This window comes from Lactuca sativa, chromosome 8 (genome assembly GCF_002870075.4).
Source record: "Lactuca sativa cultivar Salinas chromosome 8, Lsat_Salinas_v11, whole genome shotgun sequence".
In the NCBI taxonomy this organism is placed as follows: domain Eukaryota; kingdom Viridiplantae; phylum Streptophyta; class Magnoliopsida; order Asterales; family Asteraceae; genus Lactuca; species Lactuca sativa.
Window position 1 is genome coordinate 106,245,528 of NC_056630.2, and position 72,089 is coordinate 106,317,616.

At 35.1% G+C, this 72,089-nt stretch overlaps 3 protein-coding genes across 3 annotated transcripts; 1 reads left to right on the forward strand and 2 right to left on the reverse strand.

Moving 5' to 3' along the window:
* The first annotated feature begins 18,529 nt into the window (after positions 1-18,529).
* Positions 18,530-20,945, forward strand: LOC111902339 (choline monooxygenase, chloroplastic). Its single transcript, XM_023898190.3, has 10 exons — positions 18,530-19,019; positions 19,234-19,279; positions 19,349-19,484; positions 19,577-19,651; positions 19,750-19,950; positions 20,035-20,130; positions 20,216-20,322; positions 20,402-20,495; positions 20,565-20,615; positions 20,696-20,945. The coding sequence occupies exons 1-10, from the start codon at positions 18,713-18,715 to the stop codon at positions 20,831-20,833; spliced, it is 1,251 nt and encodes a 416-aa protein (XP_023753958.1). The 5' UTR covers positions 18,530-18,712; the 3' UTR covers positions 20,834-20,945.
* Positions 20,946-20,979: 34 nt separating this feature from the next.
* Positions 20,980-28,971, reverse strand: LOC111902338 (calcium-transporting ATPase 8, plasma membrane-type). The gene is given in 33 exon segments (XM_052766872.1): positions 20,980-21,281; positions 21,371-21,433; positions 21,436-21,464; positions 21,553-21,644; positions 21,741-21,848; positions 21,961-22,095; positions 22,177-22,222; positions 22,304-22,404; positions 22,531-22,668; positions 22,782-22,880; positions 22,949-23,065; positions 23,147-23,371; positions 23,457-23,627; positions 23,745-23,855; positions 24,316-24,414; positions 24,492-24,557; positions 24,645-24,782; positions 24,874-24,957; positions 25,038-25,080; positions 25,160-25,215; positions 25,346-25,454; positions 25,543-25,625; positions 25,758-25,844; positions 26,337-26,408; positions 26,513-26,590; positions 26,657-26,740; positions 26,823-26,893; positions 27,008-27,074; positions 27,184-27,273; positions 27,385-27,516; positions 27,641-27,744; positions 27,942-27,981; positions 28,525-28,971. Coding segments are annotated over 33 exon segments (2,991 nt in total). The 5' UTR covers positions 28,555-28,971; the 3' UTR covers positions 20,980-21,258.
* A 20,859-nt stretch (positions 28,972-49,830) lies between these two features.
* On the reverse strand, positions 49,831-56,774 carry LOC111902340 (calcium-transporting ATPase 8, plasma membrane-type). The gene is made up of 33 exons (XM_052766871.1): positions 56,617-56,774; positions 56,087-56,299; positions 55,888-56,004; positions 55,765-55,804; positions 55,450-55,697; positions 55,262-55,351; positions 55,087-55,156; positions 54,910-54,980; positions 54,739-54,822; positions 54,578-54,655; positions 54,409-54,480; positions 54,243-54,326; positions 54,065-54,147; positions 53,874-53,982; positions 53,746-53,801; positions 53,611-53,653; positions 53,462-53,545; positions 53,233-53,370; positions 53,082-53,147; positions 52,900-52,998; positions 52,696-52,806; positions 52,455-52,625; positions 52,273-52,332; positions 52,024-52,188; positions 51,817-51,933; positions 51,650-51,748; positions 51,425-51,562; positions 51,214-51,314; positions 50,941-51,121; positions 50,735-50,842; positions 50,554-50,645; positions 50,249-50,355; positions 49,831-50,165 (listed from the first exon to the last, which is right to left on the reverse strand). Exons 2-33 carry the CDS (start codon positions 56,240-56,242, stop codon positions 50,143-50,145), a joined length of 3,261 nt encoding a protein of 1,086 aa, XP_052622831.1. The 5' UTR covers positions 56,243-56,299; positions 56,617-56,774; the 3' UTR covers positions 49,831-50,142.
* Between the last annotated feature and the right edge of the window lie 15,315 nt (positions 56,775-72,089).

The window sequence follows — 72,089 nt, forward strand, 5'->3', positions numbered from 1 at the left end:
AACAAACTAAACCAAGATTGTTATAGCCAATTCATTTGCAAATTTAATGCCTCTCGACTTTGGCTGACTATCAGACTTGGTCAGTGACACTGGCTTATGGAATGGATTGACAAGATTATCTTTCGATATGACTTATTGACTATGATGTCTTTACATTTGACTCACTATCAAATGTGATGGTACTTACTGAGTATGTATCTTGTGAGCTTGTGTGACTTGGAATCCATACTCGAGGTAAGTTAACTCTTAAAGTCACAAAGAGCCTCCAAAAGGACCATCAATGACTGAATTTCAACAAAGATGTCACTAATAAATCTCTTATAGTCACGTTGTCTTCTTTGCAATTTAACTAACTGCAATATGCTCCAAGTTTGTCAAATCCGTTATGGTGTATTACTTGGCATTCTTCCATGCTAATATTTCACCATTCAGTAAAAGCATGAATTCCGATTGTGAATGAAATCGTGTTTATTAGTATGGAACTTAGCATCAATGTAATTTTTACAATGAACTCCTCCATGCTATCAAGATCATTTCCTATATCCTCCTAGGACACTTAAGAAAGATCTTGATCTTGATTCGTTGATTCTTTCCAAATTGATCTAATCCAACTTGTCATGCTCAAAGCATACTAGTCATCAGATCTGATACATGTCATGGCATATATGATCGATCCCATAGTAGAAGCCTGTAGGACACGACTCATAACATCTAGTATCAATGATAGAACAATACCATTAGCATTGCTTAATGTTATGCCATATTTTAATAAGTGCGAGCTCCTTTTTAAGTTCTGCATGTCGAGTTTCCTCAAGATCCAATGTACTTTGATTAATCAAATGAATTACTTTGATCTATCTCCATAGATCCTTATTATGTACGTGTTTTGTATCTCCCATGTATATCATAGCGAAATAATTCTCATACCAAACCAAGTTTTTATACTTGCTAAGTTAGAATTTAGTTTCCTATGAATTGTACTTTATCTATGTACAATACAAGGGTGACTAAAATGCTCCTACTAGCATTGATACAAAGATTCCGATTGTGAATGAAATTGTTTATCTATGTTTCTCAAAATTCAAACTCCTTGAACTTTCTCATTGAAACAAAGATTCTAGTTACTCCCACTGGCTTTGAAATATATGCGGCTCATCTTTATTTCTCGAAATTTTGAACTCCTTGAACTTTTCTCATTGAAACAAAGATTCCAATTGCGAGATGTTTGTTTCGGTCCATAAGGAACTTCTCAAGCTTACACATCAGTCATAACCTATCTTAGCTTGATTATTTATTTATTCCTATCCATGCTTGTCTCTTCTTGAAGATCCACTTACATCTAAGTGCTTGATCTACCAAGTTTTCACATACATAGACTGAATCTCGCTCTCCATTTCCTCCTTCCATGTTCTAGCCTTTATGGCCTAGCATAACTTTCGATAGCTAGTACACTTTGATTACTATATACCAGTGACTCATATACCTTAGTAATATAAACTCTTATATAAATAATGTATGATTTCCTCTATCAGATCTATAAGGAAGAGGTGGAGGTATGTCAGTTTCCTCAATAGCTCTTTCAATCTCGAATTGGATGCTAGGTCCAACTTTAGGCTCTTCGTTGGTTGACTCTTGAATCTTATCAGGATCATTATGGCTCCCACTAGCCATTTTGGAAATCAGCTCCCTCACTTGGAAGACTGCCCTTCGAGCAACATGAACTTTGTTCTTAAAAGGATTGTTGAACAATTATCCAAAATGCTTTATGGGTTCTCCAACGAGATAACACGTCTCTATACTAAGTTCTAGATTGTCAAGCACTTTAGGACTAGCATAAGCATCGTAATTGTAAAGATCCATATGTGCTAGTGATGAATGAATCCCACTTCACATATCATAGAGTGTTTCATGAACATTCATGATTAACCAACTATCGATTAATGAATATTCAACCATTTGATTAATTAAACTGTTAATTAATACCTAAAATATATTTCCAATTAGTTTCTAATTAATTATTAACCATAATAACTGATAAACCAATTTCTTCTTTATTTATTCTACTCAATTTGGGTCTTGAGGGCAACGCAAAAGGACCCTGCTATTATCATAGATATCACCAATAGTTAATGATCTTGGACACACTTTCCAACATGGTATGCTTCACCACTTCTTCCTCATCTGGCTTAGGTTTCACAAAAGTCTCCTTTTTTTCTTTGTTTTCATTGCTTTAGATAATCCATCTGCACCTTGAGAAGTAACTATTGGAGGAATAATACCAGTGGGATTAGAATCCGTAGAAGCTTGATACTCAATCAATAATTGAATAGTAAGATTCACCAAGTTGAGCATCGATTCAGGAATCCGAGCAACTGTTGGAAAAACTGTAACATCATCAATAGTATTCTTAGTGTTAAATTTGATTCGAGCATTTGGATCATGTTCATGGAGCATTTAGAGCACTTGGAACTCAATGTATCACTTGGGGTTCATGGAGCATGTGACAAAGGAACAGACCATCTGAGAAAGGAATGGATCGTCTGACAAAGGAACATATCAAGTGCCAAAGGAATAGATCATATATAAGGGAGTTTGGAGCACCTGGAAGAGGTTTGGAGCACTTGGGAGTGATATGGAGCAACATGGGGACCTTCTTGCACCATATGTTAAAGGGATGGGCCAAGAAGGATGCTCTTACGCCATGACATCTCTTCTTGCGCCATTATGCTCTCTCTTTTGCCATGAGGGGTTCCTCTTTCGCCATGAAGATCCCTCTTGCGCCAAAGGGTACTCCTCTTGCACCATAAGGATTGCTCTTGCACCACGCATGGCCGTGTTGTTTCTCAAATCGATGTTCTTGTGCCATACTTGAAGTCACTTGCGCCATCCATATTCCTGTTGTGCCATGATGGCCCAATATGGACAATCTTGGTCCTTGATGAGACAAGTATGCTATGAAGTCCTTTATGATGCTCAAGATCATTCAAGGATGCTAAAAAGTTGGTATTTCTCAAGGATTACACCATGTTGTGCCACCATGATGGATGTTGGGCCATTAGTGTTCATGATGCGCCACTTGTACATCATGATGCTCCACTATCGCACAAGGTGGTCCATCAAGTGTGTTGTTGATGCTCATAGGTTTTACGACATGGATGAATGTTCTAAAAGATGTTGCATAGCAGATTATGACCTTTCGTGGGCCTATGGGCCAATGGGCTTGGCCCATTAGGTTTTTAGGTCTAATCCCTCAACTATAAATAGGGATGCATGCTAGGTCATTTGGAATCTTGAATTCCAGAGTGATAGGAGAATCTCTATGTAATTGTACTTGTACCCTCTGTTTGAGAGCTCTAAAATCAAAAGGAATGGTGCAAGGATTGGATAACGTCATATTTGGGTGAGAGATGATCTCTTTAGCAAACAAAGTTTGAGATAAAAACAAACCTTTGTCAAAGTGAGAAGAAACAATGCCAAGAAAGAAAGAAATAGGAAAAAGGTTAGACATGGGAAACTCAGACGCTAGAAGGGAAATAACACAAGTGATTAAGGAATAGGAAGAGGCAGTGAGGATAATATCATCAATGTAGAGAAGAATATAGATATGATCAACACCAGAGTGATAGGTGAAAAGAGAGTAGTCAGAGAGACTTTTCTTGAAGCCTAAGGAGGAGATGAACATCGTAAATCGATGGTACCAGACATGATGAGCCTGATTAAGACCATATAAGGCGTTGCGAAGACGGAAAACTTGATTGGGAAAGGAAGAGTAACCATAGCCAGGAGGTTGTTTCATGCAGACCTCCTCAGATAGATTGCCATGAAAGAAAGCATTTTTAACATCTAATTGTTAAATGTGCCATTGTTTAGATATAGCAATGTTGAGAACCGTACGAATAGTAGCAGGTTTGAAAACAAGGTTGAAGGTGTCATCAAAGTCTAAACCGAGAAGTTGAGAAAAAACTTAATCTACAAGACAACCTTTATAATGATCTAGATTACCTTTGTTGTCAAACTTATAATGATAAAGCCAGCAGCAACCAATGATATTGACATTAGGAGGAGGGGGAACAAGATCCCATGTATGATTGGAGGTCATAGCATACATCTTAGAATCCATAGCAGATTTCAAGTTGGGATCACATAGAGCTTGAGCAGTGGAGCAAGGGATTGGGGAGATGTCATTGGTGATGGAGAGATTGAAAATATGCTTAGGTTTAAGAGAGACAGTGGGTGATCTAGTAACCATGGGATGATTTGGTGGAGGTGGAGGGTAGGAGTAGGAGATGACATAGAAGGTGTTGGAGAAGGGGAGGAAATAACTGGATAAGTAATTGGGATAGTGGAGGTAGGTTCATTATTAGGAGTACTAGTGGGAGTGAGAGAAACAAGGTTAGTAGAAGGAAAAAGAGAAAAAGTGTCATCAGAGAGAAATAGATCATAATCAGAGATGACAAGAGGATGGTGGAAGTCCGAAAAAGGAAAGCAGTCCTCATCAAAGGTAACGTGACGAGATATGATGACACACTGAGTGATAAGATCAAGACAACAATAGGCACAATGATTAGAGGATGGACCAAGATAAACACCAGTGGAAGAGCGGTGAGGTAGTTTATGTTGAGCAGTAGAGGACAAATTTGGATAGCAAAGGCACCCAAAAACACATAAGTGAATGTAAGTGGGAAAAGAGCAGAAGAGAAGTTTAAAAGGATTTTTAAAGAAGAGAGTTGTTGTTGGAAGAAGGGTAAGGGTGTGAATAGCAGTAGAAAGAGCTCAACCCATAATTTTGGTAGGAGAGAGGCTTGAAAGAGAAAGTTACGAAGAATATTGTTGATAGTGCAAATGGCACGTTCATCTTTGCCATTTTGTTGAGACGTGTAGGGACAAGAGAACCCGAATTTTAATGGCGTTGTTATTAAAAAAATTGATTAAGGTTTGATTGTTGAACTCACGACCATTGTCATATTGAAAAAGTTGGATGGTAGTTTTAAATTGATTTTGAACATAAGCATAAAAAGTGAAGAAGATAGAAGAGACATCAGATTTTTCACATAGAGGAAAAACCCATAAAAAATGAGAAAAGTCATCCAAGAAAAGGACATAATATTTAAATCCACTCGTACTAGTAACAAGAGAAGTCCATAAATTAGAATGCAGCAATTCAAATAAACGAGTAGTTTTGGTTGTAGAAGACGAAAAAGGTAAATGACGGTGCTTCTCAAGCTAACAAGCATGACACATGGGAAGCTTATTAATAGAACTAGTAATAAAATGACGAGAGTGCAAGAACTATAAAACAGAAGAGTTGGGATGTCCAAGACGCGGATGCCATATAGGAAGATTAAGGTTCGATTTTGGTGAGTCCTCTTTTTATCAATCTAACTTTTGCATCTCTTATCATCATTTTTTGTAACAATTTCAGAAACTCCTCAATTTGTATCCATCCTGCACACAAGGTCTTTGTAACTTCAAACGATGATATCGTATTTTTAGGGAATCAATAACTTCAAATGATGAAATCAAGTTGCCAATTGGTGATAACAGAGATGAAAAGCAGTTCAATTTGATGATAGTGAAATGTAGGTAATCAATTAACTTTGACAATTCATGTGTGTTTTTTCAGAAAATTTTGAATTAGCAGTTGTTCTTTAAGAATATCTATATAGAGGACTAACCAAGTTGAAAAAAATATGATAGTTCTTTTGTTTGTTTTTAAGTTTTTTTTTTTAATTGATTATTATTTCTAAAGCATTCTCATAGTCTGTGATAAATAAGTGTAATAATGAGAATTAGCGATTTCGAATATTTTGACATTTAATCTTAGGTCTCGTCAATGAGAACTGGCTATTTCAAGTAACAATTGATTTTGTAAGCATTAGAATGGCCGAAGAAAGTTAGGTCTTAACCATTTTGATGATCAGGTATGAATATTCAAAGTGAAAAAAATGATTATTAACAGTGTTCATGTTATATAAAAGTTTTAATTTTATAAAATTCAAACACATCATTTCATTCTTAACCATTCTCACAGTAATAAAAAAAAAAATTGTAATGATTAGCCACAACTGTTTGTCTTTTAGAATTATGATATAAGAATAGAAAATTTAGTACTTTTATTTAAGAAATTTACAGTTCAAGCTACATATTCTTAGAGAATAATATATGTCTATCATTTTTATGTAGTTTAACTGGCTTTGTATATATATACCCATTCCATAAGAATTTAGTCACTTTACTTAATTATGCTTGTATTCTCAAAGAATATGAAAATCAAATGTATTATGTGTTTATCTGGTTTTTGTCAAGAACCAATAATATATTGAGAAGTTTACTTTTAGGTAGTCGTCAGTTTTTAACAAATTATTCTTATAGAATATTATATGTTATTATATTTCATTTAGTAATCTGATTTTTATATATTTATTGCAGTGTATTATTCTATTCAAGACGATGAAAGTAATACTTCAAGAGGGTTGTATGATGTATTTCACGAGAAACAAGAATGTAGGAAGTTTTGGTTGTTTATAGATGATCAGAGCTGATGAATAGTGAAGAAGAATGTTGTTTAAAGATGATCAGAGCTGATGAATAGTGAAGAATAATGTAGGGAGCTGATGAATAGAGAAGAAGAATGCAGGATTTTCCCAATTTGACAGTTAGATTCTTAAAGAATGTAGTATATATTATATATTTTTTTAATCTTCAAAAATATTGTATATTATACAAAGAATATAGTATATATTACAAATATACTCTTATAGAATATAGTATAGATAGTTGTATATATTATTCAAAATGTTGTATACATTATTGTTTTATGTTATAGAAAGGGTATATATTCTTGATTATAGTGCAATACATTTTTCTCTGTGATATAACATTGTATATTATATATACGTGTATTCATTAAGAATGTTTTATTTTTGATGCAAAATTTTATTGTTGAGAATATATGCAGTAATAATATTTAATAGTGTTTAGTTCTCAAAAAATATCTTACATGATGTTGTATTCTTCAAGAATAAAATATTTATTTATTGGAAGAATCTTCAGTATGATTCCTAGACTATGATTTCTTAGATATGTAGAGAATTAGAGTTCATTTTGATAAATGATTATTGATTTTGAATAAAAATAAATGTGTTCCCCATAATTCTCTCAACTTCCTTATTGAGAATTAATCAAAATGTCAATTATGCATTTATAATTATTATTTCTAATTTTATTTTATTAAAAAGAAATGTTTAAATGTAATGTGGTCTATTGTAACTATTGTATACCATCTAATCTTATCCATATACAAATATAATCAAGTGGTCCAAAACTTGTCATACATTCACACAATATATATCATTTATATTTAATCCTAACCCTATATATATATATATATATATATATATATATATATATATATATATATATATATAGAGAGAGAGAGAGAGAGAGAGAGTTAGGTTCATATATAAACTCTAAGTATTGTGTGAGTGTATAACCAATTGTAGACCAATGAAGATTTTTGGATTTTTTTAATAATTATTTTAATAAACAAAAACAAATCATACATTTATAAATATTTCCCTTAAATAATGGAGTAGTTACAAATCAGCCAATGCACATGACATCACCAAAAATACTATTATCAATTCTCTCGTTCAACATCGCTTTCCATGCCACCACCAAAAATCTAAAATCAGCCAACAACAACATCGTCGGACCGCTTCATCTCCACCGGCATACTATCTACAACAAAAAAAATGGCATTATTGTTTCCCTAAATCTCGATTTGCCCATGAATTGGGACAAGGTACGTGAACATTAGATTATTGCATCAGTACTCAACTCAGTTGTACAATAAAAATGATTAATCGAGGTTTCTTAGATAAAACTCATTTATTGCCTTCAAACTGTTTGACAAAAAACCTCAGAGTATTCATTATTAGAGAATTTGATTAAACTTTTTCGAATCGAGGTTTTTTAAAGAAAACCTATTTATTGCCTTCAAACTGTTTGACAAAAATCCTTAGGGAATTTGATAGAAGTGTTTTCAAGGATGTTCTGGTGGGTTAGGAATCATAATTTTTTGACTGAGAAGTAAAAGATTACCTTTTGGATTTTTTTTACTGAGGTTTTGGTATTGTTCTTTTTCTTCTCAATATTTCTTGGCTCTAATATCCTACTAGATTTGGTAAATTTTTCACCGATTTCGTTTTTGGCGTTTATGACAGCCCATATGTTGGTTTTCGTATCTACTTCACTGTCTAATCTGTAGAAGATAGAGTTAACTGATGTCAATTTAATTATGCTTTCAATTTACACATATTAATGATAAATTGTTAGCACTTCATATCTTTTGATTGGAATGCATCAATGTTTGGGATTTGAATATGCTAGTCTGGTGCTTAAAATCATTATTTATTCAAGTCTGGTGCTTAGAATCATTATTTATTTAAGGAAAGATGTGATGTTTTCATAGGAGAATTACCTTCATGTTCTTTTTCATGTCATATATGCATGTTTCACAAATCACTATCCAAAATAACAAGTTTGTATAATACCATATGCAGGTCTTCCTTATGCTACTAATGAAATGGGATAAAGAGAAGCTTTCCAACAATAATATCTGTCAAGAATGGTTTTGTTTCAAAAAGAATCAAGAGTATCAGTATATTATTTCAAGAATGGGACATGTTTTGGTTTGCAAATCGATCATTTGTACATCAAGAATGTTTCATGTAGTTGTATTTTTTTCATGTATTCTTTTAGAATCAACTAGAATGTAGGTTTGTTTTGCTAATGTGAACATATTTTATTGCATAATTGTTTTTCATTTTCTCTCACTATTATTCTTTCTTATGCGTTATTAGTCATTATCATTCTCAATCATTCAGAAAGAATTATTATTCTTTAAGAATGCACATTGTCATTCTTAACCATTCTGAAAGAATTAATATTCTTAAAGAACGTACCAATATATATTCTGTGAGAATTATCATATTCTTAAATAATGCATTATGCTTTGTGAAATTTGTATATATTTCTTACTTTTTACATGCTTTTTAAAAGAATGTGTCAACTTTGCAAAAAGAATATTATTATTATTTTGATGAAAACTTTTATTTTTTAGAATATATGTAAATGTATTCTTTGAGAATATTAATTCTCAAAAAATAACTTGAATAAAATCATATTATATAAGAATGAAAAGAGAATATGTGTCCATCGTAATATAATATAAACATGCGTTCTAATAAAAAATGTAATTATCCATTATAACTTTTTATAAAATAAGATAATTAAGTATTAAATAAAAATTCCATCAAATTAGGATACAAATAAGGGATATCTTTTTTTAAATATAAGTTAATACAGTAAAATACTCTTATGATTAATTTGGTGTATTATAGAGTACATAGTATCTTATGCTAATAACATGTACTATCAAATCACAACCATTCATTTATTTTAATCCAAGAGACAAGAAATAGTCATACATTCACACAATATTTATGGTTCACATTTAATCCTAACCCTATATATATATATATATATATATATATATATATATATATATATAGGGAAGCATTCAATCGAGAACATTTCTTATCGCGAGAACATTTGAAAACAAATTTGAAAAAAAAATTTAATTAAAATTCTAAAATAATATTCATATAAATCAAAAAATAATTACAAACAATTAAAAAACTCACTAACTAACATCACTCACCACCCAACCAACACCACCCACCACCACCACCCATCACTAACCACCACCACCAACTACCACCCATCATTATCCACCACCCACCACCACCACCACCCGTCACCACCATCACCACCCACTACCATCACCACCCAACCACCACCACCTGCCACCACCACCCATCACCACCGCCCACCACCACCACCAACAACCACTACCTACCACACATCACCGCCACCCGCCGCCACCACCACCCATTACTAACCACTACCACTACTCACCACCCATCACTACCACAACCACCACCAACCACCTCCGTCACTACCCATCACCATCACCACCTAACCACCACCACTCGCCACCACCACCCACCTCCACCACCCATCACCACCGCCCGCCACCACCACCAACAGCCACTACCTACCACCCATCACTACCACTTGCCACCACCCACCATCACCAACCACTACCCACCACCCATCACGACCCACCACCAACCACCACCCATCACTACTCACCACCCTCCACCATCACCCATCACTACCCACCACCAACCACCTGCCACCACCATCACCACCCACCACCCATCACTACCCACCACCACCACCACCATCACCACCCAACCACCACCATCAACACCCAACCACCACCACCTGCCACCACCACCCACCTCCACCACTCATCACCACCATGTGTCGCCACCACCCACAACCACTACCTACCACCCATCACTAACCATCACCACCCACCACCCATTACTACCCACCACCACCACAACCACCAACCACCACCCACCACCACCACCATCACCACCCACCACCATCACCACCCAACCACCACCACCCATCACTACCCACCACCCATCACCACTCACCATCACCCGCCACCCCCACCATAACCACTACCACCCACCACCAACCACCACCCGCCATCACCACCCATCACTACCCACCAATCACCAACCACCCATCACTATCCACCACCCACCACCACCACCCAACACCCACCCACCACAACCATCACCACCACCAACCACAACCACCCTACCTGCAAAGATTTGTTATTGTGTTTTTGATTCATTATGTTTTCTCTTGTATATAATCACATCTGATTATATATTTCAAATCGTATATGATTTATATGTTATTAAATACATATAATCACATGTGATTAAATAGACGTGAAAAACTAGTGAATCAAGAATGCAAAAATGATTATTGTCCACGTAAAACACATGTGATTAGATACATATAACTACATGTGCTTATATGTATTTAATAAAATGTTATTTACATTGACAATATTTGTTTTCACGTGTATATTATCTCATATGTATTTAATCTCATATTATTTGTATGGAAAATATTTGTTTTCGTGTTCTTGATTCAATAATTGTTCACGTGTATATAATCATATATGATTATATATGTATGTAATCACATATAATCTATAGACAAAAATTGTATATGATTAAATACATTCACTTATGAATAAATACAAGAGAAAAATTATTGAATCAAAAAAGCAAAATTGATTATTGTCCAAATAAATCATATGTGATTAGATACATATAATCACATGTGATTACATGTATTTAATCACATATGATTAAATTTGACAAAGAACAATTATTGAATCGAGAACGTGACAATGAATCTTCTCCTAAAAAATCGTATGTGATTGGATACATATAATCACATGTGATTATATGTACAATCACATGTGATTCTATGTAGTTAATCACATATGATTATATGTGATTAAATACATATAATCTAATCACTTGTGATTAAATAATGAGAACAACTATTGAATCAAGAAAGCAAAAACGAATAATGTCCCCATAAATAATATGTGATTAGATACATATAATCACATATGATTAAATGTATTTAATCACATATGATTTATATGTACAATATTCACATATGGTTAACGTTGTAAAAGAACAACTATTGAATCAAGAATATAAAAATATATCATGTCTACATAAATCATATGTGATTAGATACATATAATCACATGTGTATTTAGTCACATGTGATTATATGTATTTAATCACATGTGATTTATGTGCACAGGATTCATTTTCGCGTTCTTGATTCAATAGTTGTTCTCATGTATTTAATCACAAGTAATTAAATGTATTTAATCACAAGTAATTAAATGTATTTAATCAAATATGAATAAAGTGGACAAAAAATAATTATTGGATTGAGAACGTGAAAATGAATCTTTTTTACATAAATCATATGTGATTAGATACATATAATCACATGTGATTAAATGTGATTAGATATATTTAATTGCATATGTCATTATCGTGCTCTTGATTCAATAATTTTTTTTGTCATCTTTGATCATATGTGATTAGATACATATAATCACATGTGATTATATGTATCCAATCACATATGATTTATATGAACGATATTCATTTTTGAGTTTTCGTTTCAATAATTTTTCTCATATATTTAATCATATGTGATTATAAGTATTTCATCATATGCTTATAAGTATTTAGTTATATTTAATCCTATGTGATTAGATACATAAATCATATGTGGTTAGATTCATATAATCACATGTGATTTGATGTATTTAATCACATATGATTAATGTGGATAAAGATTTTGTAACACCCCGAGTTCAGAAGTCCAAGTTCAGGGTCTTAGTGTAAATATGGAACGTCGACTCGGCGAGTCGATGGATAGACTTGGCGAGTCGAGTTGCGGTTCTGGTCACGTATTAAGTGACCAACTCGGCGAGTCGGCAACTGGACTCGGCAAGTTGGTGCTGAAGGGAGAAAACCCTAATCCGAGGATTGTACCCTATATAAAGCACATTATAACCCACCTTCAGCCTCTTTGCTACCCATTTAAGATCCAAAAACCCTCATCTCGTGTGTGTGTGTGTGTAACTCCATTGATGAAGAATTAGAGCTTGGAAGAGAAACTTGGTGTAAGAAGCTTAGGGATTTGGAGGCCATCCTCAAGGGGATTGTGTAGATCTGGAATCTATTTCTGTTTGGGCACATTTCAGGGGTAAGGAACCTCCTCATTAAGCTATTTCATTATTGATTCATGAATGGTGGTTGATTTGGGATTCATTAGCTTGTTCGGGAGCTATCTCAAGTTTGAGGCTTAGATCTGAAGTTGCTACTTCAGATCTATACTTGTGATGGCCCAAAAGGTCATAAAGTTCATGTCTAAGAGTTAATGGTGAAGCCCTTTGTCTTTAACCCTAGCCCTAGAAGTGTTTTAGGCTTATATCTCTTTGCTTTCACGTAAAGTTTGCAACTTTATGTGAGGGTTAGGCTGTAGAAGAGTGGATCTATGGATTGGAGTCCCTGCATGGCTTGAAAAGCCTCTGTATGGAATAAGAACTGAAGAGACTCGGCAAGTCACATGGGTGTGCTCGACGAGTTGTATGAATATGTGCATGGACTTGGCGATTCTGTTGAAGATTGCCTTGGACTCGGCGAGTCTGTGCTTGGACTCGGCGAGTCTGGTCGTGGAATCCTAACCTTTTCTGGTTGAGCTATGAATCAGTGAGTCGAGGGATGACTCGGTGAGTTGATCAGGAAGGGACTCAGAGCTTGTTGGACTCGACGAGTCTTGGGGCGACTCGGCGAGTTGAGTCGTGGCGGAGTTTCTGAGCATAGGAACTCAACGAGTCAACAGGTTGACTCGGCAAGTAGGGTCAATCAGGAAGGTTGACTTTGACTAAGGACTTTGACTTGGACCAAGGGTTGACCAGTTTGACTTCCAAGGGTATTTTGGTAATTATTGGTGTTTTTTGGATTTGGTTAATTGGTATTGTTCAGTGGTGGAGTTCGTGCTGGTGATCGGAGCAACGTAATCTTATTTCTTCAATTCGACAGTTGCAGATGAATTATCCTCACTATATCAACAGGGTCTAAGGCACCAAGGTCGGCCCTTTATCGGATGGAAATCCGGGTAGTTGTTGTTATGTTATTGTTTTGCAATGTCTGCATCCTGGTAGTTAGGATGGTATGTATTAGAGACCTGGTTAAGGTCGGTATCCTGGTATATAGGATGATGTTATGCTAGTGACCGATTAGGTCGGTATCCTGGTTAGGACGTTGCTATGTTATGTGATATGCTAGATCAGTTTGATTAGTTGTGAGATGTTATATGATTATATGTTTATGTGCACATGGTTGTTGGACTGGGGTTGGGTTGAGGCGGGTCCTACTTTGTGTTGTAGGCCAACATACTCAGGGCGGACCGGTTAGACCGAAGGCCCGGCGAGCGGTCCGGATAGGCTGAAGGCCCCAAGAGGGCGGACTAGACGTGTTGAGGCTCGGAGAGTGGACCAGACAGACAGAAGGCCCGGTGCGGGCGGACCAGTCATACTATAGACTCAGAGAGTGGACCAGGTGGACTGAAGGCCCGATGCAGGCGGACCAGTCATATTGTAGACTCGGAGAGAGAGTGGACTGGGTGGACTGAAGGCATGGTGCAGGCGGACCAGTCACACTGTAGACTCAATATGCATGGTTGTTCTGTTTAGGATATGATATAATATGTGTGTGGTATATGGGTTGGTATTTTGGGGGTAACTCACTAAGCTTTCGGGCTTACAGTTTCAGTGTATTGTTTTAGGTACTTCAGGAGACCGTGGAAAGGCGAAGGCGTGATCGTACCGCTCCTCAGTTTTATGTTGATGTTTCTGGGATACTCTGATAATAAATGAACTGAAAACATTTTTGTAATAACTTAATGAATATGGGTTGTTTTTGAAAAGTTTAAATTGGTTGTAAATTTTCACGGTGTTACAAATTTGGTTTCGTGTTCTTGATTCAATATTTGGTATCGTGTATATAATCACATTTGATTGTATATAGCTAATCACATATGATTTATATAGACAAGATTCGTTTTTTCCAAATAAAATCATATGTGATTAGAAGCATATAATCACATCAGATTAAATGTATTTAATCACGTATGATTAAAGTGGATAAAAACAATTATTGAATCGAGACATCAAAATGAATCTTGTATAGATAAATCATATGTGATTAGATACATATAATCATACATGATTATATGCATTTAATCACATATGATATATGTGGACAATATTTATCTTTGTGTTCTCGATTCAATAGTTATTCTTGTGTATATAATCATATGTGATTATATATATCTAATCACATATTATTTATATAGACATCATTATTTTTTGTCCGTATAAATCATATGTGACTAGATACATATAATCACATATGATTATAGTTGACAAAGAACAATTATTGAATCGAGAATGTGACAATGAATCTCAACCATATAAATCATATATGATTGGATACATATAATCACATGTGATTATATGTATTTAATCACATATGATTTATGTAGACAATATTTATTTTCACGTGTTGATTCAATAGTTGTTCTTGTGTAGTTAATCACATGTGATTATATTTATTTAAACACATATGATTCGTATGGAAAATATTTATTCTTGCATCAACTCTATAATTGTTCTAATATATATTTAATCACATGTGATTATATGTAAATAATCACGTATGATTTGAGGTGGAAAAGATTTATTTTTTCCTTCTTGATTAAATGGTTGTGCTCAGGTACTTAATCACATGTGATTACATGTATCAAATCGTATATGATTTTTATTGATAATATTCATGATTCAATATTTTTTTCTTATGTATTTAATCATATGTGATTTTATGTATTAATCACATATGATTGATGTGGAAAAAGAAAAACTATTTAATTAAAAACGCAAAAATGAATCTTTTGTACAGAAATCATATTTGACTAAATGTACAAGAACAACTATTGAACAAGAATGTGAAAATGAATATTGTCCATATAAATCATATCTAATTAGATACATATAATCTCATGTAATTAAGCACACAAGAACAACAACTGAATCGAGAACGCGAAAATAAATATTTTCCACATAAATTCTATGTGATTAGATACATATAATCACATGTGAGTATATGCATTTAATCACATATGATATATGTGGACAATATTTATCTTTGTGTTCTTGATTCAATAATTGTTCTTGTGTATATAATCATATGTGATTATATGTATCTAATCACATATGATTTATATAGACATCATTATTTTTTGTCCGTATAAATCACATATGATTATATGTATTTAATAACATATGATTACACTGGACAAAGAACAATTATTGAATCGAAAATGTGACAATGAATCTCATCCACATAAATCATATATGATTTGATACATATAATCACATGTGATTATATGTATTTAATCACATATGATTTACATGGACAATATTTGTTTCACGTGTTGATTCAATAGTTGTTCTTGTGTATTTAATCACACGTGATTATATTTATTTAATCACATATGATTCGTATGGAAAATATTTATTCTTACGTCGATTCAATAATTGTTCAAATATATATTTAATCACATGTGATTATATGTATATAATCACATGTGATTATATGTATATAATCACATATGATTTTAGGTGGACAAGATTTATTTTTTCCTTCTCGTTTAAATAGTTGTGCTCATGTACTTAATCACATACGATTATACATATAATCACTTGTGATAAAATACATGAGAACAACTAATGAATCGACAAAGCAAAAATTAAATCATATGTGATTAGATTCATATAAGCACATATGATTATATGTATTTAATCACATATGATTAATTTGGATAAAGATTTGTTTTTGCGTTCATATATAATTACATGTGATTGTATGTATCTAATCACATTTGATTTAAATAGACAAGATTTGTTTTTTCCAAATAAAATCATATGCGATTAGAAACATATAATCACATCTGATTAAATATATTTAATCACATATGATTAAAGTGGAAAAAACGATTATTGAATCGAGAACACGAAAAGGATCTTAGCCACATAAATCATATGTCATTAGATACACATAATCACATGTTATTAGGGTATTTGTGAACAATAACATAAAACAAGTAATGCCTACATAATAGGAGAGTTAGTACTCACATCCTTGATCTTGAAAATTAGCTAGCATGAGCAAGATGGATCCTTTCATTTCTGAGAACCTACACAAAAATTATAACATTATTTACCTTGTGTTTGTTATATTAATCTTATAAAACTTGTGTACATATTTTCTTATTTTCTCTTTGATTGTAGTCCATGTTTGGGATGTGTTTTCTTACCTTTCAACCCATTTTTAAATTTTGATAAAATTATACTGGTAAATTTTCCCCTTTTATCTTTTTAGAAATATACAGATCTCATTCTAATGATTTTTGGCTTATTTTATATTAAATTTACAAGTTGGTAACTTTTAGTTGTCATTTTTTGGACCACTCAACACTCTTTGAATAAACTGTATCAATATACTAAGAATTACATCAGGCCCTTTATATGTTTGAAACTATATATCCATATCTAACTATAGGCTTTGGAATTTTGACATTTGGAGTTCTGATGAATTTATTATTATTTTTTGAAGACGGTGCATGAAATTTGTGACAGCATGGACCAGCCTGAGAAGATTGCCAATTTTACCCCTCAAAGATTTGGAATTTCGAAATGTGATTCAAAGTTTGAAGAAAGTAGACACACTAATATTTCCAGAAAACTAAGTCTCGTGATTTTTAGATGTTCGTATTAACTTGCACGGATTTTAGAAGTTGGAGGACAGATTTGGGAAAATTGATCATAATATCTTCTAAATCGTTTTGGTGTTTTATTAAGGAATTAATGGTTAAGTCTTAAGTATATCACTTTTAACATGATTGTTGGTTACTTATTAGGCTATAGAGATGTGAAATTCAATTTATCCTAAGGGCCTTAATGTTTTGCTTAATGAGGGTTCAAAGTTAAGGTGTTGATAATAGGATTCCACTGAGCCCTAGACCAATCCATGAATCCAACTCCACTATGAAAAATTCTAAGAGGACTTTTATCAAACAGTTGGTGTGTGAACACAAAAACTCTTCCTCAATGTTAACTTTCACCATATAAGGACCTCGTTTTTGTCGATTTTTTTAACTAGCGTTAAGTTAGGTGTTGATAATAGGATCCCACTAAGCCCTAGACCAATCCATGAATCCAATCTAAAAGAGATAACCGGATTCTTTCTCATAATTAATTGGGAGTAACTTGTGAAATCAAATCGATAAGTGTACTCACCTGGTGATGGATTATCAGAAATTTTCCATGAGAACAAGGGCTTCAGCTCCTTCGATCTAAGCGATTGACATCTCCTTCCCTTTTTCGATCGATCCAATACTTCAATTACCTTCTTGATTTCATCAAAAATCAGTTTCTCGATTCCAGTGGTGGTAAACTCCGCTAGTGACTAATGGTGTCTTTCAGATTAACGGGAGTAAGCGGTAATGGGCGAAGGGAAGGATTGGAGTGGGGTCTCGCAGCTTTGTGCGAGAATAAGCAAAGCATGGAGAATGGAAATGTTAAATTACACATAAGCCCTTTCGTTAAGTAAAACATAAATGACGCTCCTTTTTTCTTCATTTAACGAATACGTGGTATAAAATTGTTTTCATTTGTTCTCAAATTTAGAATTGTTCTCATTTGAACATACCTCTCTCTCTCTCTCTCTCTTTTATATATATATATATATATATATATATAAAGCCCCCTATACTAAATAGAGAAAGATTAAGAAAATAAGAACTATAAACTAACACCTGGAATATTTTATTGAAAATGTGGTAAGAGTTTAATGCACTATTAAGTTTCATATGTATTAACATTTTAAGACCTTTCCATACGCCATCAAGAGGATGATATATGTGGCATTAGGTTCATGAAATTGTTGATAGGATTTCTTTGGACGAAATGGTTGAAGGTTTAAATCACGAAGTGATTTTATCACGTTAATCTAGAAAAAACAAAAATTAACAATTAACAATTATCATAAAACATCTAAATACAATTACTTAGTACCTAGGATGGAGAGCGAAAGCATTGTAAATTCTGATCATGGCGATGATGATGATGAAACCCATTAATCTTCACTTTTCTGACTTGAAGAAACTCAGAAATCCATATCCAAATTCACGCCCACAGCACGCCCGATCACCCAATTCGTTACTGATCAGAAAGTCGCTTGAAACCAATCACAGTTTACTCGAACCATCTCAAGAGTTTGCTCGCTCACTGATCCATGAATTCAACCCCCATATCCCAATTGAAGAAGCCCTAACCCCACCAAGCTCATGGTACACATCCCCTTCTTTTCACTCTCTGGAACTCAATCAAGTCTTCTTCAGAGGATGGCAGGCCGTTGGTAATCTACTTAATTCTCATTTCTATATTGGTTTTTATGAATTTGTGTGCCTATGTATGCTCTTCTTATTTAGTTCTGAGGTCAAATTGGCTGGTTTTCAACATGTCAATCGTGAATATGCATTATAAAATCGCTTGTTTCAGTGAAAAGTCAACGATTATACGATCCCTTTGCAACAAATCCATAATCATTTATGTGTTTGATTGATGATTAGGATGCACCGAGCAAATTCAGGAGGCTAACAGTTTCTTTACTGGAAGGTAAACTTCACTGCATCTTTTGATCATACTGAGTTCTTGTTAATTGCTTAATCTTTAATTAATTGACAGAATAGGAAACATAGAATATGTGGTATGTCGTGATGAAAATGGCAAATTACGTGCATTTCATAATGTGTGTCGCCACCATGCCTCTCTTCTCGCCTCTGGAAGTGGAAAAGGATCTTGCTTTGTATGCCCTTATCATGTGAGTTGACTTCTACTTCTACCTTCATGGGTGTCTTTCTTTACTCGTTTCAATAAGAAGAAGAATTCAATTCACACAGTTGATCTTTGTAGGGATGGACATATGGATTGAATGGAGCACTTCTGAAAGCAAGCAGAATAACAGGGATAAAAAACTTCAATGTCAAAGTATATGAACTGAATTCTCCTTTTTCTGAGATAAGTGATGCTCTATTAGCTTTTATTCACTTATTGGGTATTGTTTATATGGATGGATTATTGTTTAGGAATTTGGACTTGTTCCATTGAGGGTAGCAATTTGGGGGCCATTTATTCTTCTTGATTTGGAAAAAGATAAGTTTGATGAACATGATGATGTGGGAATGGAGTGGCTTGGTAGCACTTCTGAGATACTAAGTACAAATGGTGTTGATACTTCACTAAGTTATCTTTGTAGACGTGAATACACCATTGAATGTAATTGGAAGGTCTGTTTTTTTCAAATCCTTCTAAATCTTGAACTCTATCTTAAATTTAACCTCATGATGATCTTTAAGTGGTGTTTTTTGCAGGTTTTTTGTGACAATTACTTGGATGGAGGGTATCATGTACCTTTTGCACATAAAGATCTTGCATCAGGTCTTAAGCTAGATTCCTATTCCACCACAGTATGTATGTTTCACTTGACACAGTTTTTAATTAAAATGTCTGACTATTAGTTAAATATTTATCTCTAAATCTTGTGAATCTTAGGTATATGAGAAAGTAAGCATCCAGAGATGTGATGGAGATGAAGACTTTGATAGACTCGGATCAAAATCTCTATATGCTTTCATTTATCCAAACTTCATGGTGAATAGGCAAGTTTCATGAGTTTATCTTGTTTTTTTTTTTTTATTTAACCATGGATGCTCTTTTTTTAACCTCTTTTTTGTTCAGGTATGGGCCTTGGATGGACACAAATCTGGTTCTTCCATTGGGACCCAGGCGATGCAAAGTGATATTTGATTATTTCCTTGATGCATCTCTTAAGGTAAATTTGAAATCAAATTGTGTGGAAGATCTCACATAGATGGGGTATATAATAGCTTCTATTGTGTAGGATGATGAAGCTTTTGTAACAGGGAGTTTAAAAGATAGTGAACAAGTTCAGGTACGTAGATATTGTATGTACCTTTTGGTCATCATTCAGGTATCGAATGACTGGAGTTTTTTTTTTTTATATGATTGTAGATGGAAGATATCACACTCTGTGAATCAGTCCAAAGAGGGTTGGAATCACCAGCTTATGGTAGTGGTAGATACGCGCCTATGGTAGAGAAGGCTATGCATCATTTTCACTGTCTCTTACACCAAGATCTCATCAACTGATATTATGCATTTAAAAAAAAAAACATCTTTAAGTCTATCATTTTGATTTCTATTATGGCATGTAGTTTGTATATTGATTGTGATATATCAACAATGTGGATCGAATTAAGTAGTTCAAAAGCCTAGGTTTTTTAGTGCAATATGAATAAACAAAGAGTGGAAAATTTTATATATACAAGAATCATCCCAATATGTACACAAGTGCATCGAATTACAAAATGGCAATAACATCAAACACCGAACATGAACTAAAAAAAGAAAGAAAAAAAAAACAACTCTATAGAGCTTCAAATTCTAAATACAGACTACGGGGTCATTGAACACAGTTGTAGCCTCCCCCTCCCTCAGTATGTCCGAGTATAAGTTGTTAAGCCTTTGATGACGTTGCAAAAAAAAAATCATGCTTTTCTAAGAGCCGCTAGCATTCACTCATCATCCTCATTTCCACCTGACATAACAAAGTAACATGAGTTAAAAATTATAATTATTTTTTTGTATAATACATGAAAGAATTTTTTTTGTCCAATATACACGCACCTTTCTTTCTACATTGCGATGTACATGATGGGAATATATTGATAAAATATTCACTGAAGGGGTTAGGAATTTCCCAATAACAGCAAGGGGCCAACTAGTGAAAAACAAGGATAAAAAGGGTGAAAACATATAAAAAGTTAACTAGAGGGGGGTGATGAGAAATTTGTAGAAATAGAACACACCTGATAAAGCCGATTGCAATTGAGACCAACCACAATTGCCAAGTCAGCCTTACTGTTGCGGTAAATTTCCCAAGGAACATGATGATAATGACCTGGAATAAGAAGAGTAGACATTAGATTATGATTTTGGATACATTTTTATGTGAGAATTGAATAAAGAAGGGGAAAAGGGGATGAAGAAACGTTACTTGAAGAACAACAGTAAGGCTCACGATGCCCATAAACAAGTGGTTTTTGGTAACGCCTTTGAAAATATTAATTTCATCGGGCTTCCGAGCATTAAATTCATTAAAAATCTGAAATTATGGATTAAGGAATTGTAAGTATGTTTTTATTAATTTATGGTTAAGGAATCTTATAAGTAGGTTGGTATTATGAGAAAAATAAAAATAAAAATAAATACTTGACCTGAGCAAAAATAAAAGCATTGAAAACCAGAGTGTTTTTCAGTTTCTTAGCATGGTGTTCAGAATTGTGATGCAAATGTAGGATTTGTATACCATGGAAATTGAGTACAAGGAGCACCAACACTTGATAAGTAGCCTGCAATTTTATATAATAATTAATCTCTCAAGGATTTTTACAAACTTTTGCACAAAGACAACTTATATAAAAATATAATACCTGAATTAATAAATTCCTCCACATGATATTTGTTATAAGAGGCTCCCTGAACCCAAAAAAAAAAAAAGAGTTTACGTTACAAGAACAAATATTATTATGACGAAAGTCAACATGGAATTGGTCAAACCTGCGGCCCACGGGAATACGGTGCATGAGGTGGTCTGTTGGTGGTTCGGTGGCTAAGGCAAGTGCTCCAAGAGTGTCCATGATAAGATTCACCCAAAGAAGCTGAATTCAAAATTAAGAGATTATAAAAAATACAATAATTAATATAAAGTAAGTTGCAATTAATTATCAGACTATTTATTATTGATCTTTGATATTTTGACAAGATTGAGAGAGACAGAGAGATACCTGGACTGCATTAAGGGGGACATCCCCTGAAGAAACAGCTGCCACAACATTAATCACAAGGGCAACCACATTTACAGTGAGCTGGAACTGAATAAATTTCTGTATGTTTGCATAAACAGATCTTCCCCACCTAACAACCTGTTATAATTTATGCAGGCATCCAGAAGAAACACATTAATCTCAAAAAAAAATCAATACTTTTGAAGCGTTTTCTATACCAACATAAAGACCAAAAACAGAAGATATCAGACCTTTACAATGGAAGCAAAATTGTCATCCAAGATAATGATGTCACTACTTTCTTTAGCAACTTCAGTTCCTTGGATGCCCATAGCAAGACCAATATCAGCCTACAATTTCATAAATTAAAAAAAGATATAAAAATTAATTAAACAGATGATGAAAAATCTTTAATTACCTCATGTAGAGCAGGGGCATCGTTTGTTCCATCTCCAGTAACAGCAACAACATGCCCTCTTTTCCTCAATGCTTGGACAAGTAACAGCTTATCGTTAGGTGAAGACCTCCCCATCACCTGTTTCACAAACATTTTTATGAATTTAGACAAACTTGTATACAACTACACGACTAGGGTCAAAATAGTAAATTCACATACCGATATCCTCTCAGCAACTTCTAGTCTTTGTGGTTCTGACATGGCACGAAAAGATTTCCCTTCAATTAGATTCGGCTCTTGGGCTTCAGCATTAGACCCCAAAATTCCACATTCTAATGCAATTGCTCTTGCTGTTTGAAGATTATCACCAGTCACCATTCGTACCTTCACGCCAGCCTGTATGCACAGTTGGACAGCATCTCTGACACCTGGCCGACATGGATCCTACATTGCAAAAACCAAAACCATGCATCAAAAAATAGAAACATAAAAATAATAAATCTCTCTGATGACATGGACATTCACATACCTTTAAACCAACTATTGCTAGCAAAACAAGATCATCATCAGGTAGTGCCCAATTTGCCACGTCATCTTCATCTGTTGGCAGGGTTTCTTGTGCACATGGTTTGTAGGCAAAAGCAACACACCGCAGACCTTTAGCAGACATATCTTCAATCGCCTTTTTAAAATATTCCAACTGCATGGATGAAAATAAGTACTTAGAATCATGATTTTCTAAAGTTTCCATGGAATTCTTTCTAGAAAACTGAAAATGATTTCTTAAAAGAAAAACAAAGAGACTGATCCTTCATACTTTTCCATAATCGAGGGGAACAAGATGTTCATCAATGTCCATGTATCTTGAGCATGCAGCCAAGACGATTTCAGCAGCCCCTTTCCAGTGTACATGAACCTCAGAATCAGGCTGTTGAGAAATCAAACAACAAAAAGAAAATGTTTGATGTGAATCATATGAAATCTTTTTAAATATGACAACAAAGCCTTTCTTATGAATCACAGACCCCAAGTACTTAAAAAAAAAAAAATCTAATTTGGGTGTAAACTATGCACACCATTACATCTACACTATTATTTTGCTCTCCATTGAAACTGCATGAAAGTGAAACCTAATTGATTTTCCAAATTCCAGTGATCGTTTCATGGTATAACTAAGAAGCTTAATACCTTGTTATTGCCACAATTTCAATGAAAGTTTGATTGGTGTCTTATAAGTCTAGGTGTCCCCTCCTCCTACAAGCTTGGCTTTTGGGAGTGAGTTCTACACTTGGGCTTATGGGTATCATAATTCTGGATCTCTGCTCCATTAGCATCTTGAATTTTTTTTTTTTTTTTGAATATGGTTATGTAAAAGGTTGTACAATTACCCGTTTGACTGCAACACCACTTTGTTTTTTCACTGAGTTGAATGGGGATGCATGAATAACTGAACACTCTGACCTCACCACATCAAAATTCATTCCAAGCTGCAATGATGATTACAAAAATTATGAGTATCACCTAAAATCAATATTCTATCCAAACATATGAGCCAAGAACTAACCTTAATCCCCCATTGAAGTATAGCCTTCTCTGTTGGTGATCCAGAAACCTCAACTTCTTGGCCTCCCTATTAAACACCAACAATAATACGTATCATTTAATATTAAATACTATTATAGAAAAAGATTTACTTACTATATTTGAAAAGACCTACCTCAGGTAAAAATACACTGCCAGTTGTATTGTGAGCTACACTTTCAACAAGAAGAGATACAATCTTTGGAGGTAATGCTGACGTGTCATTTGGTGGATCGTTTTTCTTCCCACAAATATAAGCCTCAACAACAGTCATCTGAAATCAATAAGACAAACAGGTAAATAAATTGAAGTGTTTTTTTTAACTTTTTACATGTCGAAATAAATAAAAAAAGAAAATATCGCACCAAATTCAATGTCAAGGTTCCAGTTTTATCACTGCAAATTGTAGTTGCTGAACCCATCATTTCACAGGCAGATAGCCTCCTAATCTGCAAATACAAAATTACCAAAAACATAAGACAAAATACATACAACTATAGAAATCAATGAGGACAAAATATCAATATACCAATGCTTTGTCAGACATCATTTTTCGCATTGAGTATGCAAGCCTATAATTATATATAACTGACATGTTAGTTATCCAAAACTCAGATTAAAGAAATGGTTTTTAGAAAATGGACAACTTACGTTGAAGTGACAACTAATGGAAGCCCTTCTGGCACTGCCACATAAAAAATAGCTACCTACAGACACCTCAAGAATTACAAGGTTGAAAATGAAACTAAATTAAAATAATATATATATATATATATATATATATATATATATATATATATATATATATATATATATATATATGCAGAAGATACATACTGCAACAGTGAAAATTTTGATTACTCCATCTATAGCATCCTTGACACTAGTTTTACCAGCAATAAACTCTACTTTTCCCTCATTGTCCTCCGTGTATCCAGTGAAAAACCTAGCAAGCAGAAATTAGTTAAATTACCATCTTAAAAGCAAGAAAAAGGGGGTGAAAAGACGATTATACCCATGCAGCTTTGAATTACCTGATGAGAAGGATGACAAGAACAGATATAGCTACCAAAAGCCCAATCTTACCAATAAACATTGCCACTCCACTCAAACGCACCTACCAAAACTCATAGTCAATACATCTAGGAATTAAAACCTAACAGATTGATGACAGTTTTAAGCCTTGTTGTGTGTTTTTTTTTTTTTTTTTTTGAATTTTAAAAGGTTAGAGCATGTTTAGAGAACTAACCTGTAATGGTGTTTCCTCATCATTATCATTATTTGAGATGCTAGCCATAAGCAATCCCCATTCTGTATTCATTCCAACACCAGTGACCTAAATGTGGTTATATAAGTGAAAACTTTCAGCAATAGGAGGGAGGAGAATGATAACAATTTAGGTCCACATAGAATTGTCATTGATGCAAATCTTTATTCTATAAGTTGACCAAGAACTGGGAAGAGGATAAAGTTAAGGAATTTCTGAACATCACAAGATCGAACAGATTGTCACTTATCTCTTGACAAGAACTGCAAGGATCTATCTACTCCTTTAGAAGATAGTAAATCTGATAAACCCCTGCTGAAAAAATCACTGATGATGAACTACCATTGGGTGTCCAAATGTATGTGTTGTGAGTTGTGACATAACCACCACAAAAAGACCTGTGGTGTTGGTGTTGGTGTTGGTGTTGGTGTTGGTGTTGGTGGCGGAGGTAGGGGAGGTGGGGGTGGTGGGGCAGCGGAGGTGGTGGTGGTGGTGGTGGTGGCAGCAGTGATGGCGACATTGGTGGTGGAAAAAGAAATATCACTTAGGGTTAGAACTTACCATCATAGTACCACAGCCATCAGCCACCTTGCACCCAGCCATTAAAAATGGTGATTTATGATCTTTATCAACCTGTTCCATCATTTTTTTTTAAAAAAAGTTACATTATCTACCCTTGAAAACTAGAGAATTGAAATAAAACACAATGTAATTAACAGAAATTTACGAAAACTTACAGTTTGACTCTCACCAGTCATACTTGATTCATCAATAGAAAGAGAGTTACCAGAAATGAAAACCCCATCAGCTGGAACCTGGTTTACAAATGAAGTGTAAACAAGGGCAAAAACGGAAATCACAAGAAATGAGAAACATATTACCTGGTCACCTATCGTAAGATGTATGACATCACCCACAACAATATCAAATATTGAAATCATCATCCTCCTTCCACCTCTTACAACCTATAGCAGTATCATATCTTTATTTGTCAACAAAGAAAAATATGATTGTATGAAAAGATCAATACATTGGTTAAAAACCCACCTGACACTGAATGTTCTGCTTCTCCTCATTCAAGTTTTGAAATTTAAGTGAACTTTTATACTCATGCATGGCTAGAGAACACGAAACAACAATGACATGTTAAAAGAGAGCAAACTATGTGAGATAATCTTTTTCTTAATCTTATTCATGATTGGTTTACAAGTCAGAAAACAGAAATAAAGTACCTTTAACAACCATGACAATTATAACACCCAAAGCTATGCTTCCCCCATCATACCCTCCTTTTATCCCCTGAAGTAGATAACACAAGTGATAAAAACATAAAGATGTCATCTTTCCATAAAAGAAACGAATTAAATAACAAAACATATAAATATTAGAATTAAAGATGTTCACTAACCTCTGTTATGATACCCAGTGCCAAAAGAGCAGCAGCAGCTACCATCAAGATGATTAATGTGGTGTCTCCACAACCATCATACAGAAACCTCTATCAAATGCATATTACACAACAATTTTAATTTAGATTAAATCATATTCAAGTAATGAATATTATCGATTCATTTGGCTTTAGAGAGAAAATATTATACAGATAAATTACCCAAAAGCTGTTTCCCTTTCTTCTTGGGTATGTGTTTGACCCAAACACATTCTTTCTCTCTAATATGTTTGACTCATCTTCATGGATTCCCTTATCAGGGTTCGTCTTCAGCCTTTCTGCCAACCTTTTAACCTGACATGTTCATGGATGGAAAAGAAAATCATTATCTTATTTATAGGATGATGTGTGTGTGTGTGTGAGAGAGAGAGAGAGAGAGAGAGAGAGAGAGAGAATTCTTAATAAATCATAAACTTACTCCTCCAGATTTTTGGAAAGCAATCAAGTCACGCTCTCTTGTTATTGAAGCAAGTTGTTCTGGGCTAACATCATAACCACCTGTAGGAGTTGGAGATGGAGGTGCTGTTGGTGTTCATAAGCAAAATGTCAGCAGAGTCAAAAAAAGACTTTTATACCCCTATAGTCTCATTAGAAATGAAAGTATAATGCCTTTCTGGATTTCTAAAGTGTCTGCTTAAGCACATGCTTGAAATTCGTTCAAAAGGTGTAAGTAATATGTATTAAATAGGATTGGAACAATTCCTATGAATAAAAATTACCATCTGGTTTTCCTCCAGCTGTTGGGAAAATGTTGGTTTCCTGAAAAACAACAACAATGGATCATAAGAACAATCACGTTACATTAAATTATCTTCCCCTGATGGAAAAACATCACTGAATAAAATTGGGTTTTAGAGAGTGGAAACAGGGGATAAAAAGTTGAGAAAAACGGATTTTTTTACTCCAAGATGAAACAAATTACATTAACAAAATGAGGAAACAGAGCTACTTTCTGCTGCGTTCTACTACTAGAAGAAGGCCTATTACACCTACTATTTAAGGCAAAAGCAATCATCTTGCAAATCTAACCGGAAGGAATATGGACTACAACAATTCCCAATTATATTTTCTCCTTTCAAGGAACTTATACAACAATTCCCAATTATTTCCTTTCCAAAAGGATTCAACAAGATATCTACAAAGTACAGTGACCAAGACCTACCGAAAAACCGCTTTACACATGATCTAAACAATACAGAGCACTATTCCTCTTCTGGGAAAAAAAGATTGACAAGTAACACAGTATAGCGTTAATACCTAATCAAAACATCAAGAATACGATGACAACAAGCGAGAGAATACCAGTTGTGCAGAAGAATAGTAGAAGACCATGATGACTAACTAGTGGGTTCTCGCCGATAAGAACACTTACGATAGACCACTAAACCACTGACGGGCTTCGTCGATTTATCCTAAAAAAACCCAAACCCACATGTTTGATCACAGTGATTTGAAACCATCAGTGTTTCGCGTTTTGCAAAGATTAAATGAGGAAATCACAGACCAACAGGAAGCACCGAATATGGAACTATAGTTTGCGTCTGCTACGGTTATAAAAATACAGAAATTTGGTATCAATTGAAGTTCTACGATAGGAGAAAGAGGTTGGCAATGAATAGAACGATAAAAAGGAATAGGAGTTTGCTCCTTCGGTATAATACTAAAATCTAACAGGATTTTTTCTGAGCAACTTCCTTGCACTTTCCTTCGTGGGCGGTAGATTGTATTTGTTGAAAAAAAAAATATACTTAGTTTGTGAATTTGCATATGGGTTTAGAGAGATGTGTAAAGATAAGTGATCACAAAAGTGATTGTTTGATGATGTGCTAATAATTAAAATGGTAAGACTTGTCGGCTAATAAAATATAAAATGAACGTCAATTCTATAAAGAGTTTTGAAATTCCAAACAAATTGCATAATTATTTTACACCAAAAAAAAAAAAAAAAAAAAAAAAAAAATCTTTATATTTTCACTTCTTGATGATGTGCTAAAATGGTAAGACTTGTCGGCTAATAAATATAAAATAAACGTCAATTCTATATAAAGAGTTTTGAAATTCCAAACAAATTGCATAATTATTTTACACCAAAAAATTGAAAAAAAAAAATCTTTATATTTTCACTTCTTGATGATGTGCTAAAATGGTAAGACTTGTCCGCTAATAAATATAAAATGGGGAAAATGACTTAGGAGGGTAACTACCTCTTATCCATGTTCACATATTAGCAACTTCTTTTTTTTTGTACATAATAAAGCAACTAACTTGTTTTAACTGTTTAAATTACACCAATATTACCGGCTAATACATGTTTTAACCGGTAACTCAAAGGGAAAATGACTTCGGAGGGTAACTACCTCTTATCCGTGTTCACATATTGGCAACTTCTTATTTTTTGTACATAAGAAAGGAACTAACTTGTTGTAACTGTGTAACATCCCAAAAATCATGACCAAAAAATTTGTTTTTAATTTAATACTAAAACCATAATTGTCAAACCATTAATTTAATACTCCGGCATCGGCCCCCGCCCGGCATTAGGCCCCGCCTGACATCGAGCCCCGCTCGGTATACAGATCTGTCTCTCTCTTAGGCCCCGCCTGTCTCCGGGCCCGCCCGCTAAACACATACAATCATATAACATGCTAACACATATAGAAACATACTCTACTGTATCCCTGTCCTAAGAAACATACTCTACTAATAATGAGATACGGAACATCGTCCGTACTCAGCTAGTGATGGGATACGGGACCTCGCCCACACTCACCTCTTTACCAGGAACATAAAAGTATCACACAGACAACAAGTATAATCTAACATGCAAACATTCATCGGGCACCCGCCCGACATCAGACCTTGGTCTGAAATAACATACTAGCATACAATGCCTAGGGCTAACCCTCGGGTCTTCTTACTCATAGACTACATGGGCTGGCATTGTCGCCTTAGACCCATTCACATAGTGAGGAGACTCACATTGCACTACTGAAGCTCTGGCTAGAACTAGCTGAGTACGGACAAAGTTCCGTATCTCATTATTAGCAGAGTATGTTTCTTAGGACACGGATACAGTAGAGTATGTTTCTTTATGTGTTAGCATGTTATATGATTGTATGGGTTTAGCAGGCGGGGCCCGGAGACAGGTAGGGCCTAAGAGAGACATATATGTATACCGAGCGGGGCTCGATGCCAGGCGGGGCCCGATGTCGTGCGAGGCCCGATGCCAGAGTATTAAATTAATGGTTTGACAATTATGGTTTTAGTATTAAATTAAAAACGAAATTTTTTGGTCATGATTTTTAGGATGTTACACAATTAAAACAAGTTAGTTGCTTTCTTATGTACAAAAAATAAGAAGTTGCCAATATGTAAACACAGATAAGAGGTAGTTACTCTCCTAAGTCATTTTCCCTTTGAGTTACCAGTTAAAACAGGTATTAGCCGGTAATATTGGTGTAATTTAAACAGTTAAAACAAGTTAGTTGCTTTCTTATGTACAAAAAATAAGAAGTTGCCAATATGTAAACACGGCTAAAAGATAGTTACCCTCCTAAGTCATTTTCCCTATAAAATGAACCGTTAATTCTATAAAGAGTTTTGAAATTCCCAACAAATTGCATAATTATTTTACACCAAAAAATTAAAAAAAAAATCTTTATATTTTCACTTCATATTCGGTAAAGTCCTAATATTATACTCCCTCCGTCCCAAAATTATAGTCCATCTTTCCTTTTTGGTTTGTCCCAAAATAATAGTCCACTTCTAAAAATAAATAACATTTTTACCAAAATACCCCCTCATTATTACTTAAACAACTAAGCATTTAATGGAACATTAAATGCAAAGTAAGGACAAAACTGTCATTTTATTATATAAAGTTAGTAATAATTAATGTTTTTCTTAATCTGTGTGTTTTTTGTCTGTGGACAATAATATTGAGACGGAGGGAGTAGTATTTTCTTAAGCAAAATATTTTTAGTTGTGATCAATTTTGATGTTGAATTGATTGGTATTGTTCATGAATATTCATGGAATCCAGGTGGATGGAGGACAGCTCATGAACTTAGGTCAAACACAAGAATGAGCCGCATTCAATCGTACATGGGTCAAAAAGGGTTGACATGATAACCTACATCATGTTACCTACGTAATGTTGCTTATGTTTATCTTAGGGTAACTGGTCTACTAAAAAGGGTAACTAGTCTACTAAAAAAAATAAAGTCACCCCACCTTCTAGTATCAACCCACTAAACCTTAGAAATAATTACTATTTCATATCATTTTTTTTTTCTTTTTTATATTTTTGAATAATATTAAATTAAATTAAAAAATAATTCAAATGAAACACACATTAAAAACATTAAATTAAAAAACATTGCATTAATTTTTAAACACACAAACTTAAATCCTACAATATTTAAAAAACAACAATAAAAAAATCCTAAATTACTTATTTTTCCTAAAATACTTAAACGACAAAAAAAAAATCTTAAATTACTTATTTATCCTAATTTACTTAAAAAAACACACAACTAAAAAATAAATATTAGAACCTAATCCGCTTACTTAGCACGGACACGTTGTTGGATTTTGATAAATGTCGCGAGATTTTCGGGGTCGAGATCCGGTAGGGGCTTCGAGTTTATGATTTGAAGATCGGTAAGAGCAATTTTTTGGCGACGAGCTTCCTCCGTGGATTCGTATTTTTTTTCTAGAAAACTTAAAGTTTTATCTATTGATTCCACAAGCCCATCGTCGCTAGTTACGGTTGCTTTCCCGCTTGAAGACGCCGCTCGTTTTGCTTTGTCCCTTCCCGGTGGTCGACGGAGTTGGACTTCAGGTGGACCGTCTCCCTCGGCAACATCGACGTCATCATTGAGGTCTAACCCAAAACCCGTGTCCGATTCAGAAGTTCTTGCTCTTTTGTTGGAGCCGGTGGTTGAGTCCGAATGCGATGTCTCCGGATTAAGGACCCATTTTGGACCTTGACGGCAAACTTCCCATGTTTTTTGGTGACCAAATGGTTTATCGTTGTTGGTCACTTTGAATTGGTAGCACGCGGTTGATAAAATGTTGAAATCGTTGGAATCACTTTTATGCATATTTTTTAGATTTTCAAATATGTTATTAAACTTTGTACAAATTGCGCGAAGATCACGTCATTTCCCGTTGACCGCATCGTAGGACCGATCCGTTTTCCTTCCAAGTAGCGCGTGAAAGTGATCCAAAACACAATTCCAAAAACTTTCTCCAGTTTGCGCGTTGCCTCTTCTCGAATCACAGGATATGAAAATCCAAGCTTTTGCTAAAGCTTCTTCCTCTTCTTCGTTCCAAGCCGTTGCTTTCTTTTTCCCTTTTCCTTTTGGTTGCCTTCTTCGGGATGATTGTGGTGTTTCTTGGACAAGTACATCGTCGTTGTCTAGGTTCACGGTTTGGGATTGAGATAATGGGACTTGAGACGATTGAGTTTAGAATTGTGGAGAAGCTTGTTGTTGGAAACCTTGGAATTGGGGAATGAATTATGGTCGTTGTTGTTGGAAGATTTGTGGGTTGTAGGGAAGGTTAGTGAATAAAGGTTGTTATTGGATTAGAGAATTCAACAATTACATATAAGCTTGATAATCATTAGGAGTGTTTGGGGTGTTTGGGGTGGGTGGAGTATTTTGGTTGGGATCCATTTTTTTGAAGAAAAGTGAAAGAAAGTAGAAGTATTTTTTTTGATTTGGAAGTGTAAGTGTGAAAGTGTTGGTAAAAATGTATTATATATATATATATATATATATATATATATATATATATATATATATATATATATATATATATATATATATATATAGAGAGAGAGAGAGAGAGAGAGAGGTAAAAGATGTTATTTAAATTTAAAATTAATTTTTTTTTGTTTAAAGACGCAAACGGTCAAAAAATATACGTTACATACATACATACTCTCTCTCTCCTTCTTATTGGTCGTCTTCGTCCGTGATCCCTACTACGCCACAAGGCACCTACGCGTGCCTGGGGCGGTGTTCACGCATAAGTGGCCTTGCCACGTAACCCCCAGGCGTAGCCACCTTATATCGATACCGTTTAGCCTTACCAACTTTTCCTATCTCAGTCTTTAGACTATCCTTATTCACAATCAAACCCAACCCAACTATCTATTAAAATATTAATTTTCCTCTCTTCCACCTATACAACCAACTAACCTTAAATTTTTACACCCATTAACAACTTTATCCAACCAAACCCAATCTAACATTTTATATAAAAAGATATAAAAAATTATCAAAAAAATATATCAATAGTGGTATCATTTTGTAGATAATTGTTTTCTACATATTTTAGTATACTTTATTTATTTATTTTATAAATATATCATTTAATTATTGATAAAGTAAATATATTAAAAAACTAAATTAAAAGAAAAAGTGAGAAATAGACAAGTGGCAGAGAAAGAAAGGCCAACTAAATGTTTGGTGGACCAAACGGGTTGGTGGGTTTTTGTGGTTTTTCAATTTCTTTTTAATTATAATGGACAACCAATTAGCCTTTTAGTCACCAATAGGAGTAGTCTTAGAAGGTAAATGTTAATATATCCCTATGGGTAAACGATTTGGCTTTATATATATATATATATATATATATATATATATATATATATATATATATATATATATATATATATATATATATATATATATATATAAAAGGGGGGCAAGAGGGGCAGGCGCACATGGCCCCCAAAAAAAAATAGGGTCTGAGTTTTAATTAAATTATATATTTGATAACTAAATATATATGAATTTATTCAAAATTTCACATAAAGTGTGTAGCCTAACTGGTATAAGTGCATACCTTAGTGTGGAGCAATGTAGGTTTGACTCATGGTTCCTACATTTTGAAGTTTTAAATTCAAATTATAGTTTTGGCCATTAGTTTTTGCTTTAGATTTCATAATCAACCCTCTATGTTTAACAAATCAGTTTTTAAAAGTTACATAATCAACCCTTGAACTTTTTATTAAGTTCCATATGTTTCTTTTTAGTTAATTTATTTACTTTTAAGTTTGTTTTCCTTATATATTAATTTAGGGCCATATTTTTCTTCTTAGCACAGGGTCCATAAAATCTGGGAGTCGGCCCTATATATATGTGTGTGTATATATATATATATATATATATATATATATATATATATATATATATATATATATATATATATTGTGACATCCCCATTTTCACGGTCAGAAAAGACCGATTTTGTTTATGCTTTGTTTAAAAATCAGAGTAATATTTTAAATAAAAGTGTTGCGGAATTTGTCCCAAAACAAAATATGATAGAGATTTATCAAAAGCATTTCCGTAGAAATGTATTTCATTAAAAAGACTCGGGATGTCATGTTCGATACAGATCATAAGCATATACAACCTAGGCCTTACTACATTATTCCGTATTTACATGCCTAAAATCCATTAATCTCTCATCCCAAGATATCACATCTATGCTCATGCGCCACTACCTGTAATACAAGAAACTGAGTGGGTCAGGCTTGGGAGCCTGGTGAGCACATAGGGTTTTCAACCCACAATAAATAAGTTATTAGCTTTATCAAACCAAACAAACCCAATTACCTGTTCCCGTTATCCTCACTTTACGTCCCTAAGACATCTAACACAAGGGACCTAGTCTAAGGACAATCATCGGGATGGACACTACTACTAAGGGGATTCCTCAGCAATAAATGTCCTTAAGGCAACCATGTGGGGGATGGAGTACATCTGGTGAGCACACAGTTCAAATAAACACACAGTTCGAATAAACACACAGTTCGAATAAACACCTACAGGTTGCGAGCCTGCTAGTGTTCCACTGGACTGTCTAGAATAGTCTGTGGTTGTCATCTATACTCCGCTAGATGACTGGATCATCAATAACATCTACAACGAGGCCTCTCATTATTTTATTTTATCACACAACAACTATTACATCTACCCATGTTCTACCCAACACATTTTGTAGATATAAAATACATATACAGTTTAAATCATTGAAAACATGTATAAAACGTTCATCCAGCATAGATAGCAAGTATTCAGATAATATGCACACATAGCACGTAATTTATATAAACTACTTCATATCTATGTGTAAGCTGAAAGTAACTATGCACTCACTTGATTAGGTGGTGACTCGGTACTCGGACAGCACTTCGTTATCTCAAAACAATTTTTTTCCCTCGACAAAACCTAGTATCAATATCACTAGGGTTTAGTCTAATGTTAACCGTGACTAATTAATTAGTCTGACTATTATTATTATTATTATTATTATTATTATTATTATTATATAAGCGTTAATAACACTCAATATAACTCATAATAATAGCTCAAATAATTATTTTAAGGACCTAATAACATTCCTATAATTATTTGAAAGCTATATTAAAAATTGCGTAAGCGTAGCACACTTACAGCGAATTTTATCGAAAACCGGAACTTATTTGGAGCAGCATTTCGAAACCGAAAGACTCTTTTTCTCGGGACTCTGGGAGCCTCGGGGCTTCCCTCGGGAGCTAAGGGGTTTATCTAGGGTTTAGGGGGGTTTAGGGTTGTAGAGAGAGAAATTAGTGAGAGAAAGAAGAGATTTTGGAGTGAAGAATTATGGCAGCCTCGGCCTTCTATTTATAGCCTAGACTTCGGACTTTACGTTGGGCGTACCGAAGCCTTACATTGGGCGTAAGTTCGGATAAGGGTGCCAGCTTCATACTAGCTGGCTCGCAACATCAGAAGAGGTAAGGCGAGGGTATGCGGGGCGTACTGACCTCGGACGCGGGGCGTATGCGAGGACGACGTGTCGGCCATCCGAAGCGAGCCGTGATCAACAAGCGACGGTCAGGATTAAGCCACGTCATCGATTAAGCAACAAATTTCGCAAATTGCATTCTCATCTTCTAAAAATCATAACTTTCACATACGAGCTTCGTTTTCGACGTTCTTTATATCCACGCGAAGGTGGGAACATACCCTACAACTTTCGTTTAGACTCCGTCGGCTAATTTTGACTCGATTTTAAATTTTATATTATTAACAGGCCGGGACAAGATTGGTCCATTAAATCCTCATAACTTCTTCATCCGACGTCTGTTTTCGCCCATCTTTTTCTCGTTACGCTAATTTTGACGAGATATTCGATTCTCGTTTAGGTCGTGTCGGCTAAAAACCGTTCGTTCTAATATTCGAATTTCGGGTTGTACACTGCTAATCCGAAACTTCAAAAAATCATAACTTCTTCATACGAAGTCAGATTTGAGCGTTCTTTTTTATCAATGTTCTTAGTTTATCGTATTCTACGACTTTCGTTTAGAGCGCTAAGGCAAAATCTCGTTCCATCGTAAATTCACTATTTACGCTTCCCGGTATCGTGCCGGTTCTGTCACGAAACTTCGACGGGTCATAACTTCTTCATTACAACTCAGATTTCGGCGTTCTTTATATGTACGAAAACCTCGTGACATATTCTACAACTTGGTTAGGACTATTTATTATAAATAATCTTTTTGTTGAAAAGTCGTTTTAGACCCCTATTGACTCTAAATTGACTAGCCCGGATCTGCGGACGTTGCATATATATATATATATATATATATATATATATATATATATATATATATATATATATATATATATATATATATATATATATATATATATATATATATATATATATATATATATATATATATATATATATATATACTAGAAAAGTTTGAGGCTCGTGCTAAGCACGACCCATAGAAATTAATTTTGGCAATTTTTATTATGTAATCTAATGTCAAACAATGAAGCTATGGTGATGTAGTTGAAGATAAATATATATGAAATATGCATGAACATATTTATTAACATAACATACATTTCCGGTTTACATTGCGAAGTTTAAGTGAAATATATCATTTACATATTATTTACATATTCAACAATATAATATACATACATTAATTTACATTGGCAGTTATTTATTGCTTCACCATCGGGATAATATAGAGAAGGAATGAAATAGGTAACATGTCAACATCCCTTATAATTATTTATATCCTGCATATAAAGTATAAATTTCAAATCAGTTTTAATATAAAACAAAATGTAGCTGCAATTTATGTATAAATGCATTCCATATTTGAGTTCAAATCAAATGGAATTCCTGAGTGAAGTTGAATATTTACTAAAGGAATTTGACAAGTTACTATAATATTTTTCTAAATTGACAAACATGATTATGGTGTTGCATTTATTTGAGTAAGTAATGATTATGTTTCTGCAAATGTTGTCATTGTCTACAATTGATTTTCACATGAATTTTTATGAAATGAAAATGTTTGGCAATGTATACTTGGAATGTGTTTTTAAAAAACTCGAGATAGTCACTAAAGATTAAGGTTGATACCTTAGTACACTGTTAGATGTACACAAGAATTAACATAATATACTGTAAACAAATTCTGCAATGTAATGTTATTTTACCTGAGTATCAGTAAACATCAGTTTTCTATAGTAACTTTTGGATTTGCTCTGTTTTGTATCCCCGCATTCTAAAACCTGAACGATGACAGTCCATTTTTTTGTTCAGGGTTGGAGTAATATACAATATGTTTGATAGTTCCCTCTCCATCTTGTCGTGGTTGTGCTTATTTGTCATCTGAAAATGTAGAAGGGTTTTTCTGTCTACATGGTTGATGTTAGATTTGTACATGCATAGGGTAACAAGTCATAAATAGTTAGGGAACGACATGACAGTGGATATTTGCATATCGACTATCAATTTTGCAGAATTAGTAATATTATTGGATTGTTATTAGAAATTTGTTGGTATTGTTTATATACTGAAATAACAGATGAATGCCATTTGCATGCCGTGTGAGAGGGAAAGACCAAAATAAGTTACTGATACCATTTGCATATCATTATTATATAGGGGAATAGGTGAATTTGAAGCCATATTTAAATTAATTACAAAAATAGGGAAGATGTGTATGAACACGAAATGATCATACCAATAATGTTATTCTGTAATGTCTGACGTTAATCGCAGTGACAAGAATGTTGGTTGACAATTGAAAATAGTTCACATGGTCTCTAACTTGAAATTCGTTATGCTTATGGCAGAATAATAAAGTAAGTTCGAACATACATGATTCTTATACATATGGAGAATTGTTGAAATGTGATGAGAAGTGAAGATCTTACGAATAATATCATGAAGCGGAAAATCTTTCCTTGATGTCGTTTCTGCGTTTGTGAGTAGGTTTATCCAAGATAGTATTATTTAAACAGATTATAGACGCCGTTAATAACCGTATAGCAGTTACATGAAGTTTCTGAAAAGTCGGCATGTCAGTTACTAAATCTATGTGTGGTGGTGTTGGGTGTCGACTGTAATTATTCTCATCTAACATATTAATAATGGTTAGTAAATTTACTGTTAGTGACATAGAAGGTATTTGGGGTATTTTTTTTCATTTTTTGAGATGATGGTACTTTGGTAATTTTTGTTGTTTATATTATTTAAAAAAGGAAAAGTAACAAATTTATTATGTTATTATATTATCGCATTTTATCAAGTATATTTACTGTTAGTAACATATATGTATTACAAACCTATTTTGTTATTATATTACCATATTTTATAAAAATTATATTTGAAAAGAGGTGTGGTATAATCTTTATTTTTGTATTAATTGTTTATAAGGTACTTAGTATTTAACTGTGATCATTTATATTTTCAATTTAGGTTATGTAAACTTTATTTTTCTGGGCTTTGTGTCACGGGATGCTTCAATCACCGTGCGCCACTTAGTATTTTCTCCGACTAAGTCAGGCTAACTTCGATGGCTTAGATGTATTAACGATTAAAGGAAGCAAGAGAAACGACAAGAATCACTTCTAAGGAAAGAGCTTCTTTATACAACTTTACTTCTTACACAAGAACTTCTTGGATGCCTTGGACAAATGAGTCCTCCTCCTATTTATAGGCATCCTACACCTCCTCAAGGGAAGTCTCTAGATTTCGTATATTCCCGAGTATTCTAGATTGTTCTTACAAGATCCTTATCTATACAAAGTTCTATACTTTTGCATCCTAGAGAATTCTATATCGTTCTAGGGACTTATGGTAGATTATTACTTGTTCTATCATCTTCTTGATCGGTCTGGTAGATTCTAGAACACCGACTCGTGACACCCTCCCCCACTGAAATCCTTGACGTCCCCGTCAAGCCTTGGACTTGTATGCTTCGATCTTGTCTCTGAACTGCCATAAGTCTTGTTCTCGTTCCCAACTAGATTCCGTATCGGATTGTCCCTTCCATCGAACATAGTACTCGGTCCAGTTAGGTGATCCTCTTTTGCGAATTATTCTATCGGCCATAATTTCGTCTACTTCCTTATCAAAGGAGATCACATTCGCAACTGGAGCTCGTTGTGATTCACTCCTAGACGGGTCTTCTTCATCTCGATTATAAGGTTTAAGGAGACTTACATGGAATACGGGGTGGACCTTTAAGTGGGTTGGTAAGTCGAGCTTATATGATCTTATCCCGACCTTTTGGATCACCTGATACGGTCCTTCATATCTTCTTGTTAAGCCCTTGTGTACTTGTCGAGTGGACTTGAACATTCTCTGGGGAAATTTCACCATCACTTCGTCGCCAACCATAAATTCACGCGATTGTCTGTTTTTGTCCGCCCACTTCTTCATGTGTTTGGCTGCTTTGTTCAAGTAAGACCTTGCTATGTCGAGTTCCTCGTTCCACCCTTTAGCGAACTTGTATGCGGGTGGACTAACGCCTTTATACCCCTTAGTTAGTTCTTGTGGTGTCAAAGGTTGTTGACCCATGATGATTTCAAAAGGGCTTCTTCTGGTAGCCTCGCTTCGTTGTAGATTATAAGAAAATTGGGCTACATCAATTAACTTAGCCCAATCCCGTTGATTAGCACTAACAAAAGTGCCTTAGATAAATCTCCAGCAAATGATTTACCCTCTCGGTTTGTCCATCGGTTTACGGGTGGAAACTGGTCGAAAAGTGGAGCTCGGAACCCATGAGCTTAAATAATTCCCTCCAAAATTTTCCAGTAAACCGAGGGTCTCTATCACTTATGATGCTCCGAGGGAGTCCCCAATACTTTGCCACATGTTTGAAGAATAACCGACCAGCTTCCTCGGCTGTGCAATCTCTGGGCGCGGGAATGAACGTCCCGTATTTGGAGAAACGGTCTACAACCACCATGATGGAACCACAACCTTCAGATGTAGGTAAGGCCGATATGAAATCCAAAGTTATACTTTCCCAAGGGTGCTCCGCAATCGGCAACGGTTCTAACAACCCTGCTGTCTTGGACTGTTCCACCTTGTCTTGTTGGCAGATGAGACATGTCCGAACATAGGCGTCTACATCGTCTCTCATCCTTGGCCAGTAGTAAGTCTTTTCTATAATTGCCATGGTTCGGTGTGTTCCAGGATGCCTTGCCCATTTTGAATCGTGGCATTCTTTTAGGACTTCTCTCCTTAAGTTGTCCCATTTCGGAACATACATTCGATTACCGACAGTGAGTAATAGTCCATCGTCGACCCAAAATTTTCGAGTCTTCCCTTCTTTAGCCATCTCCATTAAGCTTTTTGTTAACGGGTCATGGCTTATTCCTTCTTTGATGCGATCAGTAAATGAGCAGGTTACTCGGGAGATGGTTGCCAATTCCGCTTTTCGACTTAGAGCATCGGCGATGACATTTGCCTTCCCTGGCTTATACTCCATGACATAATCGAACTCAGCCAAGAAGTCTTGCCAACGGGCTTGCTTGGGACTTAGTTTTTTCTGATTTTGAAAGTAGCTTGTAGCGACATTGTCAGTTTGAATTACAAATCGATTCCCGAGTAAATAGTGTCTCCATACTCGAAGGCAATGTATAATGGCTGTCATCTCCTTATCATGTATCGGATACCTTCGCTCGGTCTCATTAAGTTTCCGACTTTCGTACGCCACCGGATGACCTTCTTGTAACAAAACACCACCTATAGCAAAGTCTGAGGCATCAGTTTGTACCTGGAACGGCTTCGAGTAATTGGGTAATGCTAGAAATGGTTCTTTCGTGATGGCCTTCTTTAGCTCCTCAAACGTTTCTTGACACTTATCCGTCCACTCCCATGCGACCTTCCTTTTAAGTAGATCAGTTAGTGGAGTTGACCGTGCCTAGTATTCTGATATGAATCTTCGATAATAATTGACCAGACCTAGGAACGATCGTAGTTCGGGCACGTTCTTAGGTGGTTCCCATTCTGAAATTGCTTTTATTTTTCTTTCATCCATGTAGATCCTCCCGTCCTTAATCTTGTGCCCAAGGAATCTTACGTCAGGTTGGGCAAAAGTGCATTTCTCCATCTTCACATACAATTGGTTTTCCTTTAATGACTGAAAAACCAATCTTAGATGTTCCACGTGTTCCTCCAACGTTTCTGAGTAGACCACGATGTCGTCTAGATACACTACTACGAACTTATCCAAGAACGGGTGGAAGATTTTGTTCATGAGGGTGCAAAATGTGGTCGGTGCATTTGTGAGTCCAAAGGGCATGACCAAGAACTCAAACGATCCATACCTGGTCACACATGTTGTCTTTGGCTCGTCTCCGGCTGCTATGCGAACTTGCCAATACCCTGATCGTAGATCTAACTTTGTGAACCATCGAGCATTTGTGAGTCGATCGAAGAGATCGGCGACTAAGGGGATTGGGTACTTGTTCTTCACAGTTACCTTATTCAAGGCTCGATAGTCAATACACATTCTTAGACTACCATCTTGTTTCCTTTGGAACAATACTGGGGCACCAAATGGAGCTTTGGAAGGTCTGATGAAGCCAGCGTCTAGTAACTCCTTTAACTGTTTCCTTAGCTCTTCTAATTCTGGTGGTGCCATTCGGTAAGGCCCCAACACTGGTGACCTTGCTCCTGGTTCTAATTCTATCTCATGATCCACCTCTCTTCGTGGTGGTAGTTTCTTGGGTAATTCTGGTGGCATTACCTCTTTAAATTCCTCAAGTACTTTCTTGATTTTGTTCGGTACCTCCATTTCTGGAGAATCGACTTCTTCTTTTAAGGTGGCTAGGAATGTCACCTCGCCCCTCCGAAGGCCTTTGCTAAGTTGCATGGCTGAAATGATACGGGAATTCGCCTTGCTTCTTTCTAAGGGAACGATGTGGATCGAGGATCCCTTGGTGAGGCGCATGGTTTGATCTTCAAATGAAAAAGGTCGGGCTTCATCTAGGAATTCCATCCCAAGCACCATGCAGTAATCATCCATAGGGACTACCGTTAAGTCAATGATTCCTGTCCATCCTCCTATCTCGATGGGCACATTATGGGCGACACCAAGGATGGGTTCGGATGGGGAATTTACTGCTTTCAGCCAACCTATCTCCTTGGTGTATTGAATGTTCCTTTTTTTGGCTTCATTTTCAGCAAGAAAGTTATGAGACGCACCTGTATCGACTAAGGCTTTAGTTGTCTCTCCATTTATTTTAGTCTTCACGAACATGAGACCTCCTCCTTTCATTGGTTTTGTCTCTTCCTTAGCCACCGAGTTGAGGAGACGCATCGAGCTTAGTTGTTGTTCGTCCCTTTCTTCAATTTCATCTTCAAAGACCATGGCGTTGAAACTTTTCTTCTTAGGACAATCTCTTATTAGATGGGGACCGTCACATAAATAACACTTCACCTCCTTACGAGTCCCTCCTTCGATCGCCTTTCCTTTGAAAGTCGCGGGTTTGACAGCGGGTCTATCGTCCCTTGGTGACGGCCTTGGCACAGCTTTATCTCCCCCACTAGTCCTTCTAATCAGTGCATCTCTTCGGAAGTCCATAAGGTCTTCCGCTACAGCAATCGCTTCGTCAACATCTTGGACATTCCTTCGCTTGAGCTCGTTATAGGCCCAAGATTGTAGTCCATCTTGGAAATAAAATAACTTGTCTTTTTCTTGTAATTCGGGCAGCTCCAGCATTAAAGCAGTAAATTCTGCTACATAATCTTTAATCGACCCAACGTGTTTCAGTCCCCGAAGCTTCTTCATTGCTACATCTTCGGCGTTATGGGGACAAAACTGCTTCTTGAGTTGCCTTTTGAACTCATCCCAGGTCTCTATGGTGTATAGCCCTTTTTCTATGTCGTTATGCTTCCGCCTCCACCATAGGGCAGTGTTCTCACATAGGTATAGGACGGCCGTGTCTATTTTGGACTTATCGTCCTTTACCCCAATTGCATTGAAATAACATTCTACGGACCAAAAAAATTCTTCAAGAAGTTTAGGGTCACGCTTACCTCCGTACTTCAGGGGTTTAGGTGCATCAGCATGTGGCGTCATCTTTGTACTTGCTCCTCCAGCAATTGCGGCTTTGCACAACTTTACTTTGGCTTCTAGAGTAGCTACCTTCTCACGGAACTCATTCCGCAAGGTGTTAATAAGTCCAAGGACTTCTTCCTTGATGACACCGATGGTCTCCTTCAATCCATCGCTCGTGTCACTTATCTCGGCAACGAACTGATCGACGGTATCCTTCCATTCAAGGATCTCACCGACGTTAATCTCCGTCCTTGTAAGCTTGTTCTCTAAGCTTGCCAAGGCATCTATCGATTGGTCCCTCTTCCTGGACTTTCTTCCTTTCTCCTCGACGACAGGGGGCACGTTTGCGACTTCACTACTTCCTGCTTCCGTAGTCATGATCTCTTGCTTGTACGAACTCCGGCTCTGATACCACATGTCACGGGATGCTTCAATCACCGTGCGCCACTTAGTATTTTCTCCGACTAAGTCAGGCTAACTTCGATGGCTTAGATGTATTAACGATTAAAGGAAGCAAGAGAAACGACAAGAATCACTTCTAAGAAAAGAGCTTCTTTATACAACTTTACTTCTTACACAAGAACTTCTTGGATGCCTTGGACAAATGAGTCCTCCTCCTATTTATAGGCATCCTACACCTCCTCAAGGGAAGTCTCTAGATTTCGTATATTCCCGAGTATTCTAGATTGTTCTTACAAGATCCTTATCTATACAAAGTTCTATACTTTTGCATCCTAGAGAATTCTAGATCGTTCTAGGGACTTATGGTAGATTATTACTTGTTCTATCATCTTCTTGATCGGTCTGGTAGATTCTAGAACACCGACTCGTGACATTTGGCTATAAAAAGGACTATAACACATATTTCGTGCACTTCAATAATTTTCAAAAACATTAATGAAAACTTAATTCACCTTGTAAAATTTTCCAATGAAATAAACTTTTTCCAACAAAATAAGAAAGAAACTGTGTTACATAAAGCTTCATAAATAAAGTCATTTGTCTATGATATTTGTTCATATTTGTGTTCGTGCCAAATAAATATCATTATCGTATGAGATTTCTTTGACATCACCGAATCTTAGAAGAAATCCAGTAAACATCGGATCTAGTAAGGACCTCATGTTCTCATCTAGTTGTAGTAGACAAAGTGACTGCCATAGATGAGAGTTAGTCAAACAGGAAGCAATTGTATTTGATTTGTTACCATTTCGAACAACTAGCAATGTTTGTCTAAAATCACCACCAAGTACAACTACTTTCCCACCAAAAATTTCTCTTGTCACAACCTTTGCATATATATTTGTATATAACTTGTTGTAAAAGTTCTTTTCCTTTTCTATTATTGACTTGATTGCCCTCGTTGTTTGACATTGCAACTAAATGAACAATATTTTTAGCTTTTCTTTTATTAATTGTTCCTTTTTCTCTAATTATGATTTCATCTGATTTGGTTGAGTTTTCTCCTATGGTATCATTTATTTTTTCGTTAATGAATTGGAGATTTGTATTGCAAGTGTTCTTTGTTTTCTTTTGTCTCCATTTTATAATCGTTTCTTTTCTATATTGTTGTTTATATCGAAAAGCATTATGAATCATATCTAACTTATCTATTATATCATTATATCTCCCTTTTTTTCCTTCCAATTTATAATAGCTAATCTCCTGTATTGGTTCTTATTTATAATGGAACAACCAGCAACATGTAATGGTTTTGTGTAATTTGTAGATGCATGTTGACATCTTTTCATGATATTCAAATTGACTGCACTTGCTGGCTTGTCAATTTTGTTGTGAGTTTTTTTTTTGTAGTTGTAATTCCTATAGGGGTTTACACCTGTTTAATTAAAAAAATTATTTAACTATCTTGAAAGATTAAGCAAGAAAGAAGAACCTGGGAAACGACATATTGTTGCCTACCATTCACTTGTAAACTGAAGGTTGGCCTTACCTGTAAGCACATTCAACATCAAAGACCCACCATTAGTTCACAGGCTAAACAATCTGTGCCACGTCACTTCAAACCTGCTGATAACAATCAACACCCCATGGTCACACGAGCTCGCACCAACTCTCTCAAGCCTAAATATGTTCATACTTCCACTATTGATTACACAATGACTGAACCTCGCACAGTTGCTCAAGCCTTGAAACATACATGCTGGATAAATGCAATGAAGTTAGAATATGATGCATTAATGAGAAATAACACTTGGTATCTAGTATCTCGTCCTTGTAATATTAACCTTGTCACTTGTAAGTGGATTTTTAGGATCAAACGTCACGCAGACAGTTCCATTGAGCGCTACAAAGCTCGCCTCGTTGCTCACAGTTTCAACCAAGAACAAGGAATTAATTTCTTTGATACTTTCAAACCGGTCATTAAGCCAACTACCATCCGCTTAGTTCTCTCAGTGACTCTTTCTTGTGGATGGTAACTTTGACAATTAGACATCAATAACGCATTCTTGAATGGTGTGCAACCTTAGGGTTTTGAAGATCCATCCCGACCTCATCATGTTTGTCGCCTACGGAAGGCTACTTATGGATTGAAGCATGCCCCTTGGGCTTGGTTTATCAAGCTAAAACAACATTTGACTTCAAAAGGATTACGGGCATGTCAATCAGACAATTCCCTGTTTGTCTACTCTGTTAACCATGTCACTATTTATATACTTGTTTACGTGGATGATCTTATTATCACAGGTAACAATACTACGTTCCTAGAAAGCTTCATCTGTGAGTTGCACAAGACTTTTTCTATTAAAGATCTTGGCTCTTTGCACTACTTTCTTGGGGTTCAAATTACTCGCACCTCAGCTGGTCTTCACATGTCACAGAAGGGATACATTGAAGATGTTCTTACTCGTACTCACATGGCCGGTTCAAAACCGGTCTCCATTCCTGCTGATTCGTCATCTCCTCTACTCAAGAATGGAGTTCCTTTCTCAAATTCCAAGCTTTATTGACAAGTAGTTGGCTCACTTCAGTATGTCACTATCATGAGACCCGATATCACCTATGCAGTGAATCGTATCTGCCAATATATGCACTCTCCTACACTTCGGCATTGGCAAGCTGTCAAACGTATTTTAAGATATTTGAATGGCACCTTAGACCATTGCTTAAATTTTCAGCCTACCAAAGTTCTATCTCTGTTGGCCTATTTGGATGCGGGATGGATCTCCGGCAAAGATGATAGTCGCTCTCAGTACGGGTTTGCAGTTTTTCATGGCAACAATTTGATCAGTTGGACATCTCGAAAACAGAAGGTGGTTGCGAGCTCCAGTACCGAAGCGGAATATAGAGCTCTTGCTTATACTTCTGTTGAATTATTATGGATTAAACAATTGTTACGCGATCTCCAAGTCCCTCTTCCACAAGCCCCTAAACTTCTCTTTCACAACATCGATGCAACCTTCATGTGCAAGAATTCAATTATCAGCTCTAAGTCAAAACACATCAACCTAGATTTTCATTTTGTGTGGGAGCAGATTGAAATTGGCGATCTAAAAATACGCCATGTCCCTTCTTCTGAGCAGCTAGCTGATATCTTCACAAAACTGTTACGTCAAGACCATCTTGCAATTTTGTGCACCAAGCTTCAAGTTAGACCTGCCTTTCAGCTTGCAGGGGGTGATAAATACATGTATTAGATATTAGATATTTTAAATATGTTTGACTTAGTAAATAGCTTAGTCCATATGGTTAGCTGATTAGTGGTTGTGTGGGTCCTATTTTTTAGCCTTAGTCTTGGGATTCTCCTGTATATATATCTGTGTATACTCATTTATTAAACAGATACAATATATACATATCTTGATTTATACATGTTTATCCCCCGTCCTCGTAGTGTGTGTGTGTATATATATATATATATATATATATATATATATATATATATATATATATATATATATATATATATATATATATATAGAGAGAGAGAGAGAGAGAGAGAGAGCTAGGTTCAGGTATTCAAAGTAATTATTGTGTTATTGTATGCATAAATTTGGCCCAATCAAAATTTAAAATAAATTTAAATAATTAAATAAATAAATAAGGGTAAATAGGTAATTTGATAATTAGTTTCCACAAATAATATCCTATAATTATGGTAACCATTGACTTCAACTACCTAGGTTTTCTCCATCCATCGTCGGCTTTTTAAAACCACCTCCAATGTAAACTGTAACCCTAATCAAACCATCTCCAGTCGTCACCTCCATCCTTATGCCTCCCACTACTGGTCGCCACCCTACCCTCTTGCTCCTCCGACCACCGTATCCACCGCCATGTCGAGGGTTGTTGTTGCTATCTTTTCGTGAAGGATGAAGACAGAGACCGACGAGGGGTTGCGCCATTTCAGTCGTATGTAAGGTGGAATGCACCACAGCCACCTGTCGTTGTAGTTGTTGCTGCTCGGAGACGCGTCCATCACCGGACGTTGCGACCTTCTTGCCTGAGAAAGGAGCTGTGGAGGAGCCGCTGCCATTGGTCGAAGTCCGCTGCCATCATTCTTCTTATTCTCTTCTTCCGCTAGCTGCCACTTGTGTCAATGACCTTCTTCTTATATGTAAAGTACAAAGTGAAGCTAGTTTGTCACTGTTTTCATATCAAATTCACTTCTTCTTAATATGATAAAAATCAATTTGTTTATGTAGATGATTCAGTGGATGATATTGGTGAGATTTCAATTCTATTGGAATGGAATCACGAATTCTAATTCTGTTGGAATCATAGAAGTTGATGTTTGAAGAACGCCATATTTGGATTATCAGTTGCACATTCCTCTGGTATTATTACAGTGCCCCATTTTCTTGCAATGACCGAGAAAGCTTCCTCACACCATGCGTGTTGAGGGGCTCCGAAAATCATTATGGAAGCTATTCTTACGTTAAAATTTTTCTTTTGGGTTCCAGTTATACATCGTCTTGAACCAAGGTTTCCAGATCTGCCTTCCGTCCACTAAGAACTTGGAATTTGCAGCTTCACTTTCGAATTCCACGAGCATTTTTAATCCTCCCAAATATCTCATTACTACAGTAGGGCATTCTTTAACCTCCAGAAAAGCTCTCACATTCATTAGAGCTTGGAAATTTTCCACTTCGCCAACTAGTGCCCGTTTCATGAATTCTCTCGTTTCCTCGAAGGATGACATCCTGATTGGGGTTGGATTTGTAGTTTCTTTCGGCATTTTATCTCCTGCAACCACCTCTGCATAGCTCTTAGTACACTTCTGTGCTTCTTGATTATTGGGTTGGAATGAGTGAAGATGGGGGTAGCCATAGGTTTGCTTATTTTGGCCGTGACCGATGGGGGGCATAGTAGAGTGGGGGTTGGCTGTGCTTTTACGTTGGAATCTAGCTAAATTGACTCTTAGCTTGTAGTTTCCAATCCAGATTTCGTTTAGTTTTCCTTCAAACTATGAGATATTCTCTATTCTAATGAATCTAACGAAACCAAACCTCTTGTTCTTGATATTCCTCTTCCTGGCTAGGTAGAGATCCACTATTGTTCTGTACCTTTGGAATGTTAGCCACAGAGCCTTCTTGTCCCAATCTTCAGGGAAGTTCTGAAAAAAGAATGATATTGCCATGCTCTTGGTTAAGTTATGATCTTCCTGGTGTCTTCTTCTTCTTTGTCGGACTTCTGTCCACTCTCCGATAGCCATGACTCTTCGGCTCCTGGACTTAACACAATAATTACTTTGAATATAATAACCTAAGCATATATATATATATATATATATATATATATATATATATATATATATATATATATATATATATACACACACACACACACACTATGATTTTCCGTCCTCTATTTTCCTAATACGCAACAAAAACTCATAACAAATCGTAAGCTCAATTACTAGTTAACTCTAATATGTATGTATATTTAAAAATCTAATTTTGTTGTTCAAGAAGACGTTTTATATGTGATTTTCATTACTAAATCGTGAAAGATGATTCTGATTTGATGATTCGTGTCTTAATTAAATACGCTATATTTGATTTAATGTCATTTTACGGATAGGATATATTTGCTTTTATTCAGTTATTGGGTATCATATGGATTATGGAAACTGGACTTTTTCCATTTATCCTTCATTTGGAAGAAAAAGAAGGTGTTTGCTTAAAAAGATTCCCATGATGATGTGTCTTGGTAAGGCTTAAGCACGTATAACATCCACAAATCTTATAAGAAAAATAACATAACCAAAAGGAAAAGTTATTCATATAACGAACGCGATATTCCAACATATACAAAAAACGCATGCATAGAATAACAAAATGGTAATTAACATCAAACACCAAACACCAACTAAAAAAAAAACAACTCCACAAATCTCCAAATTCTTGACTAAAAAACCCCTAACAGTTAGCAACGCAGTAGTAATTTACGACTCACCCAAGTAGAAGTTGTTTGCTATCCTTTGATTACTTACTCCCAAAGAACAAACCAACCAACCAAAAAAAAAAAAAAAAAAAAATACTATCCTCTAAAAACCTGTGCTGCTTGTGTATCTATTCACCATTCTCGTTTCCTCCTGTCACAACAACAAACACAAAAAGTTATAATTATTATTTACTATATATTTACATTAAAAACACTTCAAATACAAATACACACCTTCATTTCTACGCTTGGATGTGCATGGCTTGAAAATGTCGGTAAAATACTCACTAAAGGGTTTCTGAGAAACAGGTATCAACTTCCCAACAACAGCAAGAGGCCAACTAGTGTAGTGTAACAAACAACAATAATCAGGGGCATAAACATTAAAATTAAAAATATATATATATATATATATATATATATATATATATATATATATATATATATATATATATATATATATATATATATATATATATATATGTTTACAATAGGGGGGGTGATATACTGATATGTAATTATTAGAAAATACAAGATACCTGATAAAGCCAATCACAATTGAGACCAACCACAATTGCCAGCTCAGCCTTGTGGTGGTGGTAAATTTCCCAAGGAACATGACGATAACAACCTGGAATAAGAGCGATAATTACAACATCGCCACATGGCCCACATCATAGTGTAAGTAAGGTATTATGACAAGTGGGGTGAGAATCTTACTTGAAGAACAACAGTAAGGCCCACGATACCCATAAACAAGCGGTTTTTGGTGACTCCTTTGAAAACATTCATTTCATCAGGCTTCCTGGCATTAAACTCATTGAATATCTGGCAGAGTACATGCATATAAGAAATTATAAGTATGTTGCTGCTATTATGTATGTATGGGTAAGGAATTATTCATTATGAGAAAAAAAATACTTGACCTGAGCAAAGACAAAAGCATTGAAAATGAGAGTGTTTTTCACTTTCTTAGCATGCTCATCGGATTCCTTCTGTAAATGTAGGATTTCTATACCACGGAAATTGAGTGTGAGGAGAACTGTCACTTGATAAGCAGCCTGAATTAGCAAATTCCTCCACATAATATTTGTTATAAGAGGCTCCCTAAACAAACCAAAAATAAAAAGTTAAGTTACGAGTATAAATATAAATATAAAATAATATTATGAGGAAAGTCAACACGAAATTGGTCAAACCTGCGGCCCACGGGGTGTCGGTCCATGAGGTGGTCGGTTGGTGGTTCGGTGGCGAGGGCAAGTGCACCAAGAGTGTCCATGATAAGATTCACCCAAAGAAGCTGAATCCAAAATTAAGAAATTATAAAAATTACAATAATTAATAAAAAGTAAGTTGCTATTATTTGACAATATTTTTGACATATGACATTTTGGCATGAGAGAGAGATACCTGGACTGCATTGAGGGGGACATCGCCTGATGAAATTGCTGCCACAACATTAATGACAAGGGCAGCAACATTTACAGTGAGCTGAAACTGAATGAATTTCTGTATGTTTGCATACACAGATCTTCCCCACCGTACAACCTGTTATAATTAAATTAATCATTGGAATACAATTAATTTTTTTTGTAATTAAGAGCATTATTTATGTATTATAATATAAGACAGTACCTTTACGACTGAAGCAAAATCATCATCCAAGATAATGATGTCACTACTTTCTTTAGCAACTTCAGTTCCTTGGATGCCCATAGCAAGACCAATATCAGCCTACAATTTCATAAATTAAAAAAAGATATAAAAATTAATTAAACAGATGATGAAAAATCTTTAATTACCTCATGTAGAGCAGGGGCATCGTTTGTTCCATCTCCAGTAACAGCAACAACATGCCCTCTTTTCCTCAATGCTTGGACAAGTAACAGCTTATCGTTAGGTGAAGACCTCCCCATCACCTGTTTCAAAATCAGCATTACATTCTTCTAAAACTTAAACAAACTTATTTACAACTACACGACTAGGGTCATAATAGTAAATTCACAAACCGAAATCTTCTCAGCAACTTCTAGTCTTTGGTCTTCTGACATGGCACGGAAAGATTTCCCTTCAATTAGATTCGGCTCTTCTGCATCAGCATTTGATGCCAAAATTCCACATTCTAAAGCAATTGCTCTTGCTGTTTGTAGATTGTCACCAGTCACCATTCTCACCTACAACATTACATGGATTACAAATAAATAAATAAAACCATTTACACAAAATTACAAAAATAATAATTAAATATTGTGTACTACCTTCACACCAGCCTTTACACACAGTTCAACAGCCTCTCTCACACCTTTCCGACATGGATCCTACATGGACAACCATGTATCAAATCAAAATATACAACATATATATATATATATATATATATATATATATATATATATATATATATATATATATATCTTTGATGACGTGGACATTCACATACCTTTAAGCCAACAATTGCCAACAAGACAAGATCGCCCTCAGGTAGCTCCCATTGTGCCAGCTCATCTTCGCCAGTTGGAACAGTTTCTGCTTCACATGGTCTGTATGCAATAGCAACACAACGCAAGCTTCCAGAAGCCATATCTTCAATTGCTTTTTTGAAATATTCCACCTGTAATGTAAACAATCACAAGTTAGAAAATTTTTTCTTTTTTTTTTCAATCAAAGATGAAATCTCTTACCTTTTCTTCACTGAGGGGGACAAGTTGTCCATCAATGTCCATGTATCTTGTACATGCAGCCAACACAATTTCAGCTGCACCTTTCCAGTGTACATGAACTTCAGAATCAGGCTGTTGAGAAAAGAAAATAAAAAAAAAAACATAAATATATATTTTTTATGTGAACCATTTAGAATCTTTTATAAATATTCCAATAAAAATTACCCGTTTTACTGCAACACCGCCTCGTTTTTTCTCCGAGTTAAATGGGAATGCGTGAATAATCGAAGACTCTGATCTAACTGCTTCAAAATTCATTCCAATCTGTATTTTTTTTATAAAAAAGATGAGTATCATTTAATTTAATTATTAAATGTAATTTTTTTTTAAATGGATGAAGAACTAACATTAACCCCCCATTGAAGTATGGCCTTTTCTGTTGGTGATCCAGAAACCTCAATCTCTTGGCCTCCCTATTAAACACCAAAAATAATACGTATCATTTAATATTAAAATATTATAGAAAAAGATTTGCTTACTATATTTGAAAAGACCTACCTCAGGTAAAAATACACTGCCAGTTGTATTTTGAGCTACACTTTCAACAAGTAGAGATACAATCTTTGGTGGTAATGCTGACGTGTCATTTGGTGGATCGTTTTTCTTCCCACAAATATAAGCCTCAACAACAGTCATCTGAAAACAATAAAACAAACAGGTAAATAAAGTGAAGTGTTTTTTTTTAATTTTTACATGTCGAAATAAATAAAAAAAGGAAAGATCATACCAAATTCAATGTCAAGGTTCCGGTTTTATCACTGCAAATTGTAGTAGCAGAACCCATTGTTTCACAAGCAGATAACCTCCGAACCTACATGTGAAAAATTACCAAAATGCCCCCGAGAAATTTATAGTAAACAAAATTATAAAACTTACCAACGCTTTATCCGACATCATTTTTCGCATCGAGTATGCCAGCCTGTAATTATGAGCAACATGATTTATATTTTATTAATCAAAAACTCGTTTAAAAGAAATGGATTAATAATTATTGAAAAAGGTTCAACTTACGTTAATGTGACAGCTAATGGAAGCCCTTCAGGAACCGCAACAACAACAATCGTGACCTAAAAATTCATCAAATTAGAAGAAGGGTAAAAAAGGAAGCTTAATAAAAATACTAATTATTAAATACATACTGCAACAGTGAAAATTTTGATTGCTCCATCAACAGCATCCCCAAGACTAGTTTTCCCAGCAATAAACTCCACTTGTTCCTTATCATCCTTTGTGTGTCCAGTAAAAAACCTAACAAACAAAATTTACCATTTTAAAAGCAAGAATGAGAGGTGAAATGACGATTATACCCATGCAACGTTGAATTAATTACCTTATGAGAAGGATGACAAGAACAGATACAGCCACCACAAGCCCTACTATACCAATAAATGTCGCCACTCCATTCAAACGCACCTACAAAAAGTTATATATAATTCAAATATTAAAAAATCTTTATTTTTAAAGACTCTTTACATGGTTTTTGTTTTTACTTTTTATAAAAAACTAACCTGTAATGGTGTTTCCTCTCCATTGTCTTCTGAGATGCTAGCCATAAGTAATCCCCATTCTGTATGTATTCCAACACTTGTGGCCTAAAAATAGTTATTATATAAGATGATGATTATTATTTTTTCATGGTAAGCAATTAAAAAATAATTATGTAATCTTTCTTACCATCATAGTACCATAGCCATCTGCCACCTTACACCCCGACATTAAAAATGGTGATTTATGATCTTTATGAACCTGTTAAATTTATAAAAAAATAAAAAGTTGCTTTATATAATACCCTATAAAAGATTTCAGAAAAAACACAATGTAACAGAATTTTATAAAAACTTACGATTTTACTCTCTCCAGTCATACTTGATTCATCAATTGAAAGTGAGTGACCAGAAATCAAAACCCCATCAGCTGGAACCTGGTTTATAGAAGAAGTGTAAACAAGGGCAAAAATGGAAATAATTAAAATGTGGTAATAAATAGAAATGAGAAATATATTACCTGGTCCCCGATTTTAAGTGTTATGACATCACCCACAACGATATCAAAGATTGAAATCTCCACCCTCCTTCCACCTCTAACAACCTAGCAATATAATCTTTATTAGTCAACAAAAGTCAAATATGTTTAAATAAATAAAAGTTGTTTAAAAGATAATATCCAGTTATCCACCTCCAACTGTATATTCTGTTTCTCTTCATTTAAGTTCTGAAACTGAAGTGATTGTTTATAATCACTTATTGCTACAAAACAGGAAACAACAATAATTTGTTATATATTTCCTAATACAACAACATTTAGACATAAGTTTGTGTATGTAACAAAATCATTGTTTATTTAATAAAGTACCTGTAACGACTATGACAATTATAACAGCTAATGCTATGCTTCCACCATCATACCATCCTTCTTTAATCCCCTGAAAGAGATGATACGAGTGAGAAAACAGAAAGATATATTTTCTAACATTAAAGAAACTATTTATAACTTTATACTACAAAATATATAAATATGATTCACTAACCTCTGTTTTGATACCTAGTGCTAAAGAAGCAGCAGCAGCTACCATTAAAATGATCAATGTTGTATCGCGACAAGCATCAAACAGAAACCTCTATCAAATGCATATCACAAAAAGATTTAGATTAAAACATGTTCAGATAATGAATGTCATCAATTTGGGTTTAAAGAGAAGTAAGAACATCTAATTACCCAAAAACTTCGCCCCTTTTTTCTTGGGTATGTGTTTGACCCAAACACATTTTTCCTGTCTAATATGTTTGCCTCATCATCATTAATTCCCTTATCAGGATTCGTCTTCAACATCTCTGCCAATCCATTAACCCCACCAAAGTTTTGCAAAGCAGGAAAATCATGGTCTCGCGTCATGGAAGCAAGTTGTCCAGGGTTAACATTGTAATTTCCAGTAGGAATGGGAGATGGAGGTGATTTGGGGGTTCCTGTTAGCAGGTAGTATGTTAACAAGTCGATCGACATCAAGACCTAAAAGAGAAAATTAGGGTTTACCATCTGCTTTTTCTCCATGTGACTGAAAAAGGTAGGCTGCCTGAAAAACAACAATGGGTTATTAGTGGATTTACGTTACATTAAACTATGTTTAAAGATGAAGATGAAGATGATATTACTTACTCGTATGACTTGCGCATGAGTTCTGATTTTTGCGATGATTTGTTTCTTCTCTTCCTCCTTTTTCAAATCCAAGGTGTATCGGAATCGACGGGAAGCATTCAGTACAAGTGCTGCTTGCTATATCAAATAAATGTCGGTTAATATCCAATATCCAATTGAAACGTCGAGAATTCAACGAGAAAAAGACGAGACACGTTACCCTCCATCTTTTAAGGCTGTCGACCGATGCACTTTTAGTTCTAACTATGTCAAAAGGATCAGAAACCGACCCATAGTCCTGGAAACCTCCGCCGCTTCCACCACCCGATTCCAAATCCTTCGGGTGTCGCCGGTAGGGCGACCCACCACTACTCATTGCCGTAATAAAACCAGTAAAAGCCGCAGGAGAGATGACACCGTTCTCGACCACACACTGCTATCAAAAGAAAACAAAAGGACCATATGAGTTTTCAAGATTAACACACTTTGAAAACAAAATACACTGAGAATAAACGACTAATGGTTCATCTATTTATCAAAAAAGAACCAAACCCGAAAGTCCAATTACAGTGATTCGGAACTATTAGGGTTTCGCATTCTGCGAACATTAAATGAAGAAATCAATGCCCAAACCATCCGGAAGCACCGAATATTGGAAAAAAGTTTGCTTATACTGTAGCTACGAATCTAGATATACACAATTTTGGCATCAAATCATGTTGCAGAATAGAAAGATGTTTGAAGATAAACCTGAGAAAAATACTACGAAAATTCGAATCGGTGTTTGTTTCGTCTGAGCAGATGAAGAGCTGCAATTGCTCTGCAGTTTCCTTCGGTGTTGAACCCACGAAATCTGAATGAAACAGTTTTGTACTTTTGCCAGCGGAATATAATAACAAATAAAAGCGAAGATTTAGTATTATTTAATTCCTAGATTAGTTATAATCATCTTTTAATCCACAAATTTCAAATTTTCCAAATATTTTATTTTTATTTTTGTTATCCATATATATTTATGTATTTTGCTTTTACTTTTTACTTATAGTAATAATATTTTTATATGTTTTTATAATGGCAACAAGATATTTATTTGCTCCAGTAAACAAAATAAATAAGGCAAGTTGCCTTCGTGGAAAGGGAAGTGATTTTATTTTCAATTTTTGTAAATTGTAAGTGAAGATACGCGTTGTTTCTTTCTTTTTCCTTTATTTATTAATGATTATCTTGTATGTTATTTTATATATAAAGTCGAGAATTTTAATTTTAAAATAATAGAATAAAAAGAGGTAAGCACGTCAAGAAGAAGAAGGAGGTCGATGGATGGATTTGGTATAAAGGGAGACATTCTTAGGTCGATACAGGTGTATCACATGCCGTCATGCCACTCTACAGGCTAACATTTATTTTTTCCTATTTTGCCCATTCATTTTTTGTGTTATTTTAATATGACTCAACATCACAAAAATGTTAATCTTATTTTAAATAATTATGAGATTTACATATATCTTTTTTCCTTTATCTCATGTGTGGATGTTATAAAGATACACGGTTATTTTTTAAATTTAATTTAATTAATGACTTGTAAAGATAATAAATTTTATTTTATGTATATATTTAGTTAATTAAGATTAAGATTGTTTTACACGTTTTGATGTTGAATTGTGTATGATATTCAAAATATATCATTATTACTATATTGTAGGTTTGGGTGGCCATTAATTTTCCGTCCAACATTATGATTTTTGGCCAAATATGAAACTTCCAACGACAACTATGAATTTTTCCTGTCAAGATGTTCATACACCCGAAAATATAGGCTCAAACATGCACACTCATGATTCATGAACACCAAAACACTAAAAACCCCTTGCGTTCCATAACCATATGTCATGTTTCCATAAACCATTTGAACCTCAATAACTCATTCCTGCAGTTCAAGTGTATTTGCTTGTTTGTTTGTCTCAGACCCAAGAACACGAGATGTATGTGTGTATGTGTGAGTGCCTGAGTGGTAGCAAATAGCAATATATTGAAAACGGAAGTTAGTTAGACACTAACAAAAATAAAAATTCATATTAATAGGAATGATTAACAGAGTCTTAAATAATAAGATAGATTGTATATATCTTGTATTTTTGTTAAGTTTGCTGTATTTCTATTTTATATAAAGATTAATACAAATCTCTCACAATTAAGGTGAGATTTCACAAAACCTAATATGGTATCGGCCTAATTTTTTTTCCTGGCGGCCACCTCCTCTTCTTCGGTCCTCATCGAGGCTCCTCTTCCTCTTTTTACTATTCTTCATATGCTCACCATAAAGCTCTCTTCGACCAATTATCTTCTAGGGCACAAACACATGATTCCCCTTCTAGCTTACCAACAACTTACAGGTTATGTTGATGGGTTCATTCCTCCACCGCCGACATACGGTTCCGGTTTTTGCCGTTTCTACTGGTTCCGGTTCCTACCGGTTCCCGGTTCCAACAATCCACAAGAATATCGTCCTGGTCCCGGCCCGATCGGTTCCATCGTGTTCCGGTTTCAGTACCGGTTACGGCCAGTTCCCCGGTCCAAATGTTCATCCCTACATACCACCGGTGACACATCTTCACCAAACTCTGCATACGCTTCCTGGACCGTTGCTAATCAACGAGCACTGATCTTGATTCAATCCTCTCTATCTGAAGAGGTTATGGTATGAAAACATGTTGATTTATCATGCACGATTTCTCATGTTTTGTGATCTTGCATGTAGCAGCTTTTAAAGCAGTCTGTCCCGCCTTGAAACCACAACCCTCAAGCCCACGAGAACAAATGATCTATATGTTAATCATACTTCGAAAAAATGATAATCTAACTGGTTAGAACATGTTAACACGATTTCGTGGATATAAAGAACGTCAAAACGAAGATCATACGTGAAAGTTATTCCCCTTTTAAGGAATCAAATTAGTTATATAATCAATTTTCCCGAAAATGAACACCGAATCAGTTCATTGGGCTAGCTACGCATCTCGTTAAGTATTTATGAACACGTTTGTGAACTCAGACTATGTTATAATATTTTATTTCACTTTTGGAATATTTTTAACAAGAAGTTATAATACTTACGTTAAATCGGTCGTAACGAGAAAACTATAAATATAACTGAGTTAGAACTTTGAACGCGTTTTTAACATAGTTATGTCTTTCGTTTAGAAATTTTGATCTCGTATTTGGAATCACCATGTTTGGGACATTTGACGGGTGTGTTGAGAAAAATTTCATGAAATCGTTATTCGACGATATTTTGCACGTGGTTCGAGGAGAGGCCATGTGTCACCACCTATTAGTGACACTTGTCAAAGATGTGATGTTTCTATGTGTCACAAGGATAGAGGATAGTACATCACCTCTCCTCATATAAAAATAACCCTTTCCACCACCTCCATCATCATATCTCTACTCTCAGCCTTCATCTCTCTCTAAAATCTGATCGTCGGCCGATTACCACCACCCATCGTCATCGTTGCAGTGCACCACCTCCCGTCGACATAACTCCGTCCAAACAACAACAACTCCAGAGCAGAAGTGAACATCGATAAAGCAGCCCCACACCAAAAGCTAAGCGTCATTGTGAGCTACCGTCGTCGGCGAAGCTCTGGCCAAATCCTGGCGACCTCCGACAACTAAAAAAGTTACATTTACGAACTCTCCTCGATCCGATCTAACACCCCACGCTTCAAAAATTAGTTCTACGACCCCTTTTAAGATTTTAATGAGTTCAGGGGAGAATACATGCATAACTCATTATTATCTTTATACAAACGTTAAAATGTTAGGTTAATGGCTTATATAGTTATATGTTTTGTTATATATATATATATATATATATATATATATATATATATATATATATATATATATTTAACAACATATGTTCAATGTTATATTTGATGTTTTAAATAACAAAAAATATAGTTCATTTATGATTATAAACAATGAAATGTCATTTTATAGTTTTTAAGTTATAACCGTGTAAAATAGTAATTGTTGTCGATTATATATATATATATATATATATATATATATATATATATATATATATATATATATATATATATATATATATATATATATATATATATATATATATATATACACGCTTTTATTTTGAGTTTATACATATTTTGGTATTGTTGGTTTTACATTGGATAAAACCTGGTTTTAGTCAACATACAACCATATGTTGCCCAAATTTCATTAGAAAACTCATTACGGTTTTTATATAAAGAATGAATCACAAGTCTAGTAAACTTTATAACTTAAGGTTTAGGACACGAAATTGCACCCTTTTAGAATTGTTTAAACTCAGGATTTCTATATGAGTGTCTCTTCATCAACTAAGAACAAAATCTTAGTGAAGCCCTCTATGCTATAACCATTAATCTTAAATGAGCGAAGAACGTTGTGTATAGATCTATACGGTTTGATACCCCCGCATGCGGTTGCTAGCTACAAAATTCGTCTGACGAGTCAAAACATGTGATAATGTTCATTCTCTGATATCTTTCACGACGACCATGAAGCGTTGGTGATGTTCTCATCACACTCCCTTTTCCAGTGTCATACATAGGCGTGATCTAGTCATTAGCTCGATTATAGGCTCATAATAGCCATAGAGTATACTCTAAAAGCATTCATATGAATTGAAATAGGACTATATGTAGCATGATCACATACTTAGAACGATATATTATAAATGAAACAAATACTTATACATATACGAATCACATGAACTTTTATTGTTAATAAACTTATACTTCTATAAGTAAATAATTATAAAATCATACTCAGTTGTATCGCATTACAAGCATAAAATCACATAAGTCGGGTAGAACTTATACACAACACACACCTGTACGGGGTTACAAGCGCGTATTCGCATAGGAAAGGTAAGAACTTATATTCTCTAATTTTATATTTTTTGGTTATAAAAAGTACACATTTTATATAATCTAGTCATCCAGTCATAATCATATAAATATACTTTTCATTATAAAAGTACACAAAGTCAAAACATGTGAAACTCACCAATATTATTATTAACGTATTTTAAAACGCATGTGTTCTCAAGAACCTAAGAGTTAGAAGTGCACACACACCAAATAATATAGAATCATTGTTATCAATTACAACTCCTTGTTTTTGTATTGCATATCTATTCAGGCGTCTATTATGTTTTAAGGTTACATTTTGTTGAATCTGTATTGCTAATAGAAGTGTGTAATTTTTATTACAAGTGTTGTAATTTTCATTGTATGTGTTAATTGTGATCCATCGCTACGTCGCACACCCTTACGTTTCTGCCGTCGGCCGGGGGTATGATAGTCACCAAGAACATCCTAATACAACTTTAAAAACCAAAAAAAGAAACCATCCGACCCATAGTGCGATCATTCCCACAATCCCAAATTGTAAACTCATCTCGCCCACTATAAAAGGATCATTTATAGTCTAAGCTACCTCTAAACTGAGAGTTTTGAACCTATAGCTTCGGCCCATCATCTGAATTTCATGGAACTGCTGGAACTTATATGAATATAGAACATAAAAGACTTATTTTAACCATAATCGGATCTTATACCCACCCCTGCAAAAGAAACCCCATAGATCGTCATTTAACACCTCATGATAGTATGTAATTCTCATTACCTTCTATCAACCATTTAAACTTGGATTTTGCACTAAATCCAAAGTTTCATGGGCACATCACTTATCTCGACTATCAAAGCATTTGAAGTACCACCAATTGATTAATCTTTGCAGCATATTACCTTTTATGGATTTACATTGAACGTGAAATCCCACATGCCACTTTAATCTTATATTTAATAAAGTTATGTTTTTTTTTTAATATAACAAACTTACTCCACCTAAATCCACCATATAATAAGCCACAATGTTCCTTACCACACTATTAAACCCATCAACTTCCATCCAAGAACTATAAAGAAAAAAAAAACCTTGAGGAAGTAAGACCATAGTCAATGCAATGGTTCCGCAACATAATAGGACAATGATCCGACCATATTCTATCCACACTCGTATTCTCAACAAAGTCATTAAAATCATTTGCAGTTATAAAAACACATGTTCCATATTAGCATTTCTTTCGTCAATGGGCCTAGTAGCAGTGCTACCACCGAGACCATCCCCCTATTGATTCATATCAAACTTACTTTATCAAGACCATCCCTCATCACACTATCAAACTTACCTCACCAATACCATCACCTTTTGATTCGTATTCTCAATAAAGTAGTTAAGACCAACATTATCCATCGTAGTAAATTCTTTCCCGGGTGAGGGATATCCACAACTCCCACATTCTTAATAAAGTTGTAAAAATCATTTACATATGTTGTAACACATGCTCCACAACAAAACTTATGTCATGTACATGCCCAACAACAGTGATATTGATGGGTTCTGAGCACTACATCATTCCTATGGTGTACATGCAAACCTTATTAACATTTGGATCTAGTTTGTCTCATGAACATGCAATTGAATATCCAAAGCTATAAACCTTAGATCTAGCATACAATTAATCATATTAACATAAAATAGGGTTTAGATCTAACCTTTGATTGTTATATTGCAATAACAATCCATTCCTTGGCTTCAAAAAGCTTAGTGCCTCAAGTGTTGCACCTCTAATGGAGTCACAAACACCACTAAGCAACTTGGATGAAGAGAGAGGAGGCACCAAAAACGGTTGGAAACTCTAATCCAAGTGTTAGCCACGTTTTTGGTGCCCAATGGTTCCTTATATACTTAGGCTATTAAGGTTATCAAACAAGGAAACCCTAATTTGACTGCTTAAGCCCTAAGCAGCCCATGTACCCCTTCTGGGACATGCCTTGGACGATTTCTAATGGGCTTCCCCATAGAATTCATCCAACCTATTATTCCAAGGTGATCCATATCCCAATTGCAATTATCTTATAATTACAATTCCAGTCCCCCTAAGTTTAATTAATCTCTTTTAGCCACAAAAATTAATTCTTAATTAATTATTGACTAATATTAATTATATAATATGATTTCTCCTTTAATATATTATTCTCATAATATATTAATAAATCATAATTAATCCTTTCTCTCCTTAATTCATCCTACATATTGCTATGGTGAAGGCAACCCAAAAGGACCATGCTCATAATCAGGTCAAGTACATACCAAAATAGTTATGGACTTAGGCACTAATCCAACAGATATCACAGCGACTCATCCTACATGAAGCATACATTACACCATTAGGAAGCCACCTTATAATTCACCTTCTTATTCTGTAACTTCCTATTTTCAAAACATTTTTTCATTTTTAAATTAGACTAAACACCCATTTTTATAAATTTATAATCAAGACAAACCCATTTGTTCATAAACCATAATCCAAAATCGTAGTTATAACAAAAAGCATCACAAAATTTCAAATCATAAAACTATTGATGTTTGTGTACAACTGTAAAGTCACGCCTTCGCCTTCCCATAATATGATGAAGTACCTAAAAACATTTAATCCATAACTGTAAGCCAAAGCTTAGTGAGTTCCTCAAAATATCACATATACCACATATAACTAATGATAACTGAACAGGTATGTGTCTATATTGATTAATGGATAAAGTTTCCAACTTTATCCATTTGCATTTCTGAAACACACCATTCCAATCCTTACCCTCTCTTATCGTTACCATTAATTTTAATCAATATGATCTTATCAACGATCCTAAATCCACATTATTTTGGGCGTACATATAAGAAAATTGATCAATCCCCTTTAGTTTGTTTGAACTTCCTATACACTATTTTCGATTTAAATGTAAGTTAAACCCACGAACCCCATATATATCTAGCTTAAAAATCAGAGTATCATTCCTCCTTGAGCAAAACATAAGGTTAAGGATCTACTGAACATCACAAACTCTTATAAAAACAACATCCTCCCATATCATGTTGGAATTAATCTCATTTTCATATAAAGTATCTCACATCTAATTTTTAATTTTGAAAGAGATACCAGTTCCTGGAAGGTGCAACGACCAATTAAAGTGTCAAAAGAGTCCATTAGATTTGGTAAAGGGAATTGGAAAACATGATATTTCCCCACCAAAATAGAATTAAGATTCATCTTTAATGTCTTTTCATCAGTAACTTTCATTAACTGCACAAAATCAAACAGATTCCCAACTTAGATAAGTTACAGGCAACCTAAATGGCCAAAACGACCCCATATATAACATCTGAATCTTGAGGTACATTTCATTTATTTAAATTTGGATGTTTGGAGTTGCCACGATGTGGTGTAGGCACCTCCATGACGTGGTGATGCACTTTTGGACATGAACTTCATTTAATCCACCACAACATGGTAGTCTATGGGTCATGGATTGGCTGCCACTTGTGATGGGTTTTGAGCATTCTAACACTTCCTAAGTGTACATGCAACCCTAATAAACCTTGGATCTATGTTTGTCTAAGATACATGCAAATAATTATTTTTCCAAGGTTCATATCCTAACTAGCATGGCATGGGGAACATGAATCAAATAAAGCTAGTAGAAATACTTACCTTGTAGTTGTAGTTGATTCCTTGGAGTTTTAGAGCCTAGCACCAATAGTGTGGATGCCTCAAATGGAAATCACAAATCACCACAAACTTGGAACTTTCAGAGAATAGTCACTACTATCTTGAAATCGGACCTCACCTCAACAAGTGTCAACTAGTATGATTTCAAGAGCCAAGACCTCCTTTATATAGTGTGGTGGATTAGGGTTACATCCATGTAAACCCTAATACCCATGTCTCTTCATTTCCATGAGATCCATGGGTTAAAGCTCCATGGAGTATCCATGGACTTCTTCCATGCAAGCCTAGCCCATTCCAAATAAGCATAAGCCCACACTATATAAATATAGAAGCCCATATTTAATTAGTAATATCTTTGATCACTAAATTAATCCTAGATTAATTATAGATCACTACTAATTAAATAATATGATCTTATATTAATATGTTAGAACTTATAATATATTAATAAATCATAACTTGTACTATTCTCAAATATTATCCATAAATTGTTCGGGTGAAGTGCAACCCAAATGGACCATGCCGGGTCGGGTCAAGTACATACCAAATATAGTTATGGGCTTAGACACTATATCCAACAACTTGGTGGTTTAAACCCTAATTTTTCGGTTTGCACCCTATTTAAAGTAATGAGGAGGTTATGGTTTGTCCATATTCAGCCTCCATCACCCTCCTAAACCCTGAAGAAAACCTAATTCCTTTCCTCCGTTGTTAAAGCTCATTTTGGTGCTTTTGGAAGACCTTGTAGGAAGAAGGAAGAAGAAGTGAGTGAAGATCCAACAAGAAAGTTTCCAATCCTCGTCTTAGCACACTTCTAGACCTCTGTAAGTATCCAAGACTCCACCTTTATGTTGTTAGGTTGCTAGATCTTTAGTTTAGTCCCATATTATTCTTTTTTTGTTAGTTGGGATGGTGAGATCCCATAAAGTTTCCAACTTTTTGAATCTCTAGGACATTTGGGGTAGTTGATGGTTTGGATCTGAAGTATGGTTGGATTTTTGAGCCACGCATGAGATTTTTTGGTCATAATCCTTATTTCGATATAATATGAGTTCAATACATGCATGTTTATAAATCACCAACTTTTAGGTTAGTTTTTGTGTTGGAAACTCTTATAGAGTTGATGGACTAAGAAGTCTAGAGATTAAGTGCTTAATGGTTAAGTCCATGTCATGGTTTGCCTTTATTGGACCTAGGGTTTGTGATCTTGATCTATTGGATGGTCTTAAGGGATAAAGTTGGAAACTTTATCCATCTATACCATAGGAAGGACTAGATCTGAGCTTTGGAGTTCTTGGGATCGAAGGAAATGACTTAACCCATTAAGTTGTTAATAACCCATTAAGTTGACTTTTGGTCAAACTGCTATTTTTGGAAGGTGGGCTAAGGGTTTACTGTGTGTAACTATATAGGTGGTGTATATCATCTGTATTTTTGGCAGTGAGAGTAGTAGCAGTTGACTATCGTGTGATAGGTGAGTCTTCTCACAGTATTTATCGGTCAAAGGCACCAATGTCGACCCACGGGATTATGGTATGTAGTATGCTAGTTGTCTTTGTGATACTTGCATTAAAGACCATGGGGGTAGCCCATGACATTTGTATGAAAGACCATGGGATAGCCCATGACACTTATGTGTAAGATCTTGGGGTAGCCAAGGCACTACAAGGGACGACCATAAGGGCACCCCATGGAAATGGTATTAAAGATCATGTAGATAGCCCATGCCACTTTTATGGATGACCATTGGGGTAGCCCATGGAGATGTTTTTATGGTATGTGGTATTTTGGGGAATTGTCTAAGCTTTATTCTTATGTTTTTGTGGTTTAACATTTTCAGGTACTTCCAGTTCGAGAGGGGAGGGCCTAGCATGATCGCACAACATCCCCTTATGATTTCTGCATCGATGATCATTTTACTCTAATGTTTTTGACACATTTGTTTTATGATGGTTTTAAGACACACAATGTATGGTTTTGGCAATTTTAAAAATGAAAAATTTTATCATTTGTTTTGGAATGTTACAAGTTGGTATCAAAGTCTTGGTTTGAGGGATTCAGGCACACTCTCGAGTGTGTTTGAACTCAAACTGATGAATTGACAATCTTTTATAAAAGAAAACATTTTCTAAAAATATTTTTACAAAAGGGGGTGCGATGCATGCAATCATCCGAGATCAAGTAAGTGATTCCCAAAATACCCATACCTGAGTATTATGATTACTGTGATGATATGTGAATTTCATGCTAGAGTAGGGATAAGGATACCTTTAGGAATCGTATGATAGAATTGCATGATTTTTTTGATGCCTTATAGTCTAGGAGGGTTTTGATGATATGAATTACTTGGAATCAATATTGACAGAGTTATTTGCTAAGGTGTCATTTGTTTTTGTCTACAAATCTTATTGGCCTCTTATGTTTGCATGGCGCAGACTACGCGCATACATTAGGCTTTGCAGACTGTTAGTTTTTTTTTTCTTTGAAGAATGCATACTTAAAAAAGTTTGTGCGTCCTCTTCTTGGCGCAAATATGGACTAGAGTCTTCAAACCTCTTCAGACATCTTGTAGTCTAAACACACACACACACACACACACACACATATATATATATATATATATATATATATATATATATATATATATATATATTTGTTTTTTAAACTTAGCTTTATTACAACTTTATCTATTATAAACAATTTTTAATAAAAAAAAATTACAATACTTAAAGAAAAAAGGTTCGGTGGCACAATAATGACCTGTGTGACAAATTTATAAATAAATATTTAATTACATTAAGGTTATTGAAGTTGTTTATATAGACTTGAAAAAAAATCTTAATATTGTCTTATATTTTTTTGTTTCAAATTTTATAAAACATTATTTAATACAGTATCATTCATTTATTGGGAAAAATATTTATGCCACTTTTAATTGATTTAATTGAAAAGGTAAAATGAAAATTTTGAAAATTTTTATTTCAAATCAAAGTTTATTTCCATCCAATTTGTGTGTTAAATATATTATCCATAACTACAATGTTTAGGTATAACTTTGCGGCTAAAGTTTGCTGGTTTTTATCAAATATATACGTTAATTCATATCATTTTATTTTCACTTTTATATAATAATACATAAAAGTTGATATATATTTGTTAATTATCTATAATAAAGTCTTAAAATATTGAAAAACTCTTTTAAGTTTTTTTTTAAATAAGTTTAATTAGATTTTAGTTTATTCTAATAACCTGCAAATGTTAAAAAAAAACAAACAATATTCTTTCAGACTGCAGACGTTTGGTCCACCTCTTCTACTGTAGAGATCTGCAGATATGGTCCGTAAATTGCAAACATTTTACCTTAGTAAAAACAAACAACACCTAAGTGTATGTTCAAAAATTGTATACAGTTATGATCATATAGCCTTAGAATGATTGATTTAGCCTTATTTCCCGTTACTTGTTTTGTTGTGGGATTAAGGTATAATCATTATTCGACCGTCTATTTGATCTCGTATTGTGTACAATTTGCATGCATAAGGCTACCGGTGATGTTAGTAGTAGTTCATAGTATTGTAGAGGCCATTACGTCGAGGATTCCTAGGAGAGCCTAGGGAGTGCCACAGTGGATTGGCTACCAGTGGTGTTAGTAGTAGTTCATATGTATGTTGTTTAACATAAGGATTGTATGTTTTTCACTTTAATGGGGGTGACTTAGAAGATTCGGGATGGTTCTTGAGGAAAGCACAAATATGCGTGGAAGTAGTATTGGGATCATACTACTGAAAGCATAGGATCTGTACTCAAGTCATTGATGGTCTCGTAGATTCTAAGGAGCTTACAAAGTGAGAGTTCCCTTTAGTTTATTCTAATCATTTATATGTTTGTATTTCAATATGATGACCACCCCGAGGAGGAGTTACTTGTTTGGTTGTGAGATTATGGTATAATCATTATTCGACCGTCTATTTGATCTCGTATTGTGTACAATTTGCATGCATAAGGCTACCGGTGATGTTAGTAGTAGTTCATAGTATTGCAGAGGCCAGTGCGTCGAGGATTCCTAGGAGAGCCTAGGGAGTGCCATAGTGGAATATGTATGTTGTTTAACATAGGGATTGTGTGTTTTTCACTTTAATGGGGGTGACTTAGAAGATTCGGGATGGTTCTTGAGGAAAGCACGGATATACGTGGAAGTAGTATTGGGACCATACTACTGAAAGCATAGGATTTGTACTCGAGTCATTGATGGTCTCGGGGATTCTAAGGAGCTTACAAAGTGAGAGTTCCCTTTAGTTTATTCTAATCATTTGTATGTTTGTATTTCAATATGATGACCACCCCGAGGAGGAGGTACTTGTTTGGTTGTGAGATTATGGTATAATCATTATTCGACTATCTATTTGATCTCGTATTGTATACAATTTGCATGCATAAGGCTACCGATGATGTTAGTAGTAGTTCATAGTATTGCAGAGGCCAGTGCGTCGAGGATTCCTAGGAGAGCCTAGGGAGTGCCATAGTGGAATATGTATGTTGTTTAACATAGGGATTGTGTGTTTTTCACTTTAATGGGGGTGACTTAGAAGATTCGGGATGGTTCTTAAGGAAAGCACGAATACGCGTGGAAGTAGTATTGGGACCATGCTATTAAAAGCATAGGATCTGTACTCGAGTCATTGATGGTCTAAGTAGCTTACAAAGTGAGATTTCCCTCGAGTTTATTCTAATCATTTGTATGTTTGTATTTCAATATGATAACCACCCCGAGGAGGAGGTTTTGGTTCCGATTCTGGCTCTGGTGTAGAATCGATTGATGAGCAGTTGCACGAGTTTATCAAGTTGAAGATTACTCGTGGTATTATAGAGACAACCCCTGTGATTTTCGGTATCATCAAGGAGGGGATCATAGAGCTTTTGGACGAGCATCTCGGGGTTTTTCGAGTCGATATCGCGTCAGAACAGTTAGGGGCATGTACTCTCTCGTTAACGGAGTTCAAGGCTTGTGGAGCCCTAAAGTTCTTTGGGGCTAAGGACCCAATTGCTAGTCGCCGATTGATCACTAACATGGAGAATGCTCAGCGAACGAGCTTCTTCCCCAAGGAGTCGAAGGTAGGAATCACATCCTGCCTTTTTAGGGACCAAGCTTATGACTGGTGGGAGAAAGTTGGTTATGTTGTGGGATCTGCGACGCTGATATCCATGACTTGGGAGGATTTTGTGTCAAGGTTTCAGGCTGAGTTTGCACCAAAAATTGAGGTGAAACAACTAACGAGGGGGTTCCAGGAGCTTCACCAGACTATTGAGACTGTGGCGGAGATCACCGCCTAGTTCCAAAAGAGAGCTTTATTGGTTCTGCAGTATGTGGTAGACGAGGAGATGAAGAAGACAAAATACCATGACATGTTGAGGGATGACATCCGGGAGTTTGTGAGCATCTCCAGTTGCAGGACATTGGAGGACATGGTTGCTAGGATCCGAGAACGGTAAATTGATTTAGAGCTTCTTAAGAAGCATAATTTGGTTCAGGTTTAGTCAGTGGAGGGCTCTGGGAAGAAGCCCAAGGTGTTTGACTCGTGACCTAGAGGCCAATAGGGCCGAAACCGATGAGGCAAGCACGTGTAACCGCACTATGGGGCATGTCGAATCAGTGGTTCGGGCTGCTCCAAGTGCAACAAGACGGGTCACATGAGTAGGGATTGTACCCAGGTAGCGGGATTGGTTTGCTTTCATTGCAATCAGATGAGCCACAAGAAGGTCGAGTGCCCTAGATTGACAGGAGGAGTAGTGGTGGCTCCTGCACCAGCCACTTTGAGGATCACCAATGGCTGTCTGGGCAAGGCAGAGGCCCCTGTGGTGAAGAACAGAGCATTCCAGTTGACAGTCAAGACGACAAGAGCAGCACCATATGTGCTTACCGATATGTATCTATACCTTATCTTTTACTGCTTTCCTTACTTATGCTTATGTTTTATTTGATCATGATTTGGGGCATTCTTAGTCAATGGTATGACCGCTCATGTGCATTTCCATTTTGGGGCTACCCGATCTTTTGTATATCTTGCGCTTAGCAAGAAGTTTAGTGACGCACCAGGGACTTTGGACTACCCTTTGGAGGTGTAGATCGCCGATGATCGCTCATTTAGCGCTTCGAGGGTTCATCGGGGTTGTGTTCTGAATATTTTCAGCGAGAGATATTATATTGATCTGGTTTCGATTCCCCTGTGAAGGTCGTTGGTTATTGTGGGTATGGATTGGTTGGGCCCCAATGAGGCTATGATTTATTGTGAGCACCAGTTAGTGAGAGTTCGGACCCCAAGTTGGGGAGAGCCGGTTGTTCATGGCGAGGGCGCTTAGCATGGACCGGCTCTCTGTTCAACTGCGAGAGCTAAGAGATACATGCAACAAGGATATTTTGGATTTCTCTTAACGCCAATGACAAGTCTAGAATCGAAAACCACATGGTTCCCTAACATAGTTCAACCCGGTCGGTTCAAGGGAAAATCGACTTTAACTAGGCCGACACAACTAGAAAATTAACAATTTCAATATGTGTAAAAGTTAGTGATGAAAGGACAACGATCATTCTTTATTTTTTTTACTAAAATCAATTTATACTTGGAGCAAGTTTGTCTAAATCACGCCTTATCAAGCTTATCGTGTGAAAGTATGAAAGAGAAAATATTCATTTATAATAAAAAATCACCACCACTTTCTTTTGAAGTGGAAGTGGGATTCTATCATGCCAAAAATATGATATGCACTTTATTGTCTATATTTTATACCTCTTTTTTCTTTCATTTTTTCGCCAAACACATTAAGCTAGTTCATTCAAAGTATTTAAAGTAGGTCCTAAATATTTATTTATATAACATATTATAAATATTTTTAACTTAGGTAGGTGTGACCCACCTTAGCACAAAGTAGCATCTAGCCCTCTACTCAACACCATGAACATACGATTTTCTTGTCCTTGTTCTTCAAAAACCGATTTATGGGTTTGTTCTTCATAACTCGTCAGATAATCAATCATTCTCCACCCCTTTTAAATCGCTACATTGGATCAGCTTCAAGACAAGAATGAACAGATAACATGGGATTATTTTATTGTCAGAAAATCATATTGGTCGGAGACTTTCTAGAGAAGATGATCGAATAGTCGTCAGAGATGTCATTGGATGTGAAACTATTTGTTTTACCTGCAATACCTTGGTTAAATGGTATATTGTGAACATCATAAACAAATTAAATGATAGATTATAAAAGAAATATAATGATATATATTGAAAACCATAGATAAGTTCAATAGTAAAAAAATGTACAAAGAAAAACCTTAAGTGACTAAATATACTAATATAATAAAATTGGTTATTCATATTAGTGATTATCCTTGTTTTTATTATTATTGACATGTAATTTCATTATTATTGACTATTAGTTTCATTTTGTATCTATTCAGGGTATTCATTATATGTATTCGTTATGTAATTTTATGTATTCGTTATGTAATTTTGTATACTACTTTCTGTATCTCACAAAGATTGGTCATTTTACTTCAATTATCAGATATCATTGTTTCATT

What these genes read in the sequence shown, in the direction of transcription:
- LOC111902339 (XM_023898190.3), top strand. Translation starts at nt 18,713, where the DNA reads ATGGCGATGATGATGATGAAACCCATTAATCTTCACTTTTCTGACTTG. An exon ending in AACAGTTTCTTTACTGGAAG is followed by an intron (nt 19,280 to 19,348) that starts GTAAACTTCACT and finishes ATTAATTGACAG; the next exon opens with AATAGGAAACATAGAATATG. An exon ending in CCATTGAATGTAATTGGAAG is followed by an intron (nt 19,951 to 20,034) that starts GTCTGTTTTTTT and finishes TGTTTTTTGCAG; the next exon opens with GTTTTTTGTGACAATTACTT.
- LOC111902340 (XM_052766871.1), bottom strand. Translation starts at nt 56,242, where the DNA reads ATGAGTAGTGGTGGGTCGCCCTACCGGCGACACCCGAAGGATTTGGAA. An exon ending in ATGGCTATGGTACTATGATG is followed by an intron (nt 54,327 to 54,408) that starts GTAAGAAAGATT and finishes AACTATTTTTAG; the next exon opens with GCCACAAGTGTTGGAATACA. An exon ending in ATTGTGATTGGCTTTATCAG is followed by an intron (nt 50,356 to 50,553) that starts GTATCTTGTATT and finishes ACACTACACTAG; the next exon opens with TTGGCCTCTTGCTGTTGTTG.